The 71,573-nt window shown below is 46.1% G+C and overlaps 1 protein-coding gene, 1 non-coding gene and 1 pseudogene across 2 annotated transcripts; 2 read left to right on the forward strand and 1 right to left on the reverse strand.

The window, feature by feature from the left end:
- Nucleotides 1-19,846: 19,846 nt before the first annotated feature.
- LOC115030280 (small nucleolar RNA SNORA17) lies at nt 19,847-19,978 on the forward strand. Its single transcript, XR_003835867.1, has one exon. It is a non-coding gene; the product is annotated as a small nucleolar RNA SNORA17 (small nucleolar RNA).
- Nucleotides 19,979-24,066: 4,088 nt separating this feature from the next.
- Nucleotides 24,067-32,297, reverse strand: LOC147004691 (X-linked lymphocyte-regulated protein 5C-like; annotated as a pseudogene).
- A 7,250-nt stretch (nt 32,298-39,547) lies between these two features.
- Nucleotides 39,548-46,027, forward strand: LOC147004692 (putative PWWP domain-containing DNA repair factor 4). The gene is made up of 4 exons (XM_085837688.1): nt 39,548-39,602; nt 39,886-39,977; nt 41,252-41,406; nt 43,524-46,027. The coding sequence occupies exon 4, from the start codon at nt 43,709-43,711 to the stop codon at nt 45,869-45,871; it is 2,163 nt and encodes a 720-aa protein (XP_085693814.1). The 5' UTR covers nt 39,548-39,602; nt 39,886-39,977; nt 41,252-41,406; nt 43,524-43,708; the 3' UTR covers nt 45,872-46,027.
- The last annotated feature ends 25,546 nt before the right edge of the window (nt 46,028-71,573 follow it).

Raw genomic sequence — 71,573 nt, forward strand, 5'->3', positions numbered from 1 at the left:
CTTGGTGGCAAGCACCTTCACCTGCTTCTCCATCTTGCCAGACCTTGAGTATTATTATTTCTCCTTTTTATTTATTCTTCTCTCTATATATAATCTTGACTGCAGTTTCCCTTACCTTCTTTCACACAAGACTCTTCCCTCAACCTCCCCTATACCCTAGACCCACCGCTCTTCACCAACAACTCAGAAAAGCAGGCCTTCCACGAACATCAGCCAAATATGGCATAATAAGCTATGATAAGACCAGGCACATATTCTCACATCAAGGCTGAACAAGGCAACTCAGAAGGAGAAAAAAGGTCCCAAAGCCAGGCAAAAGAGTCAGAGACAGCCCCTGGTCCTGCTGTCAGAAATCCCACAAGAACACTGAGCTATACAACCATGACTTGGGACCTAGGTCAGACCCACACAGGCCCCCTGATCTCTTAGAGCCCACTTGAGTCCCAGTAAGTTGATTCTGTGGGCCATGTTCTTGTGATGCTCTTGATTACTCTGGATCCTTCCTTTCCATCCCTAAGCTCTGCCTAGTGTTTGGCTGTGGGACTCTGCATCTGTTCCCATCAGTTGCTGGATGAAGTCTCTCTGGTCTCTCTGATGATGATTCTGCTAAGTTCTGGTTCCACCACATTATGCAAGCATGACAAACTGTAGGTCAGTGGTTTCATATCTTGGATAGTGTCCCAATCCCTCCTCTTGAGGCCTGGCCTGGTTACAGAAGATGGCAAGTTCAGGTTCTGTGCACCACCACCACCACCACCACCACCACCACCCCAGTGCCCTGCTCCCCAATCCTAGAAGTCTTTGCTAGGGTTACTCTCATAGATTCCATGGAGTTTCCACTGTGCTAGGTTTCTACCTCGCTCCTGAAATGCCTTCAATTCCAGTTGTTTCTCCCAGTATTCTCTCCCTCCACTCACACCTGATCCCTCATGTTCCCATCCCCACCTGCCCCAAGTCCACAAGTGAAATCTATTCTATTTCTCCTTCCAAGAAAATCCTTGTGCCCCACCCCTTAAGCCTTCCTTGTTATTTGGCTACTTTGGGTCTATGGGTTGTATCATGTAGAGCTGTATTTTATAGCTAATATCCACTTATCAGTGAGTACATACCTTTTGGATCTGGGTTACCTCACTAAAGATGATGTTTTCTGTTCCATCCATTGGACGGAAAATTTCATGATGTCTTTGTTTTTAATAGCTGAATAGCATTACACTGTATAAATGAACTGTATTTTCACCATCCGTTCTTCAGTTGAGGGACATCTAGGTTGTTTCCAGCTTCTGGCTATTACAAGTAAAGCTGCTATGGACATAGTTTGAGCAAGTGTCCTTCTGGGATGGTGGAGCATCTTTTGGGTATATGCCCAGGAGTGGTATAGCTAGGTCTTGAGGTAGAACTATTCCAAGTTTTCTGAGACACCACTGAATTGACTTCCAAAATGGTTGTACAAGTTTGCAATTCCACTAGGAATGGAGGAGTGTTTCCCTTGCTCCACATCCTTGCCAGCATGAGCTGTCACTTGTGTTTTTTATCTGAGCTATTCTGATGGGTATAAGATGGAACCTCAAAGTTGTTTTGATTTGTATTTCCCTGATGACTGTGGATGTTGAACAAGTGCTTCTTGGTCATTAGTGTTGTGGATAGCCCTGGGGCTAATTATATTTGACGTTAATTCTGTTCTCCTGTGAGTGGCTATGAACAAGGAATGATTCAGCACTCAGGTAATTTCCTGTAAACCTGCTTCACACCTTAATTTCTAAAATAAAGGAGAGTTGATGATTGGGCAGATAAAAAGGGAAGGTGGAGCCGAAGGTGGGAGAGAGAGAAGAAGGAGAAAATGAAAGAAGGAGAGGATGCAGAGGAGGAGCACATGGCCTGGAGAAACTACAAGTTCTAAGGGGTCTCATAAGCTGTGGAAGATGGTAGTGTAGTGGTAGATCTGCCCAATCTAGGCACACAGCATGTCTTCATATTAACTGTGTTGTGTTTTCATTGCTGGGGCATATTTGGGAGGAGATTTACCACAACAAAATGGTGCCCAACCTATTGATTTGAATTCAACTAACCTGACATAAAAATTCACTGCTCCCCAACCCCTGAATGGGGCTTGAGCAGTTACCTAGACTGTAGCAGTATGGATTTGAAGCTGACTGGGTTTGAGGGGCCTACAGAGAACTGTAGAGAGGCATATATGCCCGAGAGGGCCTTTCTGTGTTTGCTCCCCTGTATCCTTTGCTCCTGACCCTGCCTCCCCCATCTCCAAACAGGAACACAGACAACTCAGATCTTTTTACACTCAGCTTCTCCCTGTGAATAAATAATTAGGAGAAAAAGGTACAAAGGACTCCAGACCAGGTAATTCATTTCTATACAGAGAGAAATATCAAAAGGATACTTGAAGAAGGTATAAAGATATATTGCTCTAACAAGTCTTACAGGATACTCATATTCTGTCTAACGTGAGCTCCATGGGAATTTTGGGTTTAAATCCTGGTTTGACAAGCTGTGTCATATAAGCAGGTATAGAAAGAAAAGGAAAAGAAAGAAAAAGAGGAAAGAGGAAAATAAAAGTATGAGTCCACGTGTTTTAAAGATGGTATAATAAGGTCTGCAGGAGACTCATATTCTGTCTAACGTGGGCTCCATGGGAATTTTGGGTTTAAATCCTGACATGACAAATCAGAAAGGCCTAAATAGGCTAAAATGTGTGTGATTTTTGAGTATTGTTGTTGTTTTTTTTTTTTGTTCCTCTGGGACAGAGGGCAAGCTACAGGTTTTCCTGGTTACAAGCTGAAGGCTGTGCTGATGTGGGGGAAAGGTTTTGTCTTTGTGTTTTTGGAAAAGGTGATTAAGGTATTTACACCTCCCAGAGTTCTATGGATCAGATTTGATAGAGGGAGACCCCCTGAGAACTAGATTCCAGAGAATCAAACAAAAAGCTTATCTTTCTAAATTTTTTAATATTTTTATTACTTTTTTAAATTTTTAATATTTTTTATTACATCAAAAAGTTTATCTTGATGATACTAAAATTTTGTTTTGAGATTTATATATTACAGAGTATACAGCCTTGGTGAATTTCATTGTCAGTCATGCTTAACTGACCTGCCTGGACTCCTGATGTCTTCGTTTTTCATCCAGATCCAGTCAGGACACAGACATCAGAGACTAATATAATAATTGGTGTGGCCTTCTTAAGGTTAACCAAGTCCCCCATTTTCCTACCCTTCCCCTTCCCTTCAAAAATATCTCAATGCCCATATTCAGCTTGAAGAAGTTATAAAGAGTCGTTGTCCCAGTTTCCTAAGCTTTGGGACTGGGAGTGGTTTTATAGGTTGTCTTTGATAATAAAAATTTTGAAGCACAAGGCTTAGACCCAGTCCTTCTATTGCTGTTGTTATAAAGAGATCTGAGAAGTTTAAGCCTGTGAGTTAAGGGCCAAATAGGAAATTCATGGCTCTGAGTTTATTGTTAGGGTGTTTTCAGTTATTTTAATCAGAAATGGGTGAGAGTAGTTAACAGACAACAGTCTAGATTACTTCAGATTGATGGTTTGTTTTCAAAAACATCAGAAGTCCACAGAACGTGACGTTTAATGTTATTATTTACTTGTTGTTGAGACTAGTCTGCTCCTGACAGCTTTCCCTGTCTTGGATTCAAAGAAGAAACTGAGAATCTTTGAGTTCCTCCAGTTGTGGCAAAACAGCCACTAGGGAAGAATTGGCCTCATTTCATCTACAGACATAATATTGTCCAAAAAAGGACACAACTACACAACTACAGGGTTAGGACAGCTTGATTCTGCCAAGAGAGAGTAGTCTAGTCCTTAATATTCCTGTTTCTCTAAGTCTGTCTAATAACTCTGACCAGTAAGCTGAAGGCTGATGCTCCAACATGTTGAAGTAAGGGACTGTCCAAGTGATCAGTGGTCTCTAAAAATTGGATAAGTTTTGGAAGCTGTGTTAGGCTTCCTACATATTTTCAGTTAATATCAGTCATTCTTGGATTTCTGATGGGGTTGAAAAACCACATAGTCTCCTAGCCAACCCAGGCTTTTTACTTTGAAAGGAAAGTTTTGAGAGGACGGTTTTGAGATGGCATTCAATCTAAAGCCAAGACATGGGCAGATATAGAATAAAAAGTCTTTTAAGTAAGGATAGATGACAGAGGTTATGTTTAATTAACAAACATGATGGACTGTGTGTTAGGTCTCTTGGACTTTATAAATTACAAAATAGTAATAGTTATGTTCAATTATATCTGAGATAAAATAGTCTTTTAATTGGACAGAAAGGGGGAATGTTGTTGATAGCCTTGGAGCTAATTATATTTGATCTTAATTCTTTTCTCCTGTGCATGGTTGTGAACAAGGAATGAGTCAGCACTCAGATGATTTCCTGTAAACCTGCTTCCCACCTTAATTTGTAAAATAAAGGAGAGTTGATGATTGGGCAGATAAAAAGGGAAGGTGGTGGAGCAGAAGGAGAGGGGAGAAGAAGGAGAAAATGGCAGAGGGAGAGGACACAGAGGAGGAGGAAGACAAAGAAAAGCAGAGCAGAGGCACATGGCCTGGAAAAACTGCAAGTTCTAAAGGTCTCATAAGCTGTGGAAGATGTTAGTGTAGTGGTAGATCTGCTCAATCTAGGTGCACAGCATGTCTTCATATTAACTGAGTTGTGTTTTCATTGCCGAGGCATATTTGGATTGGAGAGATTTACTGCAATGAAAGAAGCTAGCGGGGAAACCCCCACTCAACTCCCGATTCAGCGTGCACCCAAGATTCACAAACAAACAGACCTTCTTGATGTAAAAACATGAGGTAGTTTAATGGCAGAGCTCAGGGTCAAAAAGTATCTCACGTAGGAGACAATGGATTCAACCATGACGCTTGGAAGCTAGAGGTTTTTATAGAAAGGGGGCTGGGGCTGGGGGAGGAATTGGCGCGGTTTCACATGATTGGTCCATTTAAACATCAACAGACTGTACTTGCAGATACCATTTAACTTAGGTCAGAAGGGCAGGAGATAGGGAGGCACTGGGCCAGTCCGGACATGTCAGTCTCTTTATCTTTATGGCCTAGCAGCCTCAGGAATGTCTTAACTACTGGCCTGCCTGGGCATGTCCTGGCCTGTTCTGCTATGTTCTCAGCCCCAGGTTTCAAAGCTCACAAACAACTCTTTGGGCTATTTGACATAAATTACATGAATCAAAGGTCTCAAGTTTTATTTTCTTTCAGTAACATATTAGGGATTCCTCTGTTGAGAATTCTGTTTAGATCTGTACCCTATTTAAAATTGGATTATTTAGTTTGTTAACATCTAGTTTCTTGAGGTCTTTACATAATTTGGACATTTGCCCTCTATCAGATGTGGAGTTGGTGACTATCTTTTCCCATTCTGTAGGCTGCTGTTTTCAGTTTCATGAGGTTCCATTTATTAATTGTTCACATTAGTACCTGTGTTATTAATGTTATTTTCAGAAATTTTCAGTTTTCTCCTGTCAAACTACATATTTTATTCAGATTACTCCCATGTTTGCATGAATGCCCCTTTCTCTCCTGGGAGCTAATCTACGGTCTGCCTTCTCTGACCTATGACAGCTTCTTCTTCTTTATTTGTCATTCATAATTTTCATACTTTTTGTGGTTTTAGTAATTGAATCTAGGTCCTCGCAAATGCTGTCTGTATATGTGCCCACCCACTCTGAAACTTTTGAAGAGCACAAAGGAGGCATTTGTAAAACATGCTCTAATTTGGGTTTGTTCTGTATTTTTCTGGAGTTTGAGAAAGCTCATGGAGAAGCCCTCATCACCAACATCAGACATCATCTCCTCAAGCTACCTTTGATCATTTGTTTTGAGTGGTAGTTGCCAGGTTTCTCCAACTGAATAGTTACTGTTTCCCATTCAACAAATCCTTACTTTTTAATTCCTTAGATAACATCTCATATATTCCAGGCTGGCCTTAAACTCAATATGTAAATGCAAATGACCTTCAATTTCTGGCAGCCCTACTTCATCTAAATACTAGGTATCACAACTGGATCTTTTTTTTTTAATATTTTTTATTACGTATTTTCCTCAATTACATTTCCAATGCTATCCCAAAAGTCCCCCATACCCTCCCCCCCATTTCCCTAACCACCCATTCCCATTTTTTGGCCCTGGCGTTCCCCTGTACTGGGGCATATAAAGTTTGCATGTCCAATGGGCCTCTCTTTGCAGTGATGGCCGACTAGGCCATCTTTTGATACATATGCAGCTAGCGTCAAGAGCTCCGGGGTACTGGTTAGTTCATAATGTTGCACCTACAGGGTTGCAGATCTTTTTAGCTCCTTGGATACTTTCTTTAGCTCCTCCATTGGGGGCGCTGTGATCCATCCAATAGCTGACTGTGAGCATCCACTTCTGTGTTTCCTAGGCCCCGGTCTAGTCTCACAAGAGACAGCTATATCAGGGTCCTTTCAGCAAATGCTTGCTAGTGTATGTACACCTGGATCTTTTAATTAAATTTTAATAAGGAATATTGACCCATCCAGCAGGTCCAGTTATTCGAGGGTCTCAAGGGGACCTTCTCCTAAGAACCAAATGGGGGATAGAGAGAGACGAGAACCTTGTGCAATGAACGCCACACGGAAGCAGTCTGAGTAGCATCAAGGTCACAATGTATTAGCAAGGCTCAAGGTTAAAATGCACAAGCAAAAGGGGAAGTACTTTTCAGCAGGAGGAATGGGGCAGCGGAAATACACCTCAGCAGGCAGTAGAAATGGGGCAGTAGAAATTTTTCTTTTGGCGACTACACGACTACACGGGGAAGCAGGAACTTGGCGGTATCAGGGTACATCTTGAGGTCAGGACATCAGAGCAGTGTGTGGTGGCCCGCTTTTGACCCCCTTTTCTTCTCAGGGGGAGAAGCCCAATTCAGAGATCAGGACAATAGTGTTGTCTTAATAGCTCCTGAAAGAGGAAAATTACTGACCACCAGAACTCTCACCCCAGAGTCCGACCCCCTCTCAAATGAAAACTGTTCCAGGGACATTTCTGAGATAAGGGTTTCCTGGAACGAACCCAGTCCAACCCCTCCCAACTAAGGACTGTGCCAGGGACATTTTTGAGATAAGGGTGTGAGTAAACCTCAGTTCCAATGAATCAAGTACATGGCCAAAGTGTGGGACGCGGTTGCGAAAAGCACTTTGGAAAAACCCTTGGCTGAATCTCTTAGTGACGTAAATTTGTATTTTCCCTGCCCTGCTCCCCCCTTGCCTCCTTCCTATAAAAGCTTGTGAAAAATTTGGGCCGGGCGTCGAATCTCCTCTACACCATGCTGGGTGTATGGGTTTCGACCCCAGAGCTCTAGTTCATGTATTTGCTTGCTGTTGCTTTATAGAGCTCTGGTTTATGTGCTTTTTATGTGCTTTCTTGTTGTTGCTTTATTAAATCTTACTCTCTACATCTTAAGTTTAGTCTCAGTGTCTTCTTGGGTGCGCGGCTGTCCCGAGGCTTAAGTGAGTGTCTCCCTTTGGGAGTCCTGGAGTCTTTCACTTGGTGCGTTGGCCGGGAATCAGCGCGACCACCCAGAAGTCCTGGACCCACTCAGAAGTAAGATTTACTGTTCTGCTTTGGTCTGGTGTCTGTGTTCTGTTAGTTTCTGAGAGGCCAGGTAGGCTATTCTGTATCTGGTGCGATCGCAGTTTCGGTTTTGCAGACGCTCAGTGTGCAATGTGCAAGGTGAGACCGCGTTCCGGGTAGGAGCGCGGGGTGTGGATAAGGACAGACGTGTCCAGGTGTCCACCGTCTGTGCGCCCTGGGAGACGTCCCAGGAGGACAAGGGGAGGACTAAGGACGCTTAGTGGACCCCTCTGGAGACCGGGTGGGTCTCAATCTGTGCGAGATCGTGGGTTCGAGTCCCACCTCGTGCTTCAGGTTGCGAGATCGTGGGTTCGAGTCCCACCTCGTGCTTTGGTTTTTTCTTTTTGTCTCAAGTCTTGTGTCTGCTCTTGTTGTGTCTGCTATTATTCTAGAAATGGGACAATCTGCTGGGTGTGTAGGTGTGGAACTGCTGCATTTGTGTATTCTGAGATTGTGGGTTTATTCTGGCAGCTGCCACTGTGGACCGTAAGGACCCTAGTGGCTGTGAGAGGACGACTGTCTATGGCCTCACAGTCTGCACCCCAAAAAGATGTTCCAAGGGAGACCCTGGAAGGAGTGCCCAGGGTACAGAACAGTCAAAAAGACCTGGCTGTTGCCTGGCAGAGTGAAGGAGAAAGAGAGTGTTCTCTCTGCCAGAGCGGGAGTGGATGTAAAATCCCACCCCTGTCAGAAAAAAGAGTCAATGTGGAATCCGACCCCGTCAGAAAGTGGCGTTTGGCTGGTTGTGTTTTGGTCACGTGACAAGACTGTGTGTGTGTGTGTGTGTGTTAACCCTTTGTCGACTGTAGACTTGGACTGACGTCAGGACAGAATTTGTCAGCAATAGTTTTAAAAAAGGAAAAAAAGAAAAAAAACTCAGTGCTGGTGAGTCCCAGACTGCTCAAAAGAGCTCTGAACTGCAGAGCTGGGCTAAAAATTTCCGGCCTTGGTGGCGCAGTTAAGACTTTAATAGCAACAGTGGCGCTGAGGTTCTGAGTTCTGCAGGCACAGCAGCAGCAGAGGCTGTCTGTGCCCTGTGAGCGAGTTGCGAGATGCTAATGGCGAATGCGGCAGCCTGTCGGTCCCACCTGGAGCCCTAGAGTGGCCATAAAGCCTGCCACAGCTGGGGAGGGGCCGACTACAGCCGTCGTCCCTCATTTGGCTCCCCCCAGAGTCTGCGCACGGGTGCATGCCCACACTCCTTTGTGCTCACTCCCCCGCCGCCGCCGCCTCCAAGGGCTCAAGCCATGCGGGAAGACAGTGCAGAGAGCACCGGGAAAACAGTGCAGAGAGCACTGGGTGTCTATCAAGTAGTTAAATAGCTGACTCTGCCACCTTCCCCCTCCCTGCCAGTGTTTGCCACTCCCAGGAGTTTGCGGCCACAGGTTCCCTGGTTGCTTCTCATTCCCCTGTCCCCTGTATCCTGTCTCTTGTAAACAAAAAAAAAATTGTGTTCATTTTAAAATATCAGTGGTCTGGTGCAGCCAGATGTGAGAGCTGCACTCCCTTCTCTGCCCCATGTGTTTTCTCTTCTCAGGCACCGCCCTGAGCTGCTGGCAGTGAGTCTGTTCTAAGCTCCGGTGAGGGAGACCACTCACTTGGGGCTTCTTCTGTCCAAGGTAAGGAGCACCTGCGAGTCTAACTGCCAGAGGGTCTCGTCTCTGTGGGACTAAAAAGTGCCCCAACAATCTGACCGAGGTAATAAAAAGTTACAGAAGTTAAGAGAAAGATAAAGGTCTGCAAAGAAAAGCTGAGAGCAAAGCTTCAGCAGACTCAGAAGAGATAGGTTAACAGTAAAAAGAGGTAAAAATAGAGATAAAGAAAATTAGGTCTGAAATGAGAAAGATACTCTAAATGAGAAATATTTAAAAGAGGAACCAGTAAAATTAGGCTGGCAAGTACAGAGACCAGAGTCAGAATCAGAAATGTGCTGTAAGACAGAAAGATAAACAGGGTAGTCGAACTATGAAAAAAGTTAAGTGACAGAATATAGATGTAATAATTAGATAACATTCAAAGTAAGCAAAGACAAGGAAAAAAAAGATATATATATAGAGAGAGAGACATTATATGAGATCTCTATTACAGTTAGGAAACAGGAGCAAAAAGAGATAAATGACAAAGACTAGAACCTAGCAAAGTGACACTTGCTAATAATGCTAGCACTCAGGAATGATCTGTAAGAAACAGGGAGCCAGAAAATTTTTTAAAAAGATAAGAAAAATAAAATGCCGGCCACAAAAGTCAGGGAAGCTAGAAAACTTAGTACCCGGCAACAAAAGTAAGCTTTTGGCTGAAGATCAAAGTGTTTACTGTTATCTGTTAAAAAAAAAAAAAGAGCACTGAGTGAGAGACTGCCCTAACAAAAAGAAGAGGAGCCCCCCCTCATGACCAAACCCTTCACCTGTTTGTGGCTGAAAGTAAAGAAAAAGCAGAAGGGGTGCTAACACAGAAGCTGAGTCCTTAAAAGAGACCGGTGGCCTACCTGTTAAAAGCAGCTAAAAAGAGACTGTGTTTCATATTCCTCCACTGACCAGTGCAAAGCAAGTTTAAAAGGTTCCTGGACACTGCGGGCCTTTGCAGACTGTGGATTCCAGGTTTTGCTGAACTAAAAAGATAAACAGCCCTTCGTATAAAAAATAAAAGAACAACCTTGGATGGCCTTAGATGCTATTGAGACTGCCCTAATGTTGTCCCTAACTTTGGGACTCCTAGATGTGACTGAGAACAAAAGTATTGCCAAAGAGGTTCTTACTCAGAGATTGGGACCCTGAAAAAGACCGGTGGCATACTTGTGAAAATTAGACCTGGTAACTGTAAGATGACCTGCTTGTCTGCACATAGTGGCTTCTGGTCAAGGATGCAGATAAACTGACTCTGAGACAAAACTTGGCACATGCCCTAAAAGTGTGGTTCAGCCCCCTGACCGATGGCTGACTAATGCTCTGGAAAACATTATCCAACCGTTCCCCTGACTGATGGACATATTATCAGAGCTTTCTGTTGACTAAACAAATGACCTTTGCTTCCCCTGCTTACCTGCTGAGTCTTCACCTACTCATCACTGCTCTGACATTCTGGCAGAAAGAACTGATACTCAAGATGATCTGAAGGATCAGATCAGCCTTGGCCTGAGAGTTTGAGCTGGTACACGGACGGCAGTAGCCTCACGATTGAAGGTAAGCGGAAGGCGGGGACAGCAGTGCAGCGGTGGACAGAAAGCAAGTGATCTAGGCCAGCAGCCTCCCTGAAGGGACTTCAGCCAAAAAAGCTGAACTTGTGGCTTTAATACAAGCTCTATAAATGACGAAAGAAAAGTCTACACTGACAGCAGGTATGCTTTTGCCACTGTATGGAACAATATACAGACAAAGAAAGCTGTTGACATCTGCAGAAAAAGACTTAAAATAATGTGGCCAAAAGAAATCAGATGGCAGATCTAACCGCCAAACAGGCATCCCAAAGAGCAATAATCGTGGCAGTCTGAAGACTAAACTAAAAGAAAGAAAACTAGTCCTCCCTTAAAAAGACAGACCTGACATCAACTGAGAAATAGACTTCACTAAAGAAAATATGTATATGAATACCTTCTGGTTTTATGGACGTTCTCAAAATGGATAAAAGCTTTTCCCTGTAAAAATGAGACTGCTCACATAGTCACCAAAAGGATTATTAAAGAAAATTTTTTCAAGGTTCAGAGTGCCAAAAGCAATAGTGTCAGATAATAGCCCTGCTTTGTTGCCCAGGTAAGTCAGGGTGTGGCCAAGCATTTAGAGGTCAAATAAAAATTACATTGTGTGTATAGACCTCAGAGCTCAGGACAGATAAAATAAATTAGTTTAAAACTCTATGACAGACCTTGACAAAATTAATCATGGAGACTGGCACAGACTTGGTGTTCCTTCCCTATGCCCTACTTAAACGTACTAGAAATACTTCCTCTTGATTCAGTTTTATCCTTTATGAGACTCCTATGCCCATTATAGTCTTAAATGATGTGTTTAAACCTATGATGTTATAATAATGATCTGTATGCTAAGTTAAAAGGCTTGCAGGTGGTCTGGTCACAACTGGGAAAAATCGGACTGAGTACGCGGACGACATTGCTCCAGGGATCCCAACAGCTGAGACAGTGAACGAGCTGGGTACCCCAAGGACATCTCACCAGTTCCAGCCAGAGATCTGATCTACGTGCACCTACATCATGCCCAGACCCTCAAGCCTCGCTAAAAGGGCCCCTGCCTAGTTCTGTTTACTAATGCTTATTATTTTGTTTTTGTTCCCATGTTAAAATAGAGTAAATGCAGTATTCTCCGCATAAAAATATAGACTTCTGAAATTCTAAGATTAGAATTACTCACTAGAAGGAGTGGGGAATGAAAGAGGAAAATTACTGACCACCAGAACTCTCACCCCAGAGTCCGACCCCCTCTCAAATGAAAACTGTTCCAGGGACATTTCTGAGATAAGGGTTTCCTGGAACGAACCCAGTCCAACCCCTCCCAACTAAGGACTGTGCCAGGGACATTTTTGAGATAAGGGTGTGAGTAAACCTCAGTTCCAATGAATCAAGTACATGGCCAAAGTGTGGGACGCGGTTGCGAAAAGCACTTTGGAAAAACCCTTGGCTGAATCTCTTAGTGACGTAAATTTGTATTTTCCCTGCCCTGCTCCCCCCTTGCCTCCTTCCTATAAAAGCTTGTGAAAAATTTGGGCCGGGCGTCGAATCTCCTCTACACCATGCTGGGTGTATGGGTTTCGACCCCAGAGCTCTAGTTCATGTATTTGCTTGCTGTTGCTTTATAGAGCTCTGGTTTATGTGCTTTTTATGTGCTTTCTTGTTGTTGCTTTATTAAATCTTACTCTCTACATCTTAAGTTTAGTCTCAGTGTCTTCTTGGGTGCGCGGCTGTCCCGAGGCTTGAGTGGGTGTCTCCCCTTGGGAGTCTTAGAGTCTTTCACTCCCAACAGAATATTAAGTCTATCTATGCCTCAAAAGGAGAACTATTAATCTTTCTATCCCCCTTCATCTCCTATGGGTAATTAATAAATATTTATGGACAATATTTGATGCTTTCAGACTCCTCTGCATTCCTTAAAGTTGCAATTCATTCATTTTATCATATTCTAAAGTATCACACTGACAGCAGTGATTACTTTGGCATCAAATGTTGATTTGATGTTTCCCCATCTAGTGTTTCATTGTTTTTTATTTTATTTTACTTCGGTAGTGTGTAAAACATGGTTTCTCTATGTAGCAAAGGCTGATCTCTCTCTCTCTCTCTCTCTCTCTCTCTCTCTTAAAGAGAGTAAGAGATAGTTTATTCTGGAGCCATTTTGAATGACCATGAACTGGTTACACAGATACCCCAAACTCAATGTTCCAGTGTGGTGTTTCATGAAGTTTTATAGTTTTACAGAACAAAAACAGTTACAAATCAAGGCAACATTGAGGCAGTTACAGCAAGATGGAGGAAACTTTTTGGCAATGGAGTGACTGGGGCAGGAGAATATGTACTGGAGCCCAGGAGCCCTATGAAAGCTCTCAAAAGCTCTATAAAGCAGATGACTTAGAGAATAACAGATTCTTTGTATATTAGTTAGGGTTCTCTAGAGTTACAGAAATTGTGGAATGTCTCTCTGTATAAAGGGAATTTATTGGAAAGACTTACAGGCTGCAGTCCAACTATCCCAACTATGGGCAGCTGTGAATGGAAAGTCCAAGAATCCAGTAGTTTCTCAGTCCCAAGAGGCTAGGTAACTCAGCTGGTCTTCTGTATAAGCTGGAATCCTGAAGAGGTAGGTTCCAAGAGATGTGCTGGCAAGTAAGTGAGTCTTCCTTCTTCCAATGTCTTTATGTAGGCTTTCCAGTAGAAGGTATGGCCTAGATTAAATGTATGTACCATGCCTGGATCTGGAGCTTGCTTTGTCCCAGGCTGACCTTGAATTCAGAGATCTGCTTGCCTCAGTCTCCTGGGGTTAAAGGCATATACTGCCTGGCTGGGGCCTAAGCTTTTCATAGTCACTATGCCTCAAGATCTGGATCACAGGTGACCTCTCCATTTCTGGATTGTAGTTCATTCCAGATGTAGTCAAGTTGACAACAAGAAATAGCCATCACATTTTGTGTCCTTATAAGGAGTTAGTTTCAGGACCCTCAACAAACACCAAAAGTCTTAGAATCTCATGTCTCTTATATATGACAGAACAGCTTTGTATGTGACCTACATACTTCTTGTATACTTTACATCAGTCCTAGATTACTTATAATATTTATCGTTATGCAAGTTTATGTAAATAGTTGTTTAACTATATTATTTAAAGGATAACAACAAGAAAAAGTCTATACATGTTTTCTGTACAGAACATTTTTGATTGCTTTGGGTTTAGCTTTACAGCAGAGCAGAGGGGCTTAAATCCAGGGCCTCTTGCAAGCTACAGAAGTGCTGCTTGCAGCAGATTGGCTGCAGCCTTGCATGTGAAAGCAGCACTTTAAGAGAGCAATTTGCTCTCTCTAGATAGATGATGAGGCTTGGGTGCAGCGATATAGCTACGTTGGTGCTGTGCTTGCCCAGCAGGTATTAAGCCCTGGGTATGATCCCACTGTAGCCCATAAACCAAACACAGTGGCACCCACCTGTAATCCCAGGACTTGGGAAGTGGAGGCAGGAGGGCTGGAAGTTCAAGGTCATTTTACATGAGTTTGAGGCTAGACTAAGCTATATGATACCTTGTGTTAAACACACACACACACACACACAGAGACTGAAGTCTTTCCTGCCTCATCAAAGGTACAGAAAGCAAATAAGCAGAAAAGAGCTAAAATAAAGGTTAGCATTGCATGTGTGATGGTTTGAATACCCAGGAATTGCACTACTAGGAGATATGGCCTTGTTGACATAGGTGTGAAAGGCTGATCTCATACCGGATGCAAGCCTGTTACCTCAGCCTTCTCAGTGCTGGGATTACAGGTGTGTATCTCCACTCCTGAATCAATATTTTAAATGTAAAACTACATTTTTCTCTGAGGGCTAGTGCCTTCTGTAGGTGTTAGTATGTAATAATTTTGTTGTGATTCAGTGCTCAATATTTCACAATGTGGGCTGGAAATATTTCTTAGTTGTTAGAGTCCAGGTATCTAGAAACCACACAAGAGGTGAGAGAGCATGGCATCTCAACTGTAATGCCAGCACAGAGATGGGGAAAACTGAAGGGAAATGGAGGAGTGGATGGGGAAAGAGGAAAGGGATGGAGGAGGTGGTGGTAGTGGGGGGCAGACAGATGGAGGGAAACTGTGGTCAGGATGTAATATATGAGAGAATAAATTAATTAAAAATCCTAAGAACAGAATTTTGTAGGAAAAATGTAAAAAGAAAAATGTAAATTCAAAAAATGCTAGTGAAAATGATAAAAAAAAATAGAGTCTGAAAAGGGACATAAGCTATCAACTCTGGCTAAATTTGAAGCTTTGTCTACTAAGTGGAGTACAAGACTAGAGCTGTGGTGCCAGAAGTCCCACTGACACTTCCAGGAATGTTCTTAGAAGTTTAGATGGGGTAGTTGTTAGAATTTAGAAGCAGAAGTATCTTGGCAGGTTGGACATAGCTGTACTGTAAAGAGATCACACCACCCAATAAGAGATTTATTGGATGGGGAAGCAAAAAGCCACCTCCAAATGGGAACTTGAGAGATAGAGACAGACTGGTAGACAGAGAGACTGGGAGACGGAGAGAGCTGTAATGTCAAGAGGTACCTTTTGTTCTTTCATTTTTGGTTTTTTTTTTTTATCTATTCACTTTATTTTCTGATCAAAGCCCTCTTCCCCATTCCCCCTCTCACAGTTCCCCCCCACCTTACCCTTCTCCTCTGAGAAGGGGGAGGCCACTCTGGGTATAATCCCACCCTGGCACATTAAATCACTGCAGGACTAGGTACATCCTCTCCCACTGAGGCCAGACAAGGCAGACCAGCTGGAAGAACATATCCCACATACAAGCAAGGTGGCTCATTTAGGAGGATGAAATCCATAGGAAAGCAACAGATTTAGGGGCAGTCCATGCCCAGTTGGGGACCCACATAAAAACCTGGCTGCACATCTACTGCATATGTACAGGGGGTCAAGGTTGCTCTTTGATTGGTGGTTCAGTTTCTGGGAGTCCTCAAGGATTCAGGTTAGTTGACTTCGTTGGTCTTCCTATGGAGTCCCTATCCTCTTCAGGCCCCTCAGTCCTTCCCCCAACTCTCCCACAAGACTCTCTGAGCTCCATCTGTTTGGCTGTGGGTATCTGCATCTGTTTCCAATGGCTGCCGGATGGAGCTTCTCAGAGGACAGTAATGCTAGGCTCCAGTGATACTCCAGAGTATCACTAATAGTGTCAGGGATTGGTCCTTGCCCATGAGAGGGGTCTCAATTTGGGTCAGTTGTTGGTTGGTCATTTCCTCAGTATCTGCCCCATCTTTGTCACTGCACATCTTGTAGGCAGGACACATTATGGGTCAAAGGTTTTGTGGGTGGGTTGTTGTCCTTATCCGTCCACTGGGAGTCCTGCCTGGCTACAGGAGGTGGCCACTTCAGCATCTATGTCCCCCACTACTAGGTGTCTCAACTAGAGTCACCCTCATAGACTCCCTGCTCCCCATCCCAAGTCTCTCTGGAAATCAATTTGGCAGTTTCTCAGAAAATCGGGAATGGTTCTACCTCAAGACCTAGCTATACCACTCCTGGGCATATACCTAAAAGATGCTCCACCACCCCACAAGAACACTTACTCAATCAACTATGTTCATAGTTGAGGATGGATGGTTCAGTCTTTCTCAGAAAGGGGAGTAAAATAGATAGCAGATGTGAATGGAGGGAACCAGGTAGAAGAGGGAATAAGGATGGGAGTAGGGCGTGGCAGGGGATCAGGTACAGGGAGAGCAGGGAAGAAAAAAGGGAAATTGGTGGGGGCAAGGGGTGCATCTCTAGGCATTTTATATCTTATATCTTCTGATACACTCTATTCCATTGGTCTATATGTCAGGATCTAGGGTGGCACTAGGCAGCCATTTTGATTGATTATCTAAGAGATATTGAGGCTAGATTCAAGTGCAAAGGTAGATAAGTTTGGAGACCCTTAATGTTGGGTGCTAGGTATAGAGACCAGAGGTTCTTCGGGAGGCCTCCCATAGTAGGACCTGAAGGTACAGACGATGACACAGTTCCCATAGGTGAGGTAGAGGAGAATATCTAAGGCCTGAAGTCCAAGGCATTCCGAGGACTTAGGGAGGACGGAATGAAGAAGGTACAAGTTAGTCATTACTTCACAGTTTGAGGGATAAGGCTAAAAGCCTGAGGAGACATGGCCACTTGGTACAAGGACTTTCAAGGAAGTCAAAGGCAAAAACTATGCTCAAAAATGAAGCCTTATCCAAGGGAAATGGTCAGAGAAGGATACCTCCACTGTCAGGAGCCATATTGGGACAAGCTAATAACAAGCAGGTGATCATCCTGGAGTTGCCTGCCTTGGATTATTATATAATCTGCAACAGGTGAGCCCTCACTAAGCAAGGCTGTAAGGGACTCATTTTAGGAAAGATTCCTGCTATTCATATGCTTTTCTTGTTATTATTAAACATCTATAACAATCACTAAGTAGGAGCACACCCCTTTGGAGCGGATCTCTGCAGATCCACAAAGATGTACTATCTTGTAGTGATGCTATATAGACAAATAAATGACTTAAGTCTTAATGATAATCCAATAAGAATTCCTAAAATTATATCTGTGATTATTAAGCTCTTTTATAGTAGGACTGCTATTAGGTCCTTTTCTGGTAATCAAAGCTGCAATGAGAACTCTGCCAGTCTCCCAAGTGTCACCAGTTAATTGCTCTTAGATGGAAACCAGACTTTCTCCTACCCAGAGCACATTCCAAGAGGTTGTAAAACAATTAACCAAAGGTCATTAAAAGGGAGCTAACGATTTCTTATAGGTGTCAGGACAGAAGATAAAATATCGACTGGGTTTATCTATACAAAACTTCACTAATAACTTAGTTATGGTTTTAAACCTTCAGTGAACTTGTGCAGCTGAGTCAGGTGATGAGGTGGATGGTTAGCCAGATAATTGCTCCTAATGGATATGCATGTAAACATTCACTGTTGTAAACTTCTATTTCAATTTATGATTTGATTTTTTGTGTGAACTTGTGATGAAGTTTGTAACATGTTATTATGTATTCTGAAAGATGTATAAGTACTGAGGACAAGAGATGAGAAGAGCGAGATCAATAGAGAAGTTTTTTGTTTTTGTTTTTGTTTTGTTTTTTTTTGCCTTTCCCCACTTAGAGTACAATATTTTCCCTTTCCCCCACTTAGAGAATTTTTCCCTTTCCCCGCTTAGGATCTTTGCGCTTTTCCCCTTAGACAGCTTTCATAGGAAACTTTTTACAACTTAATAATAAACTCTATAATTACTTCTCTAAGTGTCTTCTCTTCCTGCTACTTCTGACTAGCAGGCTGAAAGTTAGAGCACAGCAGTTCCTGCTGAAATAGAAGGAAGGCTGCATTGCTTAATCCTCTGCTGTTAGGCTACAGGTGTTAATCGCCTAAACCAGCAAGCAGTCTTTTACCCTCAAAGAGCATGAAAGTTTTTAGGACTTTTTAGAAGTTACCATCAGCATTTCAGTATAATTAGAGAGCTAGAAAGCCCCAAGACCCTCAGACTTTAAAGCCATCACCAGAGTCCTGCTCTGTGACTCCACCTCTACCCTGGCCCAGGTCAGGAGGTTTCCTGCACTCCACCAGAGACTCAGGGAAACGTTTGTGCTGACTGAGAAAGATCATTCACCAATTGCCACTGATGAATGGGAGTCCATGGTGTGCTGGAAGGTGGATCTCTTGTGGGTAAAGCATGCAGGTTGGATCCTGGTCACTGGTGGGCAGGAGGCTGGGGCATAGCAAGCAGGAACCAGGAGAGTACTGAGTCACAGGCACCAATGTTAGGATTTATACAGCAGAGTACCCTAGTAGATCGGAGCCAAGGCAAGCAGTGACAGAATTCACACCGTGCAACACATTTCACAGAAGTGATTTATTGGGGGCGGGCATTAAAGGTTATCTCGGAGTGGGAATATCAAAGGCAGGCAGACAGACAGAGCAAGAGAACCAGAGAACAAGAGGGCAATCTGTGATGATCGGGATCTTATTTTAAAGGGTACAGGTAGCTACAGTGGAAATGTGCCACACCTGGCAGCAGAGGTTGATGACATGTCATGTATCAGTTGGAGCTGAGTCCCTGAAGAGTTGTCTGTGAGAGTACTTGATTTCCAACAGTGATATCTTCAGGTAGGAGGTGACATGGCCAGAAAGGAACAGAATTCTAGAGGCACTGGGTTTTCCAGATGCATGTCAGTGCCATGCACCACAGTATGCATGAGTATGTTTGAAGATTCACATGCATATAGCTATTGAATACCAGCATGTAGGAGAGAGAGAGAGAGAGAGAGAGAGAGAGAGAGAGAGAGAGAGAGAGAGAGGAGAGAGGGAGGACAGAGAGAGGAGAGAGGGAGGAGAGAGGGAGGAGAGAGGGAGGAGAGAGAGAAGGAGGAGAGAGAGAAGGAGGAGAGAGAGAAGGGAGAGAGAAGGGAGAGAGAAGGGAGAGAGAAGGGAGAGAGAGGGGAGAGAGAAGGGAGAGAGAAGGGAGAGAGGGGAGAGAGGGTAAGAGGAGAGAGAAGGGAGAGAGGGGAGAGGGGGACAGAGGGGACAGAGGGGGCAGAGAGGAGAGTGCATGCGTGTGTGATCGTTCGAGTGTGAGAAGATATTTTCAGTACTTTGGCCTGTACAAGATACTGGTCTTTGTTATATACCTGAAGCTCACAGAGTAGCCTTGAAATAAATGGAGACTTTTGTGTGTAGATAGTTAGAAGCTATACCCTCTCAAAGGCAGTAAGCTTCTTTCCATCCCAAGTGGTAGATGAGATACAGAAGGACACAACAAGCAAGCCTCATGACTAGTGGGAAGACAATCCATGTGTGGTAAAGAATGACATTTGTGTTGGTATCATCTTCCAGTGATTGACCTTGTGATTTACTCTTCTCACACATTTGAGCATAGTAAAATGTTGAGATGAGGTTTCTATATGACAATTATCACAACAAATCGTTAAGCATACCTACATATAAACTCCCTCATATGGTAGGAAAGCACCTGTGAACTTTATAATAAGATTGTATTCTACCAGCCCCTAGAGACATTGCAGGTGTGGCTGCTGTGCCACATGTGCATCAGTAGGTGGCAGAGAGAAGAGAGGCTATGCCTACTCTCAGGATTCTGACCTTTGAACATCTGGATGACTAGTAGCCTAACATTTCCTGAAAAAAAAAATGAGCCCAAGAGCACCACCACTCTGTTGAGGAGAGCCTGCACAGGGAACTAGCTTGAGATGACCACCACTCCAGTGCCAGGTAGGTCTGGATGTACTCCTAGGACTGGAAGCAAGCCTGAGACTAAAAGAACCCCATCCAGGACCACAGGCCCCAGGCAGGAATGAACCCAAGACAGACAGCCACTTGTATGGGCTGGTAGAGTAGCAAGCCTGAAACAACCATGAGACTGGTGCCATGGGGCCCATACAGGGAGCTAGCTGGAGATGACCACGAGTCTGGCAACTCCCCACCCTACTCCCAGGTCTGGGAATCAAGATGACCCCTGTCCAATGGCGCCATAATGCATGAGCAGGGCATAGCACTCCTGAGATCATTCCTGAGATGACACTCAGAGACCCGAGACCCCACTAAAAGAAGGTAAGTGGTGGAGAAATGGAAGAGAAAGAGAAACAAAGGATTCGAGCAAAACAAAGACAGGCAGACATTGAGTCTTAAGGGTAGTGAGAAACAGCCTGATGTGATTTGGTGGTGATGCCACCTGGGACTGTGCTGACCCTGGGACCCATATCTGGGTCCATGGCTCTACAGCAGCAGGGTTCTGTCACCACCAAAGGCCAGGCAGATATCCCTGGTGTGGGCTGCCACTGGGGACATGTTAATGACTTAGGGCAGTGCAGAATTTGCCCCACACCACACATAGTCATCGTGGAAGGACTGGCCCTAGAGGTGTGAGAGCTGAAAAGCTGACCCTGCCCATAGCCAGCCATAATACATGGGAGTACTTGGCCTGCACATTGTTGGAGTTGTAGGTTAGCAGGCCCAAAAAATGTGAGCATGGGAAACCTAGCTGGCCCTACCACTCGTCTCCCTGTGGTGGCATGGATGAGGGAGAGATACCTCCTTCAATCACCTGTGGCAGGCAGGAGACCTGGACCTGAGTTCATGAGAGCAGGAAAGCCTGCGCCACCATGAGAGCAGGAAAGTCCTTCACCAGCTGCAGCACTAAGAAGACCAGGCTCTGCACCTCACCAGGGCAGCACAGTAGAGCTGGCCCTAGATGTGGGGATGGTAGGTGATCCAGGCCGGGGGGGGGGGGGGGGAGGCAGGCATGCGGAACAGCAGCGAACCCTGCCTCTTGTTTGCTGTGCAGTGGTGTTGGCAAGGGAGAGACTCCCTCCCCTCCCTTTTGGCCTTGCCACCCGAGACAAGCAAAAAAATTGGTCTGGATGTGGTTGTCAGAGCAGGAAAGCTGTCCCTGGCCCTCACATGCTGCAGCGTCTGGAGAACAGGTTCTGTACCTCACCTGGGCAGTAACATTAGAACTGACTCTGATGGCAGGGGTGCAGGTGAGCCAGCCCTGAAGGTGTAAGCATAAAAGAGCTGACCCAGCCTCTTGTCTGCCATGTGGCAGTGTCCCGTCTGCCCAACCCTTGCCATCTAGGGCAGGTGGGAAACCTGACACTGGGGTCATGATAGCAGGAGACCCTACCTGATGCAGCACTCAGGATAGGAGACCCTGTGCCTTGCTTGGACAGCATAGTAGAGCTGGCCCTGGTTATAGGGTTGCAGGTGAGCCAGCTCCAAAGGTGAGAGAGCACAGGAGAGCCAACCCTGTTTCTTATCTGCTGGACAATGGTGCAGATGAGGGAGAGACATCCCTTTTCTCCTCCCTCATCCTTCATCATCTGTGGCAGAAAGGAAAGCTGGCCTAGGATTATGAATGGGAGAAATGGCCAAGTCCCTCACTAACTGTAGTACTCAGGAGAGCAGGCCCTGCACCTCGCCTGGGCAACAGGTTAGAGCTGGTTCTGTTTGTAGGGGTTGCTGGTGAGCCAGTGCCAAGGGTGTGAGAGCAGGAGAGCTGACCAGTTCAGATACCTCTCAGGCCCAGATCCAGTGCTTTCAATTGGTCCACCCCAACATCTATTCCATCAATGAACTGCTGGAGTGCATAAAGTGGCTGGTCCTACAGATCCAAAACTACAGGATCTCCATGGCATAGGGCAACAACAATAGGATATCTGAGGAGTCCCAGTGTGAGGATCCAGTATTGATAGACTAGCAGAAGTCAGAGACCTTGTACCAGACTGAGCCATTGCAATGAACATTTTCAATCAAAGAAGTGTGGACAAAATGGAATAATGTGGGACAGAGACACTGTGACACTACAGCTTCTGAGAGATGTTTTTCGCTGTTAAGTGGGGAGGTTACAAGGATGGAGGGTGAGTATGAGGGAAGGGAGAGATGAGTGGGGTTGGGGGTACATGGCATGAAGTTTTAAAAGAACCAATAAAAAGTTTGAAAAATCATTTAAAAAGGAATTCTATTGGATGGATAACAGGGCTCAGGAACAGGGCTTAGTGGAAGGATCAGTGGTAAGCATGGGGAGAGATTCTATTGGTGGAGGATGCAAAGTGCATAGGGTTTCTTTCATAAGAATGGGTCCCATTTACTGACAAAGTTCAGGATTAGTACCTAACAATGCTCAGGATTTTGAGGGGATTCGGATGGAGGCTGGCTGCTAATAGAATAGCAAAGGATCACCAGATTGTTTTACCACAATCACTGGGGTTCCAAGTGATCAGGCACCATTCATTTCCTTTGGTTGAAGAAAAAGGTCTGCATGTTTGACAATCCTGGTTTCTCCAATGCTTGCTCTAAGCTGTGCTTACAAAAGCAGCTCCATCTTGAAGACACTGCAGGTGGTGTCCAGTATATCACCAATCATGATCCCCTGGACAAATAGCAGGCCCTGTCCTCCAGAGGGCTTCCACTGTGGTACTCTCCTACACACCACCAAATCATGTTTAGTAATATATACAAAACAAACAAACACATAAATTTAGCTCACAAAATCCAGATAAAAGATGAAGCAATTTAAGTGTGTTGAACACGGCTGGACAGATGGCTCAAGAGTTGAACTCACTTGCTGCTGTTCCACAAGACCCAAGTTCAGGTAGCATCACCCACTTTGAGTAGCTCAAGATCACCTGTAACTCAAGCCCCAGGGGAACTCAGTCCCTCTTCTGGCCTTCATGGGCACTGACACACCCATGGGAATATGCTCACAGAGACTCAAAAGTACACACATGAAAACAAAACCCCCAAAACCTCAAATGTGCAGAACACAGATTCTAAAGCATTCATTTTAATAAATACAGCATAGGACAAGGATAAGAGAATGAAGGACTAAGGAGTTAGACAAACACACACATACAGGCAGACGGACTTGATGAATAGTAGACACTCCAAGGAGAACCCTAGAAAACACTCCTGTAAACACCCATCCAAAACCCTGGAGCCACAAACTCTTACACAGATACACGCTGATAAAATGCTTTCATCCATAGGTAAGGGCAGGTATCTTTCAACCAGACTGGAAGACAGCTTTGAAATGAGTCTTCGTGTCTTTGGGAAATGCCACAGCCCCACAACTAGCACAGGCCCAACACATTAGGATCTGGCTCTGCTGTGGGAATCTTGTGAAGAAGAGTTTTTTTTAACACTTCTGAGCACACAAACATGAGTGTGTTCAGCAAGTCTGGGTGGCATGTTGGCTTGATTTTCCCATTGCAATGGAACGGTCTCTATGACCTCATGAATAACTGAAAGTATGCACAGAAAAATGGGTCCCATCTTTATTCACTTCTTCCTAAAATAAGTAAGGTAACGTTCACTTTGGAAAAGTGACAGAGAACCAGCCACAAAGTCAAATGACATTTGCTTCCAATATGTAATTGCCACGACTGGGCAGAACGTATCTCCCTTGCTGTCATGGGCCTGGATGATCCACACTTAACTGTCCTCGCTACTCACAGAGCTGCTGGGAGTTCACTCAATGGTTAACAGTGTCTCAGTCTCAATTGTAACAAACAAAGTAAAGAGAAAGGAGCTGCACTGACTACTACCAGCATCTTCTTAGCATGGCAGAAAATATACCAAAGAGAATGTGATCACCAATATCAAAGCTAATTACTTTTCCCACAAATTGAGAAAGGGCCATTCATTCTGTCTCCTGCTTTTAGAGACGCATGGTGTGACATATGGGTGTGTTCTGTTCACAAGTGTAATCTACCGGGTCTTCAAAAATGTGTCACACATATCTTTAGCGTTTTCAAGCTTGGTTTCTCTATAGCCGTCTGTAAAATCTTCATTTGCTGCTGGGTTATAAACTGAAATAGAGGAAATCAACGATAAAATGTCAGCAAAACTGAACATCCAACCCAGCTGATTACAGCAGTTGCTTCCCATGCTGTTTTGTGGGTTTTATCATTCATGATCAAAGTTGAAGACATGACCTTCAATACCAAAAACAACATGACAATGTCTGACCTGTCACAGAGGGAATCATTCTGTCCCATCTGGGCAAAATTCCCATGAAAGAACTACTCATTTTGAAATTAATCTAAGATCCATCTAATCTGTAGACTTCCACTTCAACAAAATAAAGTAAAAATTTAAGTTCTATTGTGGCCCAGGTTTCATAAAGTACTAATCTTTTCATCAAATGGAATAGGCGTGCAGACTAGCTTCCACGGGAACACATCTCTCCAAAGGAGTTTTTCACCTAAACCTCCCTCATCAGTCAGTGACTCCCCACATTGTGCCACCCCATGAACTACATTACCACCAAATAAGAATGACAGAGCAGCTCTCAAGCTCTTTCTTCTCTAGGCCTCTTGCTCCCTCTCTCCTCCCTCCCTTCTTCTCTCTCTCCAAGTGACCATGGCCTTCCTTCCCTTCCCTTCCCTTCCCTTCCCTTCCCTTCCCTTCCCTTCCCTTCCCTTCCCTTCCCTTCCCTTCCCTTCCCTTCTCTCTCCCTCTCCCTCTCTCTGTCTCTGACTTTCTACAATAAAGCTCTAAAACCATGGACCTTCTCTGCTCATCGAGATCTGCTGCATTAGAGCAAAGGAGCTGGTGCTGGTCTCCCTCTAATGAGTCTAACCTCCTGCTGGGAGGTCTTCCTGTGCTCCAGCCACAGCTACAGCCACAGCCAACCCTCCCACCTACCAACCTAGCAGCCTGAGCTAGCCAGACTGGTCACCAAGAAAATATCAAGGGAAGAAAATAAGAGAAATGTGAAGGTTAGAGGAGAGAATGAATTTGCTGCTGGACGGATCAGCACCCACCTTACAGAAATTCAAAAAGTGTCTTACAGTACAACCTGAAGGACTTGCTAGGTCTTTCAGCACCAGGAGAGATGCAAGTGTGAGTCCTCCCCAGTCTCACTGTATCTTACTCAGCATCTCACTATGTCACTCCTGGGCTGCTCTACTGTGGGCTTGTTTTTCCCCAGGACATTTAGTCTGTCCTCAGAGACACTGTTCCAGAAGCCAAAGCAAAAGGAGAGATAACTAACTCTGGCTTGATTTCTGGTTGAGAAACACTTTCTCATGCTTGAGGCTGTCTATTTAAAAACAGTGAATTAGATTTAAGGCATACTCCTTTCCTAGGTTTCTACTGCTATTAAGTATTTTGCAAGAATTGTATTACTCCCTAAGAATCTATGTTATTTCTTCTCATATTTCCTGCAAAAGATGAGTTCAATATTTCATCTATTCTCATTTAATGTTAATGCTCTTTTATGCTCAGCTATTAGAAGAACCTTTATGCATGTGTTGTGTATATGTGTGTGCATGTACTTATGTGTTCATGTGTGTACATGTGTGTGTATGTATATGGTTTATTTTTTCTTCACTAAAGTGTTTGTAAAACCCTCTCCATATCTTTAACCACTTAGAAAGCAATCTTTCCTCTTTCTATTATGTCAGTCTGGTTTGACCTTTTAGTTGAGAAATAATCGAAATTTACTTCTGTGTGTGTGTGTGTGTGTGTTTAAATTCATGCTCTGTGTTGTCTAATTTTAAAGATAAAAAGATAGGCAGGATATGAGCTATGTCTGTATTTAAACATTTAAGGTGACTTTTCTATTCAACCATGAAACATTTTAGCTTCTAAGATGATCCTTAATGCTGTCTAGGTCCCTGTCCGCATGTACACCATGGTCACAAATCACTGCCTCCTAAGTCTTTTGCACTGACATTGTGGAGACCCACCCAGCTCGTGAGGTTTCAAACAAAAACAAGGACTTTAATAGCAACTGGGTTAGAGGTTGTGCCTATGATATTTTGGGTAAGAAAAAATATGTCTGCCTTCTGCCCTTGTCCTAAGAACTTGCCTAAACTAAATTTAAAAGCATTTAAAGACAACATAACATTGAGTATGTGGTACGGTTATTATTGATAACTCTTACATAAGTCTACAGTGAGAAAGATCAAGTGCAACAGAGAGAAATAGAAAATGTCCAGTTGGAAAGAAAAAGAGCACTGGGGAGCTTAACTGGGAAGCCACAGCTTATGCTAAAAGAGAGGCTTCTATTGTTAAGATTAGTCCCATTAAGTAGGAGTTTCTTTCTCTTCTTTGGAGCAACAAGAGCTGTGCCACAAGTGGAAGGCTCTGCCCAACTAAGCTTCCAAATCTCTCTCTCTCTCTCTCTCTCTCTCTCTCTCTCTCTCTCTCTCTCTCTCTCTCTCTCTCTCTGTGTGTGTGTGTGTGTGTGTGTGTGTGTGTGAGAGAGAGAGAGAGAGAGAGAGAGAGAGTGAGAGAGATTGTGTGCGTGTGTGAGAGAGAGAGAATATAAAGCATTTAATTTTGAGAGAGAGAGAGAGAGAGAGAGAGAGAGAATATAAAGCATTTTAATTTCTTCCAGAAAACAGCAGCATCTGGTACAAAAATGATTTAAATGTGTCAAGTTCCATCCCAAGCCACCAGTCAAACTTGGCTATGTTGTTCACATGGTGCTGGCTTCGGAAGCATGCAAGAAGAAAGAGTGTGGTGGCCATGGATTCTTCTTCTGGGGTTTCAGAGAGACATTGGAACCAGGTAAATTATGGCAGTGCTAAAGTCACCGTGAGTAGAGGGGCCTGGGAAGCCATTGTGTGAGGCTATAAAAGGAAAACCTGAATTTCAAGGGAGATTCCAAGCTACTGAAGATACCTGAGACATCTGCAAAGGAGTGCTACATATGGAGTTGAGTCAGCCAATGTGTGTTATAGGCAGGAAAGCCAAAGGGTCTAAGCTATCTAAACCCTTAGGAACTCAAGTCCCTAACATCTGACATGAATGTGCAGAGTTTGGTGTTTGCTCTGCTGGATTTTGGTCTTGATTGAGCCATTATTTTCTTAATATTTCCTCTTTCTTCTATTTTGGAGAGAGAATATATATTTTGTGCCACTGTATGTTGGAAGATTGCAATTTGCTTTTTCATTTTACAGGGCATTGCAGTTAACTTTGGATTTTTTGCATAATGTTGAGTCTGTGGGGATTTAGCAAATGCATTATAATATTGTCATGAGCCAATGGAGGTCAGAGAGTGGAATAAGATGGTTTGAACATGAAATGGTCCCCCATAGGCACAGTTATTTGAACACTGGTTCCTTATTCAGTGCTGCTGTTTGGAGACCCTTTAGGAGATACAGCCTTGCTGAAAAAAAGAACCCTCTTCCAGTTCAGTTTATCTGCTTTGTATTTGTGGTTAAAGTTGTGCTCTCTCATCTCCCTACCCTGGCAGCCTACTGCCATGCCTCCTTCACCTCTGTGATCACCTTTGGAACTATAAGCCCAAGTAAACTCTTCTAGAAGGTTAAAAAAAAAAGAATGACACAGCAGAGGAATAGCAACCATATATCAGTTCCTGCTGTCGAGCATTCCCCAGCAAAAAAAAATTTCAAGAGCTGAAACCATTCAATATACAGGTCTAGAAGGCAGGGTTTCTCCACCAGTCTGACATTGCTTCTAGGAAACTGAGGCAGACAAGTTAATGATTTTCCTGAGTTTTCAAAATGAGCAAGCCTTAGGACTATGGCTGCATCCCAATCAGTGGGTTCTTGAGAACACGCTCCTCACCGCCAGACTGGAATCTGTCTCCATCTCCCTCAGTCAGAATCCCCAGGGGAAAGCTCTGTCCTCCACCAGGAAGAAAGAGCCCCCAGAGACAGCACTGAGTCCAGTTACCTGCCCCCCAAAGCCCATTCTCATCTCCAGGCTAAAGGTGACTCAATCACCGTCGCAGGTCCATCACTGCATGGGAACCTTTCCCTCTTCTCCTCTGGGACAGGGCCGGTCTGAACGCCAACCACACTGGCAGCTAAGTCTCCACCTGCCCCTCCACAGCCCCATGAACTGCTCTCACTCCACATCCCTGATCACTGTGTCAGAAGGCTACGTGGGGCCCTCCTACTCTTGGTATCAGCACTGTGTCCATCCTGAAGGGTCCCCTCTCAGGATACAATCCCATACCTCCTCCTGCACTCTGCAGACAGTACCTGCTCATCCCCCCACACCTGTACCATGCAGGCTCCTAACCCATCATTACCCTTGTCATCTTCCCACAGAAGGGAAACAAAAAAAAAAAAAACCAAGTCACGGAGGATGGCCAGTCTCTCCCCTCCACATCAACCACCCTTCTTGTCTCCCAGAGCTCATGTCCTGTCCCTTCCCTCCAGACCTGCTGTAGGAAGCCCTGCCACTAGGGAAACTGACACAGCAGAGGATCTGTTGCTAGCTGAGACTGCCACTCACTCTGAAGTATTCTTTTTGGTCCCTTGTGCTGTCCATCTCATCCAGCCAATTCTGGTACAAGGACCCAAACCTTTTACAGTACACTGACTTAAGCTCCTGCCTGTAAAACACAGTACCGATTACACAGCATGGTCACACTGGGTGAGGGAAAGCCAATGACAAACACTCATAATTTTGAAACAGGAGCTCGGAGCAAAAGAGAAATGGGGCATGAATTACACTGATTTATGAGAGTCAGAAATGTGACTCTCAGTCCAGGAGAACTTTGTCTTAAGCTGCTACCAGAGGCATCGTTTCACATGTCTTCCCTCTCCAACACTGAGGATGCATTTGTGCAGACCTCTCCCAAGATCACACTTCTGGCTTAAAATTAGACTCATCTTCCCTTCCCCTTATGGAGTAACCTATAAATTCTGAGAGCCTGAGTCCATGTCCTGAAGGCAACATACCCTACAGTGTTGTACAGACAGAAAGTGTGCACAGAACACTTTCCACGTGTGGAACTTACAAGAGAGAGAGAGCTCTGGTGATATCTCCTAATAGGTACAGTCTTGTAGACCATAGAGGACTGGCCTTCTGTTATCTAAGAGGGGAGAAACGGCTGTCTTGCCAGTCTTGCAGCTGACACATCTGAGTTCCATAAAGGGGGGGGGGTTCCCATTGGCTATGAATAGGACCAGGTCATAGAGAAAAAGGCAGTGCTCCAGAGATCCCATCAGCTATTCCATTCTGTGCAAGACCAAGATGGCAGACAGGGTGACTCAGGAAGAAGAGTAAAGGCTGTCTACGGGTGCTCAGAATGTTACCTTGACTTCTGCTGAACTTCCAAAATACGCTGGAGGTTTTCATTCAGGCGTTGGAAAGAGGCATTTACATCCTTTTCAAACTGCTTCCTCTTTTCCATAAGAAATCCGGTACCATCATCACCTGTGTGAGAAGGGAAAAGGCATCACTTTAAGTCAAATATACAGAGGAAGTAGAACAGTTGGTTCACCCCAGACACACCACCTACAGGACAGCATGAATAACTATGTGTCTGCATCGGTTGTCTTTTTGTTTTTGTTTTTGTTTTTTAAAGACAGGGTCTCTTGTAGCCTAAGCTGGTCTCAAACTTGCTATGTAACTGAGGCCAATCTCAAGTTCCTGATTCTGTCTCTACTCCCTAAGTGCTAGGAATACAGGCAGGGGGCATTCAGCTTGACTAAAGAATGCCACTGACAAACAATTTTCTGGACATATCAAAACCCAAGCAGTTCCTCTGCCACCAGAAAGAGCAATGCTGTCAGACTTCCTTGCTTGTATGAGCTGACTCTACACTCTGGCTAAGAATTGATGATGGCTCTCTAGTAATGCTGTCTGGGTCCACCTATACAAGTGAATAAAACCTGCCTCGGTTGGAGGGGCATGTGGTACACTGGCGCTGTTACCGTGGACGACAGAAAACAAGCTAGTGTGGCATGCACGATGTACACAATACAATCTATCTCACTTTTCTTCCCAGTGCTGCCTTCAGAGTTCCCTGACAGGTTCCTAAATGTCTACAGACTAAAGGCTATTTTACCACCTCTCCTTTAGCAGGTGTTCCTGGAGGAGAGCAAATTTGGAAAGGCAGAAAAAATGACTTGCTTCAGAACTTGAAAGACAGCTGTTGAAATCTGACATACCACTCCTGCAGTGAGTTAAAGAGCAGATTTTTATCTGCTCGCCCATCATCTCTAGTGACACTCTCCAGCGATGCAGGAAGTAGGAAGCAGGAAGCAGGAATTTCTCCCCACAGCCTGGGCGACAGCTACATTTCCCCTACTCACATCGGCAACTTAAAAGTTAAGATAAAGGTAACCCCCAAAGGCCAAAGGACAACTTACTTTTCAGAAATATCCTCTGAGCCACAGAACTGTTCCAGAGCTGTGCTGTCTCTCAGTGACCACATTCTCACTGTATGGAAATCGTGGGGTTGGATAGAAAGTTCTGGGACTAACAAGGTCTGCTCAAACCTACCTTTGAAATCCTGCATCTTCTTCTGAACAGGCTCCCTATGGGAAAAACACCACAGAATTCTTAATTGAGGACAAGCATCCTAAGTTTGCTTTGAAGGGAAAGGAGAGAGGCGTGCCGTTTTGCACAGGGTAGAGCTCACGTGGGGTAAAGTCCGGTTTTCCTCTCTGGGTCAATAATTTTATTCCTTTGTCCTTGTTTTCATACTGAGCCAAAGTGTCCTTTGCAGATAGATACATATGGGCTCACGGCTAAGGGTTACTTCCTGGAGCACAAGTGACTGAAAGCCTACTGTATCCCCAGGAATCCCGCCCCAGACTGGGTTTGGGCAACTCATGGGAAATCGCAACCCAGGTGTTCCCTGCCCAACTGCAGGCAGCTGCACAGAAGTAGGGGATTTTATATTAAACGTTCACCGGGATCCTTTCACAGTGCAGCACAGGGTTTCATAAAGGCGTACTCACCCAAGTGTCCTGCACTCCAGCCACATTCACTCTCCTCCTTCCTCAAATCCCTCCTGCAGCTATTCCTCCTACATCACCCAGACAGTGTCTCCTCAACTTTTCTGCCAGGTGACCATGTGCCACCCCCAGAGTCTGCCTCGAACCACCTCCCCTCAACCCCTGCAAACCTTCCCCTCAACTGGGTATCGCCTGCCTCTTGACACTCTCCCCTCTGAGTTCAGGTTGTATCATTTTATGGACCTACTTGTAATCCAGGATACTCAGAGGAGAGACAACAGGCAGCAGTAGTCGCTTTGATGTTGGCCTATTTCACTTAACACACACACACACACACACACGCACACACATGCATGCACACACATACCTGACACTTAGATCCATTTCCTGATGCTGGCCTATTCCACTTAATAGCATCCCCCAACACCCATCTTCCCCCACCACTTAGATCCATTTCCTGAGAGAGGGAACTTTTTGCTTTTTTTATCTGCATACAACCACACTGAAAGTACCACACCTGGGGAAGGCTAACCCTTGAAGACAACACCTGGCCTCTTGCATGTCTGATCCTGAAGAATGGCTGCCCATCCCAGTGGTACCAACTGCTGGATTGTCCACTGCTGCATCGAAGGGGAAGAAAAAAACCCTTGCAAATGAAGCATGCTGCTCTCATCATCCTGCATGGGAAACAGCTCCACTGGAGAGTTGGTTGAGCCCAGATCCAACACAAAGGTTTAGAAGCAGAATTCCAGGAACTTACACCCCTCCCCCCACCCCCACCTCCACCCCACCCACACCCTCACAGGTGAAACTGGGCTTGGCCCCAGTCTAGGGACAGGAGGTACATGTACGTGTGCAAGCCTTACAAGAAAATTCCCTGTGACCCCTGGGCTTCTTCAGAGGCATGTTGGTCTCTGTGAGCTTTGTATCTGTCTCTGCCAGGGCTGAGACTGTCACGTGGGATGGAAACCTAGAGCATGCTTGAGAATTAGAGGCCAGAGTCTGATTTCCCCACCACCCCATCCTGTCCTCCATGCCCACCCAGCTGCAATACCATGGAATTGCCTGATGAGTATCAGACTGCCCCATGTTCTCTGTGCCAAGTAGTAGAGCATCCCCATGGTTGGGCCCAGCCCCATAAGCCCCATATCAGTTGTTACCAGGGTTGACTGCATCTGAGTTCTTGGAGTCATCTGATGGGAGTGTCTTATGTACTCTCTGGTGCTTGCCACTTTTCTTCATGGCCTAGTGTTCCATGTCTGACATGGCTGGAACCTTCCTGGGTCAGACAGGACTCCTGAAAGTAAAGACACTGAATTTCATGACCCTAAATGAAAACATGGACCAGGACTCCACAGGATGTGGCCAAATGTGCTGGAGCAAAGAGGAGGTGGGGAGTGTGACATCAATATCCTGCCAGGTCCAATCACATCCTGTCCCATTTTTCTGGCTGAACACAGAGCTCTCCACAGCCCAGTAGCCCTCGGTCTCAGCTCTTTCTCCTGATTTCTTGTCACCAGGCTAGGACAAGCTGGACTAAACCCCTAGATCCAATGTTGGTGTCTAGTCACAAACACCAATCCACCAGTGGCCACTGAAGTCACTGGAGCCGTGCCCTGGCAAGCAATGATTGAGCCCTGTTGCGCAGTCAGGTGAAATTCCTTACCACTCTCAGTCTAGATGCTTCTGAAGAAACTCAGGGACCCAAGCCTCCAGGAGAGACCCAAAAGAATACACCAGAGGCAAATGCAGGGATTCCCCGATGCACTCACCTAAGATGACACACAGCCTGTGGAGGGCATGGAGTCTCTGTGCTCACAGACAAGGAATATAGAAACCAGGGGTGTAAAGCATACAGGCAGGCTTGTCTCTTCAACAGAAGGGATGTATATGCATGTCTCTCTTCCACCCAGAAGGCTGGGTGTGGATTTTGTTAATAGCCTGGTGGTCTGTGCCACCTGTGTGTTCAGGTCACACCCAAATCCCCCTGACTTTTACATTTATCTCAGACTCTCCCCTCCCTCCCCCACCCCAACCAGACCCTCATCCTTAGTTTTGTCTGTCAGTCAGTAGAGCCCTGTGGGACATGTGGAGCTGTGTCACCAGACAAAAACTGGGAAGGTTGAACAGATACAGAAGCCCCTGTAAATTCTCATGTAGGAGAGTGGGAGGCGTCCACGGGGTTCCTGTACTGGAACCCGTGACCACAACGTCCCATGTGGATATCGTGAGCACTAGTCACATAGCCCAGAACACCCAGGGCTCCATGCTAACGAGGTATCCAGATGGACAGGCCCCAGAGGGTTTAGCCAATAAGCTTCCGTTCACCGACATTCCTTCCTGTGAGATGTATTTAATCTCTGGTCCACCCTGAGTGAGTCGCATGCACCCATTTTCCACAATGAACAGTGAATAAACAGGGTGGACAAGCAGAGATTGTCTCAGCAGGAAGGGCTGTGGGTGGGAGGGAAGCCTTCGTCATACAGAGTCCTTGCCTTCTAAGTCTCCTGCAGAAGGACCCTCTGACCTTTGGACAAGGATACTCACCCCCCGAGCTGAGGCAGAGTTCCCCCTCCCCCTGGCCCTGGGCTCATCACTGGCTTGTGCAGTTCCTGCTTTCCAGACTCTAAGATGTTCTCAGTGGTGACTGGATGACTGGGATTTGGGGGACCCCGTCTCACTGGCCTCAGCCTCACAGCGACTCCCACCCCTCTCCCACCTCCTCTTGCACTCCAGGGTCCTCACAGCTGGTGAGATGCCACTTTCAGAAGTGTATAACCATGTGTCTCGGGATGCAGAGGCACTAAGGACTGGAAATAGCCTCAAAGCAGTGCCCGGGAAGACCCTCTTCCCCTCCAGGGTAGTAAAAGCTAAGGAGACATCCTTCCTGGAAGGGTTCTATCAGAGGTCTCTCAATACCTTGTGTTTCAGCTGGGAAGAACCTCCCCCAGGCAGTCTGTGTCAACCTTGAAACCAGCCAGGGAGAAGTCACTTGCAGAAGTGACTGCTGAGGGTCCCCGATATCCCGACACCCTAGGGAAGTACACCTCCTAAAATCCCAAAACCAAACCCTTTACCCTCCATAGTGGGTGAGGACATTGCATGTTACTTCCGGGAGGGGCTACCTTGGGTCTTGAGATATCTCCTCGCTCAGCTGGGGAATTAATCCTCCTACAATCCCCCAGCCCCCTGCTGCCAACCCATTTCCCTGGAGACTGCTCACAGTGCTCTGCCATCACATAAGGAAGGGTTACCTCCCATGGGAGGCTATGATAGATACCTTGTCGCTCTGCTAAGGACATACCCCTCTTCCATCCCCCTCCGTCCCCCACGCCCCTTTGACCCTCGAGAGAAGGCTGACACATTCCAAGTCAATTCCAGAAGGGGTTTCCCTTCACTGCTGTGATACCTTGTCACTCAGATATGTAATTACACCTCCTACAATCCACCCCACCCTCCTCCCCTCCTCCCCTCCACCCGTCCTAACCATCCTACCCTCCTACCCTTGGGCTCTCCTGGCGATATCTGGCCACTCAGCTAGGGAACTAAACCTCCGAAGTTCCCACAAAGCCCACTCACCCTCGCGGGTGGGCACGGTCATTGGACATCACTTCCGGAAGGGTTTTACCTTGGGTCTCGCAATACTTTGTTCCTCAGCCAGGGAATTGCACACCGCCCCCCAGTCCCACAGAACCCCTCTTACTCTCGAGGGTGGGCTGGGCCAAGCCATGCAGGGGAGGGGGGATGATGCTTCCGGAAGGGCTTTACCATAAGTCTCCAGATGCCTTGTCGCCCACCTAGGGAATTGCACCCCCCACCACCACAGTCCCACCGAACCCCTCTTACCCTCGAGGGAGGCCACAGCCAGTGCAAAGTCACTTCCAGAAGTGCTGTGCCAAGATGGAAAATGTGTGCACATGCTTGAGACTCGCCTACTTGGTTCCAGGCAGAGGCCTGCCCAGCAATCATGCATGTGTGACTTGGAGTTATGCGTATGTCCACAAAAAATCCACTGTCTTAAGGTTTTCAAGGGACCCGAAGAACCCACACTGTTTTCAATAGCCCAACTGTAGACACGCTGACCCAGAGAACTTGTGCAGTACCCAAAGACCCCAGAGAGACCCATGCAGAAGGTCCCAAGTCTTTCCCCGCGCAGCCCTGCTGCCGGGTTCACTCTTTTCAGTCACTGTGACCCTCAGAGGACATTGTTAGACAGTCCTCCGGGAGTCTGGGCCCCTCGCTGTGGAAATCCGGCACCAGACATTACCTCGCGGAGGCTATCCTGGGTCCTAATATCTGCTCACTCACCTAGAAGACACACACCTCGCCACGGTTGCCCAGAGCCCTGCTCCCCTGGAGGGTGGTCACAGCTGGTTGGCCCTTATTTTCAGAGAGTATTCACCCTCTGCAGACAAGCATGGGCACATGCGGGCTCCTGTCCAGTCCTTGTCCTTGGTTAGGCATGTTGGAGTTCAAGAAGCAGCACACAAACCACGGTAACCACTTAAGTAAGAATAGTTTACAGAAAGCACACCACAGTGCTGGTCAGACCAGGGACATAACTCAGGATTGTCTGAACTATGACAATGGATATGTTTTTCTGTCAGCTCATAAAGGAAAAGAAAGCACACAAAACCCACAATGAGTTCATATGCAGGTGCAGGAAGTGCCGCCTGGTGGTCAGCTCTGACTCAAGATTTTTCACATATCAGTTCATATCGACCTTTGATTTGATGGGGCCTACTAAACGCTTTGTGGAATTTCTTAAGATTAGCGGATCTCATCCAGAACATCCAGAACAAATCTGGCTATGTGGCCAGCCTGTCCTTGCTTTGAGCCGAGTCGCTTCTCCGTGTCAATGACTGGCAGGCATGTTAAAGCCACAATATGAAATAGCTGGCAGGCATGGGGCAAAAGGGCTACAGCCATTCTGGGCATGGGGGAATCAGACCATGACAGGCCCACCAGCAATGGCGCATGTGTGCGTGGACAGGAAACGGTGCCCTTGAGGCCTGGGAGGACCTGAAACACACATATACCTACCTGAGTAGGCCCAACTGTGGAAGTGTGGACCTGGATAAATGTCTCCTGTGCCCAAGGACTTCAGACAGGGCCATGTGGCAGATCCCTAGTCCTTCTGCAAGCACACGGGCTGTCCTGCCCACCCTTCTCAGTCCCTGCTTCCTTGTATCAATGCTTTTCCACACCACACTTCCCCGAATCCTCCACTCCTCCACTCTACTGTGGAATTCAGGCTCTGGAACTTGACCTCAGTCAGGACTCTCCTGGCTCTCCATATGTTATCACTTCACCTACAGGGACACATGTAGCTCACCACAATCTCTAAGACCCTCTTTCTCCTCCAGGATGGTCCCAAGGATTCCTCACTTCCTCTTTCCCTGTGGAAAACCATGTCTGCCCTGCGTGAACCTGGCCAATGTGCACCTCTGCCATAGTTGGCATGCCCTGTAATCTCGCATGACTGACTTGGAGCTTTCAGTTGTGCATGCATAAACCGGAACTCACCTAGGAAGAGCCTAATGTGTCAGGAACACCTCCGCTCCCTGTTTCCAGTCACCCTTAAAGTCTGACTTCATGGAATAGTGTTCTGAGCCCCCAAGCTTCGTGTGTGCGCATCACATGATGTGATGATGAAGCATGGTCAATATGGGTCCGCAGCCCTTGGGTGAGGACCGGGACAGTAGGACCATGAAGTGTTCCTGCAAGACAGCAGGAAGCATGGACCTGTGCAGAATCGCGAGAGTACACAAAGGGTACCTAAAGGGTCATGTGGAAGGTTCCTTGTCTCTGCAGGGGCAGACATGCTGTCCTACATGCACACAGTCCTTAGAGTCCCTAGCACCTTGACAAAGCTTTCCAAGGGTGGCCCTCTGGGCTTTGTCCACTCCAGGGTGGGCTTGAGGCCCGTGGCGTCACCTCATTGGCCCTAATAACTAGTTGCTCACCTTTACAGACATCCTTCGCTCAATCACCTGAGACCCTCCTTTTCCAGGGTTAGTCCTCACATGCAGAAAGTAAGGGATGCTAGCCTCTCCAGAAAGGCAGAAAGGTACTTCCGGCCTTTCCTAGGCGACTTCCCAGTTTATGTATGCACAACTGAAAGCACCACGTCATGCGTGAGACTGGATGAACTGACTCCCACCAAACAATCACAGGACTGTAACTTGAGACTTGAAGATGATGTGCATGCTGGACTGGTCGCTGTGGCTGTGCCTGCACACTGGGCCACAGTAACCCCCTGCTGTCTAAGTGTCATTTGTGGCTGCTTCTCCGGAGGACCCGGTTGGTCAGTGAGGACTGCAAAAGTACACAAGGGGCAGAAACAGGAGGCCCCTCGTCCCATGCCCACGGTACAGACTCCTGACCAGCCTCTTTAGGACTGCAGTACTCACGGCCCCCCTTTCTGATTGCCTTCCAGAGCTTTGTGTTATCTACAGTACAAGTGAGACTCCTGGCTATCACAGTATTGTTCAGCTCTGGCTCTGACACTTCACGGTCCTTCTGTCTTCCTCCAAGGACTGTGGATCTATGTCGACCACGCTTCACTGCCACATCATCTGTGCATGCACATGTGTGTGTGGGGGCTCAGAACGCACATTCCATGAAGTCAGACCTTAGGGGATGCAGGCAACATACAAGGACAGCAGTTAAATCCAGCCAGCCGCCACTTGACTATTTAGGAAGGGAATTAAGAATAACTGTGAAGGCCCTGTTGCTGTGAGAATTTTCAATGTTTTATCTACTGTGGGGAGGACCTTTGTGTTCAACAAAATGGGAAATGCTGCATCAGCCCATCACAGGGTCACGCCACCTCTAGGTAAGTGCCGCTTCCTCATATAGAGGCATCCAAGTGAATATTGGCATGGCAAAGCTCAAGACAGAAGAAATCACAGTGGGAAAGTCCCGATTTAACCCAGCACGAGGAAGACATGGGCCAAGCACTCTACATCCACACAGCAGGATATTATCCAAGCCCTCAGAAGGAAATGCATTGTCTCTTTATGGACATGAGAAGCATTTTCAGTGAAATCGCTTCAACAAAAGTCACTTTGTGTAAGGATCCATGTATGAGCCATGAGCAGAATAGAAGAACCCCGAAGAACTGTGTGTCCAAACAGGTGCCATCTAATCTGGTGAGAAAACATCTCACTGGATGAGAGCATGGCTGCCTAGAGTGGCAGGCATGCCTTGGGACAGCTTAGTGGAAAACAGTTTCCTCTATGCCTGTGATTGAGAGTGGGTGTATGCATGTATTCTCCTCTTCTCTCCCTCCCTCTTCCTCCCCATCTCCCTCTCCCTTTGCCTCTCCCCCTCCCCTCTCCCCCTCCCCCTCTCCTTCTCTCTCCCTCTCCCCTCTCCCTCTCTCCCTCCCTCTCCCTCCCTGTCTTTCCCTCTCTCCCTCTCTCCCTCCTCCCCCTCCTCTTCCCCCTCCCCTCTCCCCTTCCTCCTCTCCCCCTTCCCCCTCTCTCCCCTCTCCTCCCTCTCCCCCTCTCCTCCTTCTCTCCCTCTCCCTCTCCCCCCCTCTCCCTCTCCCACTCCTCCCTCTCTCCCTCTCCCCTCTCCCATCTCCCCCCTCTCCCCCCCTCCCTCTCCCCTCCCCCTCTCCCCTCTTCCTCTCCCTCTCTCCCTCTCTCCCCCTCTACCCCTCCCCCTTCCCCCCTCCCCCTCCCCCTCCCCCTCTCCCTCTCCCTCTCCCTCTCCCTCTCCTTGTGTGTATGCAGGTGGATGGTGGTGGTAGTGGTTTGAATGATATATCTTCTACAGCCTGGGGCATTTGAATTCTTGCTTCCTAGTAGATGGTGCTATTTTGGGTTGGCTTGGGAGGTGTGGCACTGCTAGAGAAAATGTTTCACTGGGGGGTGGGTTGCAGCTGGCTTTGATGTTTCCAAAGCCTCCTGCCATTTGAGGCTGGCTTTCTCCCCTTCCTTGATGAGATGCAGGGTAGGGTTTTTTTTGTTTGGTTGGTTGGTTTGTTGCTGCTGCCACGTGCACTCCTCCTGTACTGCTTTCTATCCTGTGCAGGTCCATGGTCCTCCATGTTTTCTGCCCCAAGTGACCTGGAAAGCTTATTTGCATGAGGAGAAACAAACAATGTGCCTGCCTCCGAATTCTGGCAGGAGAAAAGGTGGCCTTCTCAGACGTGGGCCCTGGTCTTATTATTTTAGAAGGCAGGATGGAACCTGTGATCGTTTTTCTTGCCTTGTCTCAGACCCTCTGTGGTCAAGTCAAAGGCCTGGCACCCTGGAACGGCAGTATCATCTTTTGTACTGTGTGCACCCTTACTTACTTACTCTCATGTGTGCAGCTGCAGGGGGTGGTGGGAGAACCAGGTGACAGGGATGTAAGTGAACAGTCAGCCTCCTGGGTGGGTGGATTAGTACTTCCTGATTTCCTCAGAGAACTGGCTACTAGGAGAGAATGTTTTCTGATGACACTGTGGTTGCCATGACAATGGGGACAATACATTCTTTCCTGGTTACAGATACATTTGCGAAGGACACTCACAGGCTGGAGAGGTGGAATGACTAGACAGACACTCAAAGAGCTTAGGTAGGTGCCAGCAGCCAACCTGCCTGTGTGTGAGAGCTGAGTCTGCCAGTGGGCCTTGGGAGCTTGTTTGCTCTTTCCCCAGACAGGAAAGGTTCTCTCACTACTACTGTTTGAAGAGAAGCCCCAAGGACTAGCTGCTCACTCAGCCCTTTCTCTTTGTCCTCTGGTGACACTTCTTTGCTGCTAGCTTTATTTTTTCAGGCCCTGAGAGCATAGTTCGCCATTGTAAATGGACACCTCCTTTCTGTTTAGCAATGATCGTCACATGTGCTCTTCTTGACAGGATGACCCTGTTTGTGTGAAAACACCTTACCCTGGATAATTGCCTCTGAGAGAGTTGTCTGAGAGAGAAGCTGGGAGGCATTTGAGGAGGAGGTAAACGGGGCTGGGGGTTGGGTGTGGGTGGGGGAAACCTGCAGTTCCCTTGGAGAATGGTTGAAGCCCAGTGGTGAGGACACTCTCTTGGCCCGGAGGCCTGCCTGACACAGGAAGTAAAAAATGCCTCCCAAAGACAGCTGTCTCTAAACTGACCACTAGTCTCAGTTAGACAGAAGGAGATAAAGATCAGTGTGGCATGAACCCCCAAGAAAGGGGCAGAGTCTGTTTCTTCGGCAGGTAATTAGTTTGCGTCTGTGTCTGACTGAGTCTTTATCTTGCTCACCTCACACAGTTGGGTGGAGCATCAGCTGGGTTTTACACCGTGTGTGGCAGGGGCTGCTCTCTGACCCACCAGCACATCTGGATCACCCTGTGTATCTCTGCCCACCCCCGCCCCCTGTGTGAGAGCAATAGGTCTTGTACTCTTCTTGCACCCTCTCATCAGACTGTCCCCCGCCTGTCTGTCTTTACTGCAGGGAGGGAAGCCATTGTTCCCATCTGGAGAAAATGTGAAAAGAACCCGCACAGAGGGAATGTGTGCAAGTTCTTGATAGAAGGCCTTTGGTCCCAGGGCCAAAGTGTGGGTTGAGACAGAGATTTCAGGATTCCACCCCCCCCCAACTTCTCTGTGTGCCTCTGGGAAGATAGTGTGCCCTTTTCACCAGAAAGTCAACTCTCACAAAAATTTCGGAGAACCTTTTGAAAGTAGTGCACCGGAGACGGTGCTTGGAAACGGTGGAGGCAGGTGGTGATACTGCTAACGTCTAACCAGGATGTAGGAAGCATAAGGACTTTTATGTACCTAGGAGCAGTAGGCATGTACAGATGGAATACACGCTGGGGAGAGCGTGGCCTGATATGAGTGCAGACACATTTCTTTATGACTGAGTTACAGATGCTGCACGGATGCCCTGGTTTGTGGGCTTGAACACATACTTGGTATTCCCAGGTATGCTTCCTAACTGAAATTAGAAGTATGTGGGGCTGAGAATGCCCCACTTGAGGGAAGCAGAAGCATATGCAAGCCTGAGAAGGGTAGAAGGCGTCGTGTACTCTATAGGTGTGCCTCGGGCATCCATGGTTTCCAAGAGTACCCTGTGAGGGGTGGGTGGGCTCTCACATGCTCAAGGCATGGTACCTGGATGGTGGAGAGGCATGGTTGGACTTGATGGGGGTTCATTTAGCCTTCCTGGATAGCATGCGCAAGGAAGGTCCAGCAAAAGGCAGCCTGAAAGTAAGTGAAGCGTTCATGCTTTCCTCTGTGTCCTCAGGAGATAACCGTGTGACAAGGCCCAAGACACTCCAAGGGGGAAACCAACTCGGGAGATGACACAGCCTCCTAGGATGAAGCGCCACTGTCGTCTGTGATCCCTAAGTTGAACTCCATACCTCCACAGTACACATGTGCTATTGCATCATCCAGAAGGTGTGCCCTGAGACATTCCTAGACTGCTTTATGTAGGAAGCCACTTTAGGCATCATGAACTCGGATTTGAAGTCAGTAAGACATGGGTGGGAATACAACAGAAGGGACACTGCACATTTGTGGAGTGAATTGGGAGCTAGAGTGTACCAGCAGGTGTTTGTGGATACAGAGAGAGGGGAGGGAAGGACCGACCGAGGGGATCACGAGAATATCATCTGTCCTCCCCGCCCCCATATTTCTGGATGGTTGGAAATTCCTACAGATAAGGTCTGGAGTCCCGTGATGAGCTCCGCTGGCCCATGCTCACGGAAGGGACATGGGGTAACAGGAGTTCACAAGAAGAGCAGCGTCCTTAGGAAGCTGTTTCAGGAGGCCAGAGTCCACCAGTGCTCTGCCTCACTGTGCTTGCTGAGGCCCAGGTAATGACCTGGATCGCTTGCTTCCTGGCATAAACAGCAGTGAGCAGCGGTGAGCAGCGGTGGCATGTGAGCCCATCCTGATCCTTCCTCTGTGTTGTAGTCCGTATCTATCAGCAAGCACAGTGGGCCTCTTTTGAGGATCAAACAGATGAGGAATTTGTTTCACACAGGCATGAGTGACATACACACTGCTGATAGGAAACTGACTGGTTCAAGGCAGAGGCAGTCAGTAACACAGTAGCCAACCTGCCCTTCACGCCCCCATACAAACCAGACATAACACACACACACACACACACACACACACACAAAACACACACATCACACATACACAAACAGATAAAACACAACACACAAAACACAACACACCAAACAGACACATACAAAAACACAAACCAAACAGACATATCACACACACACACTCACACAAACACACACACACAAACACACAAAACACACACATCATACATACACAAACACATAAAACACAACACACAAAACACAACACACCAAACAGACACACACAAAAACACAAACCAAACAGACACATCACACACACACACTCACACAAGTACACACACACACACACACAGAGAGAGAGAGAGAGAGAGAGAGAGAGAGAGAGAGAGAGGGGCCAAGGAGAAGAACGTAATGAGATTCCACTGAGATGGCTGGGGAGGAGGAACTCTGTTGAGTGGCAGAGTATGGGGGAACATGAACAGTAGAGCTATGCTACAGATGAGTGTGGACACCACTGGACTTAGGGATGGCCAAGGTAACATCCAGGCCATAAATTTCCTATGTGTTTAAGACCGTGTGGATTAAGATTAGGCCACAGAGCTCGTGTGCAAGAGAGTTCTGTGGTCTGGGGTCTCTTGTTAAAACAGTGCCCATCACAGGCAGATAGGAATGTGCAGGGTCTCCTGCAGACTTGAGGTTGCAGCATGCGGGTGCACAATTCCAACAGAGGCACTGGCTTACTCTGTTGAGCTCCACCTGATACTGCTGAGTCTGCCAATTAGTAAGCATTTCTCCACAATGAAGTGCTTTCTCTTTGGGGCTCTCCCCAGGTGTGCCCTGCGAACACTTGATCCCACAGTGAGGTCCAGGCTGGAGTTGGGAACAAGAGCTCTGAACCAAAAGATTGGCGCCACAGGGGTGGGGGTGGGGGTGGGGGTTGGGGACTGGGACAGGAGGAGGCCAGCAGCTATGACAGCAGCCACCCTTACTTGCAAATCACCATGAACATTTCCTCAGCCCCATTGCTCTTTAACCTGCTAACACACTGACCTGGAAGGCAAGTTCACTAGCTGTCCAAGGGCTCCTGGTGTCGGCAGCACAGGGCTACCTCCCTAGAAAAGAAAACAGTGAGGCTGGTTCCCCCACCCGGAGGGAATCCCAGTGAACCCCAAGACACTGACTGGGTGGGCAAGAAAACACACAAGCCTTGTAAGACGCCCACCTCTCTGGGAGGATGTTTGCCACCCCAGCCTCAGGTCGAGGAACAAAATTGTTGTGACTGTCTCCCACAGATGCTCTGAAACCTTCCATACCTTCTCCCACATCCTCCCTTCTGTAGAACAGACTCTGTGAGCTCCCTTGATTTCTCATGCCTTGCCTCACTGAGGTGCTGCTTCCTTGTCCACTAAAGGCGATCTCCTTCCTAATGCAGCTCTGCTTCCCTCTCCCACCCTACAGGATAAGCGCGCACGACCCTGACCGACTTCAGTCAGTTCAAACTTCTCTACCAGATTCTGGAGGGAGAGCAACGCCATAGGCAGGAGAGCAGAGCCAGAGAGGACCGGCTGGCAGTCACAACAGTGCCCAGAACAACCAAAGGAGTCACCCTGTCCTGATCAGCACAGCCCCAGAGTCCAGTCGCCATGGACTCTGCAGAGTATGTACTCTGTGGCCGGAAGGGCCAGCTGTGGCCTGCAAGGGTGTTGTCCAGACCCAGGACCCCAGCCCGTAGTAAGAGGAGAGGGGCGCCCTTCCTGGAGGTCCAAATACTGCCTGTGGGTGAGAAGAGGAGAGTGAGGAGCTCCGAGGTGAGGCCCCTAGACAAGTCTGAAATCATAAACATCGCCTCCTTGGCAGGAAAGGAGTCACGGGGCAGGGGCTCGCCAGGGCAGACCAGGGCATCCAGGAGAGCCCTCAAGGTGGCCCTGGATGGTCTGGGCGAGGGAAGCAGCTTGTTTCAAAGAGGTAGAGCAGGTGGCCGAAGAACCAACACCGTGGCTCCAAAGGTTCCAAAAGAGCAGGCCAGCTCCAGCAGCTCCAGCCTAGGCAAGCGACTGCGCCTGCGCCAGCGTCTGCCCCTGAGCCTGTGCCAGGGCCTGCATCTGCACATGCGCCTGCGCCTGCACCTGCACCTGCACCTGTGCCTCCAAGGGCGCAACCAGAAATGCCAAGGGCTCTCCCAGAGGAGTCCTGGGAAGCGGGTTCGCCCGGATCCAGGTCCTGCGATGATGGGCTCGCAGAATGTGCGAGTGGGGGAAGCCCAGGCCCACACTACTATAGGCCTCTTGCGCTCTGAAATGCAAGGGGATGTGTTAAGAGGCACCAGAGTGTGGCCAAGTTACTGGGAGACAACCTTGGGAAAAGCTGGCAGTGATCCAGGGAAGAGAAAGCGAGGCACATCCAAGCTCAGGCCTTTGAGTGCCCCAGCCTTCAGGGAGGGTACCCGGGCTAAAAATGAGCAGCAGGCTGCCTCTGGGCCAAAGAGGCACATCTCTATCTTACCTAAAGCTCTCAAACAACGAGTTCGGGGTGCTGGCCTAGAGATCCGGGCAACTGGGGCCCAAAGGAAGACCGCCCTCCCAGAGAACAAGACCCATCCTGGCCCGGGGACCCCGAAGCCAGACTCAAAGGGGGCATCGGCAGCCTGCACGCCTCCAGTCCTAAGGCTACGCAGGTCACTCCGCATAGCTAGTCAAAAAAAGAAGACCCGTGTGGTGTGTTCACTGTGTGGGCTCCCAATATGGGAATCCCAAGTGCACTCAAAGGTGACCAACACCAGGTTCAAGAGGAGAGGGGCCCGAGTTCAAAAAGATGCCAAAGCCACCAACGTGGCTTCTGCCCAGGAGCCCAGCACCATCGAGCGAGGAACGCTGGTCTGGTTCAAATTTCAGGACCTTCCTTTCTGGCCAGCGGTGGTCAAGAGTGTCAGCAAAAACGACAAGATGGCGAGGGTGCTGTTGATCGAGGGCAACATGCCGTTTGAGCGCAGGGGTATCCGAGTCCCTCTCCGCAAGTTGAAGCACCTGGACTGTGGGGAGAAAGTATCACTTGTGAGGAGAGCCAGCAGACTGTACGCCCAGGGCATCAACTGGTGCTTCTCAGTGATCGACCACTACAGAGAGGGCCTCGCCTGTGGCTCCTTCCTGGGCTCCTTCATGGACTACTACACCACCCAAGCCAGTTACCCGCTAAGGAGAGCCTTTGAGGAGGGCGACCTGAACATCGATTTCCCCAAGGTGAGCTATGCAGACTTGGAAGACTGGGAGGAGGAGACCGCTCTGGGTGGGAAGGGGCCCTACAAGAAACTCCTGCCTGACCGCATGAGGGCCGCTTGGGACAGAGCCAACCAGAAGCTCGTGGATTTCATCGTGAAGAAAAAGGGGGCCGACCAGCACCTGCTGGACATTGTGAAGGGCAGAAAACCGTCCAGGTGGCTGGACAATCTTTGGAAATCAAAGAGGGAAGTCTTCTGCATTGAGACCTATCTGGAGGACGAGGACCAGCTGCATCTCGTAGCCAGACATTTGCAAGACGTAGCCAAAGAAGCAGACGAGACCCTGCTCTCCCTGGCAAGAGGAGACAAAGTGCGGTTTACCATGGAAGTTCTTTTTCCAGAAGCCATCATCTGCTCCATCGCTGCCCTGGATGAGCTCAGCTACAAGGAGGCAGAAGAGAAGTACCTGCGAGGCCCACCCGTGCACTACCGTGAGAAAGAGCTATTCGACAAGACCATCTTAAAGGCGGCCAGGAAGAGGTCAGCAGCCAGGATTCAGGCTGCCAGGGACCCTCCTGTGCCCACTCCTTAGAAGGGATCGACCTCCTTTCAGCTGTCACCCCTGAGGCTCCCAAGACAGGAGACAGGAAGCGCCTCCAAACTGGAACATCTGGGAGACCGTGGGGGCACACAATGGCTGCTGTCAAAGCTCCTCACTAAGTGTTTCTTTACGCCCTCGAAATAAATGTTCACGTTCGTGCTTGTCAGTGTAGATGTCTAAGTCCACTCTACTGATCCTGTAAGCTTCAGTCCAGGCCTGGCCTTTTGGCTCTCTTTCGCCTGTGCCCCAACATGCACAAGTCCCGTGGGGGGTGCCTCTCTGGAAAGTCTGGAAAGCCCTGTGTGGAGTGTTGGCGAGCTAAAGCACAGGCTGCTGCCTCTGCACGGACCCCATGCACCTAGACAGAACACCAGGTTCCTGAAGACACTGGGTCTCTGGCACTGTCCCTCTCTCCAATCTTCTTTCTCTCTAGGGTGCTGCTATGGATGGGGCTGGGCTCCACTCTTTTCTCCATTACTTCCTCCTTCACTCACTCATGCCGAGGGAGAGGAACAGATGTGTGTTTTGAGGCTGTGCTTTGAAGCCACAGAAGGGGTTGGAAATGTTGTGACCCTGGAACAACAACAATGCAAAGAACAAGAGGCAACAAAAAAGCAAGGAAACAGTCTATTGTGCTTTACAATCTCTCTCTCTCTTTCTCTCTCTCTCTCTCTCTCTCTCTCTCTCTCTCTCTCTCTCTCTCTCTCTCTCTCTCTCTCCTGTGTGTGTCTGTCTGTCTTTCTCCCCCCAACTCTGTGTATGTGTCTGTCTCTCTATTTGTCCCTCTGTCTCTCTCTCTCTCTTGTGTGTGTGTATCTGTCTGTCTGTCTCTCTTCCCCAACTGTGTGTGTATGTGTGTGTGTCTGTTTTTCTCTCTCCCTGTCTCTCTGTGTATCTCTCCGTATTTATGTAAAAGTGTGTGCGTGCACAAGTGTGCGGGAATCATAGGTCAAGGTCTGGTGTCTTCTTCAGTTATTCTCTCTAGTTTTTGAGACAGGATCTCTGACTGAACCTGTTGCTTGCTGATTTTTCTAGAATTATGGCTTGCCAGGCAGCTCTTTTGATCCTCCTGTCTCTGTTACCCCAGTGCTGAGATTAAACATGCCTTTCTGCATACCTTTTTTCCACTTTTGTATGAGTACTGGGTAATGAGCTCAGGTTTTCACCCCATGCAGGAAGCACTTTACATTATCAGCCATCCTCCACATGCCAGAGACTTCATACTCTTGAGAGAGAGAGAGAGAGAGAGAGAGAGAGAGAGAGAGAGAGAGAGAGAGAGAGAGATTTGCCGACCTTGTGGGCTGACTGTCTGCAGCCCTGCACCAGGCATTGGTATCTCAGCTTTTCTCACATTTCTGAGATCAGAGACTTCTGGTGTTTGCAGGAAAGGGAAAAGGCCTGCCTTTCTTTGGAGTCACTGTTCCTGGGGTGTACTGATGAGAAGCAGCCCTGACATGCCTCCCACAAGTTCCTGTTTCCTCCTCTTATGGTCTGTATCCTTGAATTTTTTTGGGAAGATGGGACTCCATTCTTGTCCCAGGCGTCTCTGAAGTCCTCTCCCCAATAAATTAATTTTCAGTGTTCCTCTGTTTATTTTTAACCCAGATGACCTCTGTATTGGTGGTGACTGGTATTGAAGTCACTCACTATCTGCGTACTGGTCTTTAACTGTGGCTTTTCATTTTTCCATGAAATTATGTGTGCCTGTATTTGCTATAAACAGGGGTGGGCTGTTTAGCTGGGCTGTCACAGTGACAGCAATACTATCAGATCTAGGTGCAGAGAAGAATGTCAGTAAAGCAGACCAGTATGCATTCCCCGGGACTACTGTAGCCTGTGCCTCATGACCCCATGACCCTAAGCCGAATCCGTGTGTGTGTGTGTGTGTGTGTGTGTGTGTGTGTGTGTGTGTTTGTTGTTGTAGTTTTTGTTGTTGTTGATCACTGGGCCATCTCTCCATCTCAAGGAAGCTAATTGAAAAATAGCCCTTTTGGTTAGGTGGTGGCTTGGAGGCACAGAGGAAAAAGATATTGAAGCACACACTCTAGGAACCCACAGATGTCATCACAGTACTAAATGTTGTTACCTACACTGCAGAGTACATCCTGATTGGGTGGTGGGAAGTGTATTTGTGTTGGAATTACATGGTATTAATGGAAGTAGAAATGTCATGAGTAGTAGCGTGAAGTGACATCCATACACAGGCTGCAAGCATGGGCCCTCAATCCTTAAGAAAGATTACCTAGTAGTGTGAGCAGAATTCACACCCCTGCTACGAAGTGTTCCCAGAAGTGTGACCCAAATCAATCCAGGCCTTACAAAGAACCCCCTTGAATCATGTCCAACCCTATTCCTGAAATACTGCACAGAGGCAGAATTGCTTCTGTTACCAGACCCACCAAAAATTCCATGCAGGTACCTGAGTAACACCTGCCATCCAGGAAAAGATCTCCTAGAGAGCCTGTCTCATTTGTGAATCCTAGAATTTCTTACAGATACACCAGCTTATAGTAGAAGTTTTCTATGTGGTTTTGTGTTTGTTTTGTGTGTGTGTGTGTGTGTGTGTGTGTGTGTATGTGTGTGTGTTTCTGTTTTCTGTGTGTGTGTTTGCATGCACATGCATGTGTGCTCTGACGTGTCCAGGTTCGTCCTTATGTGTCAGTGGGAATACATGCTTGTGAAGAGTTGTGTAGTGGCCAGAGGTCAAGTTCAGGTAACATTTCTCAAGAACTGTCTACATTGTTTTCTCCTATAACATCTCTCATGGCCCTAAGGTTCCATGAGAACACAAGGCTAGTTGACCAGGGAGCTCCAGGGACCCAGCTGTCTCTGCCTTCTCAAAGCTGAGATCAAAGTGAGAGCCACCCTGTCCAGCTTTCCAAATGGGTGCTGGGGATTAAACCCAAGTCCTCAGGCTTTCAGGCCAAGGACTTTACACGCTGATGTGACACCTTACCTTGGAGATGGGAATTACTAAAACCCTTTGTTATTTGCAGACTGAGCTACATTTCTTAATTTGAAAGTTGACATAAAACCACCAGAACAAAACATTTTCTTTCTTCATTATGCCTGAGACAGGAGTAAAAGACTAAACGGTCTTCTGTCTGTTTTTCTTTTACACAGTGAAAGGGCTACCTAGCACCAAAGGGCCATCAAGTATTTCATTGTGGTGTCTGGACGTGATGAGGAGTCTGCATCCCATGACCACCCCATGCGAAACAAACTCTCCAGGAATCTCTCATCTCTCCCTCTCTCTCTCTCTCTCTCTCTCTCTCTCTCTCTCTCTCACACACACACACACACACACACACACACACACACATACACACACACACACACACACACACACAAACACTGCTCTGGAGGTTTTCATTCAGGCTTTGGAAAGAGGCATTTACATCCTTTTCAAACTACTTCCTCTTTTCCATAAGAAATCCGGTACCATCACCTGTGTGAGAAGGGAAAGGGCATAACTTTAAGTCAAATATACAGAGGAAGAAGAAGATTTTCTTTGTACCAGACACAGCACCTACAGGACAGCATGAATAACTATGTGTCTGCAACGGTTGTCTTTTTTTTTTTTTTTTTTTTGTAAGACAGGGTCTCTTGTAGCCTAAGCTGGTCTCCAACTTGCTATGTAACTGAGACCAACCTCAAGTTCCTGATTCTGTCTCTACTTCATAAGTGCTAGAAATACAGGCAGGGGGCATCCAGCTTGACTAAAGAATGCCACTGACAAACAATTTTCTGGACATGTCAAAACCCAAGCAGTTCCTCTGCCACCAGAAAGAGCAATGCTGTCAGACTTCCTTGCTTGTATGAGCTGACTCTACTCTCTGGCTAAGAATTGATGATGGCTCTCTAGTAATGCTGTCTGGGTCCACGTATACAAGTGAATAAAACCTGCTTCGGTTGGAGGGGCATGTGGTACACTGGCGTTGTTACCATAGACGACAGAAAACAAGCTAGTGTGGCATGCACAATGTGCACAATATAATCTATTTCAGTTTTCTTCCCAGTGCTGCCTTCAGAGTTCCCTGACAGGTTCCTAAAAGTCTACAGACTAAAGGCTATTTTACCAGCTCTCCTTTAGCAGGGGTTCCTGGAGAAGAGCAACCTTGGAAATGCATAAAAAATGACTTGCTTCAGAACTTGAAAGACAGCTGTTGAAATCTGACATACCACTCCTGCAGTGAGTTAAAGAGCAGAGATATGTCTGCTCGCCCATCATCTCTAGTGACACTCTTCATTGATGGTAGCAGGAAGCAGGAACAGGAAGCAGAAAGCAGGAAGCAGGAATCTCTCCCCACAGCCTGGGCAACAGCTACAACATTTCCCCTGCTCACATCAGAGTCTTAAAAGTTAAGGTAGCCGGGTGTGGTGGCACACGCCTTTATTCCCAAGCACTCAGGAGGCAGAGGCAGCAGATTTCTGAGTTTGAGGCCAGCCTGGTCAAAAAAAGTGAGTTCCAGGACAGCCAGGGCTATACAGAGAAACCCTGTCTTGACACACCAAAACCAAAACCAAAACCAAAAAAAAAAAAAAAAAGAAAGTTAAGGTAAAGGTAACCCCCGAAGGCCAAAGGACAACTTACTCTTCAGAAATATCCTCTGAGCCACAGAACTGTTCCAGAGTTGTGCTGTCTCTCAGTGACCACATTCTCACTGTTTGTAAGTCAGAGGATTGGAAAGAAAGTTCTGGGACTACCTAATTCTGCTCAAACCTACATTTGAAATCCTGTTTTCTCCTCTGAACAGGCTCGCTGTGGGGAAAACAACACAGAATTCTTAATTGAGGACAAGCATCCTAAGTTTCCTTTGAAGCGAAAGGAGAGAGACTTGCTGTATTGCAGAGGCTAGAGCTCTGGTTTTCCTCTCTTTGGGTCATTAATTTTATTCCTTGTCCTTGTTTTCTTACTGAGCCAAAGCGTCCTTGGCAGATAGATACATATGGGCTCACGGCTAAGGGTTACTTCCTGGAGCACAAGTGACTGAAAGCCTACTGTATCCCCAGGAATCCCACCCCAGGCTGGGTTTGGGCAACTCATGGGAAATCGCAACCCAGGTGTTCCCTGCCCAACTGCAGGCAGCTGCACAGAAGTAGGGGATTTTATATTAAACGTTCACCGGGATCCTTTCACAGTGCAGCACAGGGTTTCATAAAGGCGTACTCACCCAAGTGTCCTGCACTCCAGCCACACTCACTCTCCTCCTTCCTCAAATCCCTCCTGCAGCTATTCCTCCTACATCACCCAGACAGTTTCTCCTTAACTTCTTCTGCCAGGTGACCGTGTGCCACCCCCAGAGTCTGCCTCAAACCACCTCCCCTCAACTCCTGCAAACCTTCCCATCAACTGGGTATCGCCTGCCTCTTGACACTCTCCCCTCTGAGTTCAGGTTGTATCATTTTATGGACCTACTTGTAATCCAGGATCCTCAGAGGAGAGACAACAGGCAGCAGTAGTCTCTTTGATGTTGGCCTATTTCACTTAACACACACACACACACACACACACACACACACACACACACACACACGCACACACGCACACACATGCACGCACACACCTGACACTTAGATCCATTTCCTGGTACAGGGAAGGAAAAACCTTTGCAAATGAAGCATGCTGCTCTCATCATCCTGCATGGGAAATGGCTCCACTGGAGAGTTGGTTGAGCCCAGATCCAATATAAAGGTTTAGAAGCAGTCTTCCATGAACTCACACCCCTCCCCCTACCCCCACCTCCACCCCACCCCTACCCCTACAGGTGAAACTGGGCTTGGCCCCAGTCTAGGGACAGCAGATTCATGTACCTGTACAAACCTTACAAGAAAATTCCCTGTGACCCCTGGGCTTCTTCAGAGGCATGTTGGTCTCTGTGAGCCTTGTATCTATCTCTGCTACGGGCTGAGAATGTCACGTGGGGACCGAAACCCAGAGCATGCTTGAGAATCAGAGGTCAGAGTCTGAATCCCCCCACTCCCCATCCCGTCCTCCATTCCCACCTAGATGCAATACCATGGAATGGCCTTATGAGTATCAGACTGCCCCCATGTTCCATGTGCCAAGTAGTAGAGCGTCCCCACAGTTGGACCCAGCCCCATATCAGTTGTTACCAGGGTTAACTGCACCTGGTTTCTTGAATTCATTTGATGGGAGAGTCTTATGTATTCTCTGGTGCTTGCCACTTTTCTTCATGGCCTTCTGTTCCTTGTTTAACATGGCTGGAGCCTTCCTGGGTCAGACAGGACTCCTGAAAATAAAGACACTGAATTTCATGACCCTAAATGAAAACAGGGACCAGGACTCCACAGGCTGTGGCCATGTGTGCTGGAGCAAAGAGGAGGTGGGTGTGTGACATCAATATCCTACCAGGTCCAATCACATCCTGCCCCATTTTTCTGGCTGAACGCAGAGCTCTCCATAACCCAGTAGCCCTCGGTCTCAGCTCTTTCTCCTGATTTCTTGTCACCAGGTTAGGACAAGCTTGACTAGACCCCTAGATCCAATGTTGGTGTCTAGTCACAAACACCAATCCACCAGTGGCCACTGAGGTCACTGGAGTCGTGCCCTGGCAAGCAATGGTTGAACCCTGCTGCGCAGTCAGGTGAAATTCCTAACCACTCTCAGTCCAGATGCTTCTGAAGAAACTCAGGGACCCAAGCCTCCAGGAGAGACCCAAAAGAATACACCAGAGCAAATGCAGGGATTCCCCGATGCACTCACCCAAGATGACACACAGCCTGTGGATGGCATGAAGTCTCTGTGCTCACAGACAAGGAATATAGAACCCAGGGATGTGAAGCATGCAGGCAGGCTTGTCTCTTCAACACAAGGAATTTATATGCCTCTTTTCCACCCAGAACGTTGGGAGTAGATTTTGTTAATAGCCTGGTGGTCTGTGCCACCTGTGTGGTCAGGTCACACTCGAATCCCCCCTCCCAACCCACCCCACCCCTGTTTATCTCAGACTCTCCCTCCCTAGACCTTCATCCGTAGTTTTGTTCTCAGTCAGTAGACTGAGAAGTCAACAAGTATTTTATAGCCTGGTGACCTGAACTTTATCTGCATGACAGAAAACACACCAGATCCTAGGGTCCTAAGGAGTAGAACGAATCCTCATGGTAGAGGTCACCTATACTTTGCAAAAGGCTTTCCACGTAGTTAGGCCCAAGAACATTAAGAAATTGCTAATTTCAAGCATAATGAGAAAAAATACCAATAATATTTCCATGATGTTTGTAGAACATGATTTTAATATTTTCAACTGTTAATATTCAACAAACAGAATAATTATTTTAAGATATATTTCATTGTTATGTGTCTCTTTTCATTTCTGATTTTATTAATTTGGATGCTGTCTATGTGCCCTCTGGTTAGTCTGGCTAAGGGTTTATCTATCTTGTTGATTTTCTCAAAGAACCAGCTCCTGGTTTCATTGATTCTTTGTATAGATCTATTTGGTTGATTTCAGCCATAAGTTTGATTATTTCCTGCCATCTACTACTCTTGGGTGTATTTGCTTCTTTTTGCTCTAGAGCTTTCAGGTGTGCTGTCAAGCTGCTAGTGTAAGCTCTCTCCAGTTTCTTTTTGGAGGCACTATGAGTTTTCCTCTTATCACTGCTTTCATTGTGCCATAAGTTTTGGTATTATGTGTCTTCAATTTCATTAAATTCTAAAAAGACTTTAATTTCTTTATTTCTTCCTTGACCAAGTTATCATTGAGTAGAGCATTGTTCAGCTTCCATGTGTATGTGGGCTTTCCGTTGTTTTTGTTGATATTTAAGACCAGCCCTAGTCTGTGGTGATCTGAAAGGGTGCATGGGATTATTTCAATCTTCTTGTATCTCTTGAGGCCTGTTTTGGAGAAGGTACTATGAGGTGCTGAGAAGAAGGTATATTCTTTTGCTTTAGGATGAAATATTCTATAAACATCTGTTAGATCTATTTGGTTCACAAATTCTGATAGTTTTACTGTGTCTCTGTTTAGTTTCTGTTTCCATGATCTGTCCATTGCTGAGAGAGGGGTGTTGAAGTCTCCCACTATTATTGTATGGAGTGCAATGTGTGCGTTGAGCTTTAGTAAAGTTTCTTCTATGACTGTGGTTGCCCTTGCATTTGGAGCATTGATGTTCAGAATTGAGAGTTCATCTTGGAAGATTTTTTCCTTTGATGAGTATGAAGTGTCCTTCCTTATCTTTTTTGGTAAATTTTGGTCGCAAGTTGATTTTATTCAGTATTGGAATGGCTACTCCAGCTTGTTTCTTGGGACCATTTGCTTGGAAAACTGTTTTCCAGCCCTTTAATCTGAGGTAGTGTCTGTCTTTGTCATTGAGGTGTATTTCTTGTTTGCAGCAAAATGCTGGGTCCTGTTTCCACATCTAGTCTGTCAGTCTATGTCTTTTTATTGGGGAATTGAGTCCATTGATGTTAAGAGTTATCAAGGAAAAGTGATTGTTGCTTCCTGTTACTTTTGTTGTTAGAGGTGGAAATATGTTTGTGTGGCTATCTTCTTTGGGGTTTGTTGAAAGATTACTTCCTTGTTTTTTTCCTAGGGTGTAGATTCCCTCCTTGTGTTGAAGTTTTCCATCTATTATTCTTTGTAGGGATGGATTTGTGGAAAGATATTGTGTAAATTTGTTTTTGTCATGGAATATCTTGGTTTCTCCATCTATGGTAAGTGGGGGTTTTGCTGGTTATAGTAGCCTAGGCTGGCATTTGTGTCCTCTTAGGGTCTGTATGACATCTGCCCAGGATCTTCTAGATTTCATAGTCTCTGGTGAGAAGTCTGGCGTAATTCTGATAGGTCTGCCTTTATATGTTACTTGACCTTTTCCCCTTACTGCTTTCATCATTCTTTCTTTGTTTAGTGCATTTGGTGTTTTGATTACTATGCGGCGGGAGGAATTTCTTTTCTGGTCCAGTCTATTTGGAGTTCTGTAGGCTTCTTGTATGTTCATGGGCATCTCTTTCTTTAGGTTTGGGAAGTTTTCTTCTATAAATTTGTTGAAGATATTTACTGGCCCCTTTAAGTTGGGAGTCTTTGCTCTCTTCTATACCTATTATCCGTAGGTTTGGTCTTCTCATTGTGTTCTGGATTTCCTGGATGTTTTGGGTTAGGAGCTTTTTGCTTTTTGCATTTTCACTGACTGTTGTGTCAGTGTTTTCTATGGTGTCTTCAGTACCTGAGATTCTCTCTTCTGCCTCTTGTATTCTGATGGTGATGCTTGCATCTGTGACTCTTGATCTTCTCCTAGGTTTCCTAATTCTCGGGTTGTTTACCTTTGTGATTTCTTTATCGTTTCTATTTCCATTTTTAGATCTTGGATGGTTTTGTTCATTTCCTTCACCTGTTTGGTTGTATTTTCCTGTAAATTCTTTAAGGGATTTTTGAGTGTTTCTACCTGCTTACCTGTGTTCTCCTGTATTTCTTTAAGGGAGTTATTTATGTCCTTCTAAAAGTCCTCTATCATCATGAGAAGTGATATTAGATCTGAGTCTTGTTTTTTCGGGTGTGATGGTGTATCCAGGACTTGCTATGGTGGGAGAACTGGGTTCTGATGATGCCAAGTAAGCTTCGTTTCTGTTGCTTATGTTCTTACTCTTGCCTCCTGCCATCTGATTATCTCAAGAGCTACCTGCCCTCACTATATCTGAGTGGAGCCTGTCCTTCCTGTGATCCTGGTTGTGTCAGAACTCCTCAGAGTCCAGCTGTCTTTGTGATCCTGAGATCCTGGGTGTGTCACATCTCCTGGGAGTTAAGCTGCCTCTGGGACCCTGAGATCCTGGTGTGACCAAGCTCCAGTGCTCCTGTGACCCTGGGCTTGTTAGGGCACCTGGGAGTGGAGTTTCCTCTGGGTGTTGTGGGACTGGCTGTGGAGTTGGCACCCAAGGTCTGCTCAGGGCTGCCGGCCCAGACTGGAAGGAACTCGTGCCACTTGTCAGGCAGAGTTCCTGGGTGCCCGGGTCCCGCTGGTTCCAATTAATTCCAGAGTTGGAGCAGATGTTGTGTCCTCCTCACCTCTGATCCTATGATCCTGGGAGTGTTAGAGCACCTGGGAGTGGAGCTTCCTCTGGGTGTTGCGAGACTGGCTGAGGAGTTGGCGCCTAAGGTCTGCTCAGGGCACTGGCCCAGACCGGAAGGGTTCTCTCAACATTCTTGTCTTCCAAATGTCTACAGAACATCCTACTGAGTTCTCAATGTTTGAAGTTCCATAGTCCTTCCACAGTCTTCCCTCAAATACATGGTGAGTATTGTCACATTAATAACCCACTCCTGGTGTCAACTTGTCTTAGGGTTTTATTGTTGTCAAGAGACACCATGACCAAAAACAAACTGGGAAAGACAGGGTTTATTTGGCGTACACTTCTAGATTACAGTCAGTCCATCATCAGAGCTAGTCAGGAGAGGCACTGTAAGCAGGGCTGGAATCTGGAAGCAGGAGCTGATGCAGAGGCCATGGAGGTATTCTGTTTACTGGTTTGCTGGCTTCCTATGGTTTGCTCAGCCTGTCTTCTTATAGAATCCAGGGCCACCAGTCCAGGTATGGCACCACCCACAATGGTCCAGGCCCTCCCCCATTGACCACTAACTGAGAAAATGCCTTACAGCTGAGTTTTACCGAGTATTTCTTCAACTCATGCTCCTTTCCCTCTGATGACTCTGATTTTGTCAAGCTGACACACAGAATCATCCAGTACACTCCTGTTCCCATCCCCACCCCACTCCAACTCCATCCCTGTCCAGCTCCATCTCCCCATCCACCTGTGATTTCTATTCTGTTTCTCCTTCTCAGTGAGATCATATGCCCCACCCCCTAGAGACCCCCTTGTTACTTAGCTTCTTTGGGTCTGAGGACTGTCACATGCTTATCCTGTACTTTATAGCTGACTAACATCCACTTATAAGCGAGTACACACCATGTGTGTCTTTCTGGGTCTGGGCAGAAACTTGGCAGTGCCATGTGGTTCTGGATTTAGAGTCATGAAGGATACATGACTCTAAGGAACCTTAGAAGGTTGTGGAACTTTCCTTCAAAGCTAAGGAAAGCTTCTGAGGCTAGGCTTGTGGCAGGGGAGCCCCTGCATGGAGGCCTTGAAAGTCCCTTGGATGAATCTGTGAAAATGAAGCCGGATTGCATTAGAAACACCATATATTAGGGATGCCAAGTCATGAGAGGCGATGCAGTGTGGAACAAGCACAAGAGAGACACATGTATAGCAGCCAGCAAAGGTGGAAGAGTACATGGACTAAACACATTAGTGACTAACTCTGAGTCACCAATAATGTATCTGTGTCGCCTTATGGAAAGAAAAATAAGCACTTCCCCTAGGAGTCATTTAACCAAGCGAGAGCCCAGATTTGAATTCTCTACTTCATGCTCCCTGGGTTTTCCATTCTCTGTCTGTTATATGAGTCTGAGTCTGTGCCTGCATGAAGGATGTATTCTGAATCTGTCACCTATGTCCCTGTCTGTTCTTGTATGTCTGTCTGCGTGTGTCCTGCATGTGACTGTCCCTTTGCTCTGCCTTTATTGGACAGCACAGGAAGTTTCACGTGGGGAAGGAACAAGGAATATTTTACATACATCTTTAACAGAGCTTTACAAGGGATCCAGACACTGACTCCAGCTGACCCGACCTGACCCAGAGGGGAAATAGTATTACAAACATCATTGTTTATCAACCAATACCCAACTGCTGTGTTGAGCACTTAGGATTACAGTTATTCGTTAGCTTAGGTTGTAAAAGTTGATTCTGTGTGGAATCCAAGGTAAGTAGATTCACTGTTATATTGTTCTCTTGAAAGCAGGTTAAACAACCAGGCTGGGTACACGGTAGGATAGCAGTCTTAACGTTTAAGTGACCTCATGGTGTATTAACTCTGACTGTGAAGTCCAGTGAAAGTTCCAGTCTCCTAGAATGTAAAAGATAATTTCATATCACATTGCCACAGAAGAAAAGAGCCATCTAAGCCCTTTGACATCAGACATGGAGCTTCCGGATTTGGAGTTTGCACTGCTGGATTTAGGTCTGGTTTCGGTCCAGTATTTCCTCACTGTGATGGTTTGTATAAGCATGGCCCAGGGAGTGACACTATTAGAAGCTGTGACTTATTGGATTAGGTGCGTCACTATGGGGGTGGGCTTTAGACCCTTGTCCTAGCTGACTGGAAGTCCTTTGGAACAAGATCTAGAACTCTTCCTACATCATGTTTGCCTGGATGCTGCCATGCTCCCACTTAGATGATAATGGACTGGCCCGCAGAACCTGTGAGCCAGCCCCAATTAAATGTTGTCCTTATAAGAGTCGCCTTGGTCATGGTGTCTGTTCACAGCAGTGAAACCCTAACTAAGACACTCATTATGCCTCCTTACCTCCCGTTTGGAATGTTAATAAATATTCTGTGCGGTTATATGTGGTAAGTATGTAATGTAACCCTGAGCTTTTCCACCCGCACCCCACTTCCTGAATAATGACTCTGGGGCTTATATTTTTATTAATAAATGCCTAGGCCTTAAGCTTAAACACATTAGTGACTAACACTTAAGCTGGGCTTGTTCCCTGACTCACTCACAACTCAATTATCCCTTTTATCCTCTTCTATGCCTGCCACATGGCTGGTTACCTCTCTTTGGTTTCATATGTCCAACTTCCTCCGAGTTAGGGTGGTGAATATACCAAGCCTCACTATTTCTCAGAGTTTCTCTCTCTCTCTCTCTCTCTCTCTCTCTCTCTCTCTCTCTCTCTCTCTCTCTCTCTCTCTCTCTCTCTCCTTCTCTCCCCCTCTCTCTCCCTCTCTCTCCCTCTCTACCTCTCTTTCTCTCCCTGGATGTCCTGCCTTCTAATCCTGCCTCAGCTTATTGCCCATCAGATTTTTATTGACAAGTAATACTTGTACACAGTACACAAGAGATTACCCCTACAATGTAGTTTACCTTTTTGATTTCACAGGGAATTACAAAAGAGATTATCTTGAGTCTCAGAAGAGACTTGGGGCTTTTAAACTGTGTTGAGACTGTGAAAGTCTATGGGAAATTTAGAAATAGACTAAATGCATTTTGCATTAAAATATGTCGATAAGACTAATGCAATTTGGGTGTTGGAATGTGGTGATTTGATGAGAATGGCCCCAAGTAGGCTCCTATGTTTGAATGCTTGGTCCCCAGTAGTCGAACTGTTTGGAAAGCATTAAGTGTGACCTTGTTAGAGGAGATGTGTCACTGAGGGTAGGCATTCAGGTTTCAAGAGACTCACACCATCCTCAGTGTCTCATTCCCTGCCTCCTAGTTACAGATCAAGATGTAAATTTACATACTGGGTGGTGGTGGCTCACACTTTAATCCCAGCACTTGGGAGGCAGAGGCAGGCGAATTTCTAAGTTTCAGGCCAGCCTGCTCTACAGAGTGAGTTCTAGGACAGCCAGAGCTACACAGAGAAACCCCGTCTCCAGGAAAAAAAAAAAAAAGAAAAGAAAAGAAAGAAAAGAGAGAGATGTAAACGTACAGATGTTTTTGTCCCTGTGCCTTTGCTTTTGACATAATGGACTCTAAATCTCTGAAGCCATATCACAAAATTAAACTCTTCTATAAGTTACTGTGGTTATGGTGTCTTATCCCAGTTGTAAAACAGTAATTCGGTTAGTAGTCTATGTTTATTTTCTGCAGTAGCAAACAATTAAGCAGTCCCCTCTTTGAGCAACAGGGCAAGAATAGGGAAGAAAGTCCTATAAGACCAATGCAGGTCAGCTGTTAGGCTTCCAAGATAAAGTAGAAGCCAGTGGAACATATGATCCCAGAAGAAAGATCTACTAACTTGAAGAATGTTAAGTTAGACTTAGCTACATTTGCCTGGCTGGGACATAGCACAGAATGCACCAAAAAGTCAGAGGGTCAACACACACATGTCAACCTAGTCCAGATAAGAGGTGCTGGAAATATTGAGTTTGCTAAGATCTTGTGAAAAATGAAGATTAACAAATGAAAGCTGCATTTGCTGAACATGTTGGTGCTTTACTTTTATTTATTTATTTATTTATTTATTTATTTGTTTATTTATTTATTTGACACAGGGTTTCTCAGTGTAACCAGCTGGCTGTCCTGCTTTGTAGACCAGGCTGGCCTTAAACAAGTGTTGGGATTAAAGGCGTGTGCCAGCATTCCCAGGTTTGGGTTTTTTTTTTTAAACGGGGGGCACACGCTTTGTACCTTTAATACCAATACCTGGGAGGCAGAGGCAGGCAGACCTCTGTGAGTTTGATGGCAGCCTTGTCTATATAGCGAGTTCCAGAACAGCCAGGGCTTCATAGAGAAACACTATCTGAAATAAACAAATTATAAAATACAAAAAATTAAATAAAGGTGAGTGTATTTCTTGTAGATCCCTTTGGTGGAAACAGGTCCAGTGCATCTTCCTGGATCCTATCTTTTCTGACCTGATTGTTCATGTCATGTCTTATAAGGATCCTCTGATGGGGACGGACCACCATGGCCCATCCAGACACCAGCATACCAGACATCATCAGTATATCACTAGACACTGTGAGTTCTCTCTAAACTGTCCCCTGAAGGGGGTGAGACACACGAAGACCACATCTACTTCCATGTTCAGCAAGAAAGGTAAGATGGCAATGGTAAAAGTCTGGTTAAGGCACTATCTGACACAAAACACTGCCTGTGTTCCAGGCCTTCCCATCACAAAAAGGCTTGTGTTAACCCAGGCTGCCCTCTGGTCTCTGTTCCTATTTCACACCATTCAAGTGTGCCTCTGGTTCCCAATGGACCAATCCCCCAGCCATGAAAGTTCCCATTATTTTCTTGGATGGGTTCCCCTAGGAGTCCTTCACATTCTCCATGAACTCCACTCCCCAATGAACACCCCCCCCACACCACTGCCCCCAGACTGTATGGAATCACACAAGTGAAGCAATCTGCTCTAACTCTCTTGCTGTGACCTTGCAGAATCCATCCAGCCCCGACTCAGCCTGTGGACCAAACCACCCTCTGGAGAGTCCAACTAGGACTGTTCAAAATGCCCTCTGACTCCTGAGGAGGGAGCTGTATCGTCCAGAGTCAGGCAGACACCACTATACGAGCTGGGGACATGGGGTACCAATGAGTCCCTATAGCCTGGGTCTCCTGGGTCTCTTGTGACCACCCAGGTCACATGGGACTTTGAGGATGCCCCGATCAACAGGATGATCTTGTCTTGTCTTGTCTTACTCTCTGATCTCAGCAGTCCCTATGAATTCATCTGCAACCTGCATGGCCACTGGATCATCCACTTTGAGAGGACATATAGTCCCTCACCAATTCAGCACCACCAGATAGCAGGAAACACCATTTCTAGGCACTAGTTTCAGCCCTGCCCTTCAAGAGCATGAACAAAGCATGCTTTATTCACCCTTAAAGCATAACTTTCTTCACTGTGAATGGGAAAATCACCTACACTCCCCAGTTTCCTGCCATGGACTCCAACCTAAGGCCACTGCCCTAGCAGATGGTTCCTCCATGCCATGCCTCAGGTTGTGTCAAATGATTCCCAGGGCTTTGAAAACACTGTCAGTGTCCACAGGACAAGTGCTCCTGTGATCATCCTGCTGACAATTCCTCCGTCCATCGCCCTGTTCTGGGCGAGAAGCAAATGCCTCTAAGCCAATCCCATCCCATGCCATCCCATCCCCAGCACAGGGATCAGCCTTAGGAATGTGAATGAGTACCGGGAGGCGATGAAGATCTGTCTCTGATCTCGGCCAGCAGTGAGGGCTGTGTTGGGCTTTCTCTTTCAGCCACACTAACCTGTGTCATTAAGTGATGTCCGCCTGGTGACAGATATGGGGCATCATTGTGTGCAAGGGTCTGAGTTCGGGGTGTGTGTGTGTGGGGGGGGCGAAGTTTGGGTAGACTATCTCAGCGGAACCATCTCTCAGGGTCCCAAGAGCTATGTTTATCCTGGGCCCAGGCTGGACGTGCTCGCGCAGGTGCTCTTGCAGCACCATGCACTACTGCTGCCACAGTGAGCTCCTGAAGCTTCAGGCTTTCTGTGTCCCAAGGCGGCAGTTTCTCCACCCTCCACCCTCCACCCTCAATGGTGGAGAAACTTGAGGGAATTGTATATTGAAAGGTTCCATCAGTACAAGCCACCTAGGAGAGGAGCCGAGTGAGGGAGCAGGAGTTGTAGGGCCCCCAGAGAAACCCACCAAGAGTCAGGCTCAGCTGGGAACCAACCCTCGCGAGAACTGACTTGCGCAGGCGCAGTGCGCACACATGTAGTGTGACGGGTGTTAGTGGGTTGTAACCGCCACCTCACCTCCATAGCTGAGCCTCAGCGGTGCCGTTGCTTGAGCTGGGGTCGCTGAGTGGAAAGTCATAATTGCCATGCAGGATCCCGGTGAGGACGACGCAGGTGGCAGTACAGGGGTTGACGAAGGCAGTGAGGATGGGCAGCATAGACCTCAAGCTGCAGATGCCCAGGCTAGCTCTCAGAGTTTGGCGACTGAGGATGACCATGACAACTGCCCTCGTGAGAGTGGCCTACAGGATGCCGGCAGTGAGGCTGCTCCAGGCAACTCCCGCTCAGGGAGCCCTGTCGTGTCAGGAATGTCAGCTGAAGAGGCAGCCATCATTCCTCAGGACCAGCAGGTGCCACTTCTCCCTGGGCCCAGCGGAGATGCTGCGACGACAACTGCAAGTCGACTCCTGGAGTTGTATCCTTTCCTGGAAGACCCTTGGCAGTGCCTATGGGAAGATAGGAAGGATAAAACGAGAAACGGGGTGGGGGTCGGGGGCTTTTGAGTGAGTGAGCGGGAAGACTGACAGCAGGGTGGGGAAGAGACAGAGTGGTACACTCTGGACTCCCAATCCAAGAAGTAATGTCATGCTGGCAGGATAGGGAGACGTCTAAGGAGGGGAAGATTTCAGGATGTAGGTGAAAATCTGAACTACGGGGGAGGTGGGAGGTGGGAGGTGGGTGAGGCTTGTTTCACGTACTCAGAAAGATGGTTTAGGGGTAGTCCCGGTCTTGGGTGACAAAAGATGGTAGTGCCAGACAGATCTTAGAAGTGTACCAGGCCACATAGCAATAGGAAACCTAAAGGTGGATGGTACCTTAACCATAACCTCCTTCCAGCTCTGTGAGAGTGCCTTTCTCTTCTGCTGTGGAGGCAGACATGGCCCGCAGGTCCCTGGTCGCCAACACCCAGCGTCAGCTCTTAATGGTTCCACAGGAGTACACTGTGAATGACAGTATCTTAGCTGTGTCAGTTTTTCAAAACTCTGGAGTGGGGGTGGCCTCAGGGTTGGGAGGCAGTGTGCACTGGAGGGGCTTGCTAGTGGAGATGTGGGTGAGTTGGGTGTAAGTGGGAAAGGCATGGTGTGATGGGCCTGAGCAGATTCCTTCATCATTTCCCTCATGGTATCTCTCTCTCACATTTAGTAGGTGGACTACAGAAGACCCCGTTCTTTTCCGAATTTCCATCAATAACTTCCTTGATCAACTCTCCCTGGTCATGAGAAACATTCAACACCTTCAGTTTGTGGCTTTTAAACTAAGAAGAGACAGAAGCCATAATAACTGATCGGTTACCTGCTGCTATAGGACAAGACAGAGCATTTCATGCTTTTGGTAATTGTCACCTTGCCTTCAAAGTTCAAAGTTTTTGACCCTCATATGCCCTCTATAAGTCTCTTGATAGGCTTCTTCTTTCACTATTGCTAAAGGAACAGGTACTTAAACGTTCATTGCTGAGCAAAATACAACTGATCTACTATGATTTTTTTTTTGCTTGTATGATTTAACTTTTGTTTGTCTATGGCAGAAATCTCTACTCTTTTTTTTTTTCTCCCCACATGTGTGCTTCTGTGAAGAAGTTCTGGGATTCAGAACTTCTTGCAGTCTAAACTAATTTAAGTTCTAAAGATTTCTTGGGATCTAAAGTAATTTAAGACAGTTTAGGAAATGGAAGAAAAAGCAATTTAGTTAAGGCCATTTATTAAGCACTAAATACAGTAATGTTTGAAATAAGAAGAGTTTAATTATGAAAAACAGTGCTTACCTTGCGATCAGGAGATAATGCAGAGTACCATTCAACCAAGAAAAACAAATTGTGTGACTTCATTGTTTTCTTTGACATACCTTTGTCCTGTTTGTTGTTGTTGTTGTTTTGTTTTTGGTGGTGGTGGTGGTGGTGTTTGTTTTAGAAACCTCTTCTGGCTTGGAGAGATAGAGGACTCATCGGTTAAGAGCACAGGCTACACTTCATATAGGTCCTGTTCCTAGCATGCACATGGTGACTGACAACCTTTGTGACTCCATTCCAGGGGAATCCAGTGATATCCTCTGCACACAAGTGGTGCACAAATGTGCATACAAAGACCCACATGCAAAAACTAAAATTTTTATTTAAAAATGTATTAGTCCTACAGTTATATTAATATTCTAATTATATAAAATTGGCTTATGAGGTTTTAATATTATAGCAATTTTTTCAGAATGCATAAAAAGTCCTTCATTTTCTGAAAATCTTTTGTTGTTGTTCTTTCATTTACTTTGTAAATTAAATCATTGGGGTTTATTTTCCAAGGCCTTTTCTTAGTTTTTTTTTTTTCTTTTCATCCTCTCTCAGTTTTCCTTCCCTTCACTCTTCCCAGACCCCACTTCTCTCTCTCTCTCAGATCCACTCCTCCTCCATTTTCCTTCAAAAAAGAGTCGACTTCCCAGGAATCTCAACTGAACATGTCATAACTAGTTGCAATATGACTAGGTACAGACCCTCATATTAAGGTTGGATAAAGTAACCCAGTAGGAGGGAAAGGATCCTGAGAGCAGGCAAAGGAGTTAGAGATACTCCAGACTCCTATAGTTGGGAGTCCCACAAGAAGACCCAGCTATACAGCCATGAGGTATATGGAGAGGACCTACCTTAAACCCATACAGGATCTGTGATTGTCGCTTCAGTCTCTGTGATCCCCTATGAGCCCTGTTTAGTTGATTCTGTGGGCTGTATTCTGGTGTCTTTGACCCCTCTGGCTCCTACAATCCCCCACCCATTCTTTTTATTTTATTTTATTAGATATTTTCTTTATTTACATTTCAGATGTCTCCTTTCCTGGTCTCCCTCCGAAAACCCCCTCCCCCTTAGTCCCTCCCCTCTCCTCCTGCTCACCAACCCACCCATTCCCACTTCCTGGCCCTGGCATTTCCCCCACACTGGAGCCTAGAGCCTTCAGGGCTCCCCTGGCTCTGTGTAATGTTTGGCTGTGGGCCTCTACATCTGCTCCCATTAGTTGCTGGATGATGCATCTCCGATGACAACTGGGCTAGGCACTGACCTATGAGTGTAGCAGAATTCCATTACCATTTTCTGAAATTCTAAAGCAAACACCATTACATAAAACACCCTAATGTAACCATCAAATGTTTAGGCTTACCCACTTTTCCCCATATAATAAATAATTTTGTTCATGAAAACTTAACTTCCTTAAGCTATATTAGAAGAGGCAGAATCTCTGAGTTAAACATTTAGAGATAGACTGTAAAATTTTCTCCATGAGTACTATTCAGCCAATTTCTTTTTTTTTTTTGAATTTTATTACATATTTTCCTCAATTACATTTCCAATGCTATCCCAAAAGTCCCCCATAGCGCCCCCCACTTCCCTACCCACCCATTCCCATTCTTTTGGCCCTGGCATTCCCCTATATTGGGGCATATAAAGTTTGCAAGTCCAATGGGCCTCTCTTTCCATTGATGGCCGACTAGGCCATCTTTCGATACATATGCAGCTAGAGACAAGAGCTCCGGGGTTCTGGTTAGTACATCATGTTGTTCCAACAATAGGGTTGCAGATCCCTTTAGCTCCTTGGGTACTTTCTCTAGCTTCTCCATTGGGAGCCCTGTGATACATCCAATAGCTGACTGTGAACATCCACTCCTGTGTTTGCTAGGCCCCGGCATCGTCTCACAAGAGACAGCTATATTTGGGTCCTTTCAGCAAAATCTTGCTAGTGTATGCAATGGTGTCAGCGTTTAGAAGCTGATTATGGGATGGATCCCTGGATACGGCAGTCTCTAAATGGTCCATCCTTTCATCACAGCTACGAACTTTGTCTCTGTAACTCCTTCCCTGGGTGTTTTGTTCCCCATTCTAAGAAGGTGCACAGTGTCCACACTTTGGTCTTCATTCTTCTTGAGTTTCATGCGTTTATCAAATTGTATCTTATATCTTGGGTATCCTAAGTTTTGGGCTAATATCCACTTATCAGTGAATACATATTGTGTGAGTTCTTTTGTGATTGTGTTATTTCACTCAAGATGATGCCCTCCAGGTCCATCCATTTGGCTAGGAATTTCATAAATTCATTCTTTTTAATAGCTGAGTAGTACTCCATTGTGTAAATGTACCATAATTTCTGTATCCATTCCTCTGTTGAGGGACATCTGGGTTCTTTCCAGCTTCTGGCTATTATAAATAGGGCTGCTATGAACATAGTGGAGCATGTGTCCTTTTTACCGGTTGGGACATCTTCTGGATATATGCCCAGGAGAGGTATTGCTGGATCCTCCGGTAGTACTATGTCCAATTTTCTGAGGAACCGCCAGACTGATTTCCAGAGTGGTTGTACAAGCTTGCAATCCCACCAACAATGGAGGAGTGTTCCTCTTTCTCCACATCCTCGCCAGCATCTGCTGTCACCTGAATTTTTGATCTTAGCCATTCTGACTGGTGTGAGGTGGAATCTCAGGGTTGTTTTGATTTGCATTTCCCTGATGATTAAGGATGTTGAACATTTTTTCAGGTGTTTCTCTGCCATTCGGTATTCCTCAGGTGAGAATTCTTTGTTCAGTTTTGAGCCCCATTTTCTAATGGGGTTATTTGACTTTCTGGAGTCCACCTTCTTGAGTTCTTTATATATATTGGATATTAGTCCCTTATCTGATTTAGGATAGGTGAAGATCCTTTCCCAATCTGTTGGTGGTTTTTTTGTCTTATTGATGGTGTCTTTAGCCTTGTAGAAGCTTTGTAGTTTCATGAGGTCCCACTTGTCAATTCTCGATCTTACAGCACAAGCCATTACTGTTCTATTCAGGAATTTTTCTCCTGTGCCCATATCTTCAAGGCTTTTCCCCACTTTCTCCTCTATAAGTTTCAGTGTCTCTGGTTTTATGTGAAGTTCCTTGATCCACTTAGACTTGACCTTAGTACAAGGAGATAGGAATGGATCGATTCGCATTCTTCTACATGTTAACAACCAGTTGTGCCAGCACCATTTGTTGAAAATGCTGTCTTTCTTCCACTGGATGTTTTTAGCTCCCTTGTCGAAGATCAAGTGACCATAGGTGTGTGGGTTCATTTCTGGGTCTTCAATTCTATTCCATTGGTCTATTTGTCTGTCACTATACCAGTACCATGCAGTTTTTATCACAATTGCTCTGTAGTAGAGCTTTAGGTCTGGCATGGTGATTCCACCAGAGGTTCTTTTATCCTTGAGAAGAGTTTTTGCTATCCTAGGTTTTTTGTTATTCCAGATGAATTTGCAGATTGCACTTTCTAATTCGTTGAAGAATTGATTTGGAATTTTGATGGGGATTGCATTGAATCTGTAGATTGCTTTTGGCAAGATAGCCATTTTTACAATGTTGATCCTGCCAATCCATGAGCATGGGAGATCTTTCCATCTTCTGAGATCTTCTATAATTTCTTTCTTCAGAGACTTGAAGTTTTTATTATACAGATCTTTCACTTCCTTAGTTAGAGTCACGCCAAGATATTTTATATTATTTGTGACTATTGAGAAGGGTGTTGTTTCCCTAATTTCTTTCTCAGCCTGTTTATTCTTTGTGTAGAGAAAGGCCATTGATTTGTTTGAGTTAATTTTATATCCAGCTACTTCACCGAAGCTGTTTATCAGGCTTAGGCGTTCTCTGGTGGAATTTTTAGGGTCACTTATATATACTATCATATCATCTGCAAAAAGTGATATTTTGACTTCATCTTTTCCAATTTGTATCCCTTTGATCTCCTTTTGTTGTCGAATTGCTCTGGCTAGGACTTCAAGTACAATGTTGAATAGGTATGGAGAAAGTGGACAGCCTTGTCTAGTCCCTGATTTTAGAGGGATTGCTTCAAGCTTCTGACCATTTACTTTGATGTTGGCTACTGGTTTGCTGTAGATTGCTTTTATCATGTTTAGGTATGGGCCTTGAATTCCTGATCTTTCCAAGACTTTTATCATGAATGGGTGTTGGATCTTGTCAAATGCTTTTTCCGCATCTAAGGAGATGACCATGTGGTTTTTGTCTTTGAGTTTGTTTATATACTGGATTACGTTGATGGATTTCCGTATATTGAACCATCCCTGCATCCCTGGGATGAAACCTACTTGGTCAGGATGGATGATTGTTTTGATGTGTTCTTGGATTCGGTTAGCAAGAACTTTATTGAGGATTTTTGCATCAATATTCATAAGGGATATTGGTCTGAAGTTTTCTATCTTTGTTGGGTCTTTTTGTGGTTTAGGTATCAGAGTAATTGTGGCTTCATAGAATGAGTTGGGTAGAGTACCTTCTGTTTCTATTTTGTGGAATAGTTTGTGAAGAACTGGGATTAGATCTTCTTTGAAGGTCTGATAGAACTCTGCACTAAACCCATCTGGTCCTGGGCTTTTTTTAGTTGGGAGACTATTAATGACTGCTTCTATTTCTTTGGGGGATATAGGGCTGTTTAGATCATTAACCTGATCTTGATTCAACTTTGGTACCTGGTATCTGTCTAGGAACTTCTCCATTTCATCCAGGTCCTCCAGTTTTGTTGAGTATAGCCTTTGGTAGAAGGATCTGATGGTGTTTTGGATGTCTTCAGGATCTGTTGTTATGTCTCCTTTTTCATTTCTGATTTTGTTAATTAGGATGCTTTCCCTGTGCCCTCTAGTGAGTCTGGCTAAGGGTTTATCTATCTTGTTGATTTTCTCAAAGAACCAGCTCCTTGATTGGTTGATTCTTTGAATAGTTTTTCTTGTTTCCACTTGGTTGATTTCACCCCTGAGTTTGATTATTTCCTGCCGTCTACTCCTCTTGGGTGAATTTGCTTCCTTTTGTTCTAGTGCTTTTAGGTGTGTTGTCAAGCTGCTAATGTGTGCTCTCTCTAGTTTCCTTTTGGAGGCACTCAGAGCTATGAGTTTTCCTCTTAGAAATGCTTTCATTGCGTCCCATAAGTTTGGGTATGTTGTGGCTTCATTTTCATTGAACTCTAAAAAGTCCTTAATTTCTTTCTTTATTCCTTCCTTGACCAAGGTATCATTGAGAAGAGTGTTGTTCAGTTTCCACGTGAAGGTTGGCTTTCTATTATTTATTTTGTTATGGAAGATCAGCCTTAGTCCATGGTGATCTGATAGGATGCATGGGACAATTTCAATATTTTTGTATCTGTTGAGGCCTGTTTTGTGACCAATTATGTGGTCAATTTTGGAGAAGGTACCATGAGGTGCTGAGAAGAAGGTATATCCTTTTGTTTTAGGATAGAATGTTCTGTAGATATCTGCCAGATCCATTTGATTCATAATTTCTCTTAGTTTCTCTGTGTCCCTGTTTAGTTTCTGTTTCCATGATCTGTCCATTGGTGAAAGTGGTGTGTTGAAGTCTCCCACTATTATTGTATGAGGTGCAATGTGTGCTTTGAGATTTACTAAAGTTTCTTTAATGAATGTGGCTGCCTTTGTATTTGGAGCATAGATATTCAGGATTGATAGTTCCTCTTGGAGGATTTTACCTTTGATGAGTATGAAGTGTCCCTCCCTGTCTTTTTTAATGACTTTGGGTTGGAAGTCAATCTTATCAGATATTAGAATGGCTACTCCAGCTTGTTTCTTCATGCCATTTGCTTGGAAAATTGTTTTCCAGCCTTTCATTCTGAGGTAGTGTCTATCCTTTTCTCTGAGATGAGTTTCCTGTAAGCAGCAAAATGTTGGGTCATGTTTGTGTAGCCAGTTTGTTAGTGTATGTCTTTTTATCGGGGAGTTGAGTCCATTGATATTAAGAGATATTAAGGAAAAGTAATTGTTGTTTCCTGTTATTTTTGTTGTTAAAGTTGGCATTTTGTTCTTGTGGCTCTCTTCTTTTAGGTTTGTTGAGGGATTACCTTCTTGTTGTTTCTAGGGCGTGGTTCCTGTCCTTGTATTGGTTTTTTTCTGTTATTATCCTTTGAAGGGCTGGATTCGTGGAGAGATAATGTGTGAATTTGGTTTTGTCGTGGAATACTTTGGTTTCTCCATCTATGTTAATTGAGAGTTTGGCTGGGTATAGTAGCCTGGGCTGGAATTTGTGTTCTTTTAGTGTCTGTATAACATCCGTCCAGGATCTTCTGGCTTTCATAGTCTCTGGTGAAAAATCTGGTGTAATTCTGATAGGCTTGCCTTTATATGTTACTTGGCCTTTTTCTCTTACTGCTTTTAGTATTCTATCTTTATTTAGAGCATTTGTTGTTCTGATTATTATGTGTCGGGAGGTATTTCTTTTCTGGTCCAGTCTATTTGGAGTTCTGTAGGCTTCTTGTATGTTCATGGGCATCTCTTTCTTTAGATTTGGGAAGTTTTCTTCTATAATTTTGTTGAAGATGTTTGCTGGTCCTTTGAGTTGAAAATCTTCATTCTCATCCACTCCTATTATCCGTAGGTTTGGTCTTCTCATTGTGTCCTGTATTTCTTGGATGTTTTGAGTTAGGATCTTTTTGCATTTTACATTTTCCTTGATTGTTGTGCCGATGTTCTCTATGGAATCTTCTGCACTTGAGATTCTCTCTTCCATCTCTTGTATTCTGTTGCTGATGCTCGTATCTATGGTTCCAGATTTCTTTCCTAGGGTTTCTATCTCCAGTGTTGCCTCATTTTGGGTTTTCTTTATTGTGTCTACTTCCCTTTTTAGGTCTAGTATGGTTTTGTTCATTTCCATCATCTGTTTGGATGTGTTTTCCTGTTTTTCTGTAAGGACTTCTACCTGTTTGATTATGTTATCCTGTTTTTCTTTAAGGATTTGTAACTCTTTAGCAGTGTTCTCCTGCAATTCTTTAAGGGATTTTTGTGCTTCCTCTTTAGTGTCTTCTGCCTGTTTAGCATTGTTCTCCTGTATTTCTTTAAGTGTGTTATTAAAGTCCTTCTTGAAGTCCTCTACCATCATCAGGAGATATGCTTTTAGATCCGTGTCTAGCTTTTCCGGTGTGTTGGGGTGCCCTGGACTGGGCGAAGTGGGGGTGCTGGGTTCTGATGATGGTGAGTGGTCTTGGTTTCTGTTAGTAAGATTATTACGTTTACCTTTCGCCATCTGGTAATCTCTGGGGTTAGTTGTTATCGTTGTCACTGTTTAAAGATTGAAGCAGAAGCTGTGTTCCACTCACCAGCAGTCTCAAAATCCTGCGGCGGGGGTCGTGGGTAGCTGACGGTACCCCGGTGCTGGTCCAGCCGGAAGAGGCCTGTGGTCCTACTCAGGCCGGTTTTCTGCTTCCCTAACTAATGCAGTCTCTGGTCCCGCGTGCAATTGGATTGGAGCAGAAGTTGTGCTCCACTCACCAGAAGTCTTAAGATCCTGTGGCGGGTGTTGTGGGTAGCTGGCGAGTGTCAGCCAACCCTGCGCCCCAGTTGCCCCGGTGCTTTTCTGACCGGAAGAGGCTTGTGGCCCTATGTAGGCCGGATTTCTCTCACCCCA

Source organism: Mus caroli, unplaced genomic scaffold (genome assembly GCF_978045245.1).
Source record: "Mus caroli unplaced genomic scaffold, Mus_caroli_1 scaffold_5, whole genome shotgun sequence".
Classification (NCBI taxonomy): Eukaryota; Metazoa; Chordata; class Mammalia; order Rodentia; family Muridae; genus Mus; species Mus caroli.

Excerpts from the sequence above, each read along its gene's own strand:
- LOC147004692 (XM_085837688.1), top strand. The coding sequence starts at position 43,709 with ATGGACTCTGCAGAGTATGTACTCTGTGGCCGGAAGGGCCAGCTGTGG.